Source organism: Passer domesticus, chromosome 10 (genome assembly GCF_036417665.1).
Source record: "Passer domesticus isolate bPasDom1 chromosome 10, bPasDom1.hap1, whole genome shotgun sequence".
Lineage (NCBI taxonomy): Eukaryota > Metazoa > Chordata > Aves > Passeriformes > Passeridae > Passer > Passer domesticus.
Window position 1 is genome coordinate 21,616,866 of NC_087483.1, and position 72,089 is coordinate 21,688,954.

The 72,089-nt window shown below is 41.5% G+C and overlaps 2 protein-coding genes across 3 annotated transcripts; both read right to left on the bottom strand.

Annotated features, from left to right (window-relative positions):
* Positions 1 to 25,508: 25,508 nt before the first annotated feature.
* MTX2 (metaxin 2) lies at positions 25,509 to 55,268 on the bottom strand. 2 transcript variants are annotated; one of them, XM_064434358.1, is made up of 10 exons: positions 55,123 to 55,268; positions 42,264 to 42,311; positions 41,233 to 41,279; positions 32,067 to 32,139; positions 30,731 to 30,807; positions 29,880 to 29,972; positions 29,158 to 29,196; positions 28,625 to 28,750; positions 27,940 to 28,016; positions 25,509 to 26,005 (listed from the first exon to the last, which is right to left on the bottom strand). In XM_064434358.1, exons 1-10 carry the CDS (start codon positions 55,160 to 55,162, stop codon positions 25,798 to 25,800), a joined length of 828 nt encoding a protein of 275 aa, XP_064290428.1. In that variant the 5' UTR covers positions 55,163 to 55,268; the 3' UTR covers positions 25,509 to 25,797. The 2 variants fall into 2 exon arrangements, with proteins under 2 accessions (XP_064290428.1, XP_064290430.1); XM_064434360.1 differs by lacking the exon at positions 55,123 to 55,268 and adding an exon at positions 45,079 to 45,182.
* Positions 55,269 to 65,019: 9,751 nt separating this feature from the next.
* On the bottom strand, positions 65,020 to 68,842 carry HOXD1 (homeobox D1). Its single transcript, XM_064435569.1, has 2 exons — positions 68,407 to 68,842; positions 65,020 to 68,286 (listed from the first exon to the last, which is right to left on the bottom strand). Exons 1-2 carry the CDS (start codon positions 68,840 to 68,842, stop codon positions 68,027 to 68,029), a joined length of 696 nt encoding a protein of 231 aa, XP_064291639.1. The 3' UTR covers positions 65,020 to 68,026.
* Positions 68,843 to 72,089: the final 3,247 nt, after the last annotated feature.

Sequence of the window (72,089 nt, forward strand, 5' to 3'; positions counted from 1 at the left end):
AACTAGACAAACCTCTCTGGGCCCATCCACTCCACTAGCCCCCTTACATTTTTCATACCCATTTTCATAATTGTTTCTTGAGATACACTCTCCAAACTTACATTATTCCCCTGGGGTAAACTTTGAAAGTCAACTAATTTAGCAGAGTGAAATTTAACTTGCTGAAGGAAAGGATTATTAATTTGTTCTGTTTCCTTTTGTTGGATTTTCAGCTTTCTTATTTACAAGTTGCAGGTTCACATGGAAAGGATGAGGGAATATTACTTTCAAATATCTACAATGTATATGTTGAAATGTAAGTGCTGAAATATAACACTCATTTGGTCTTTGGGTTTTTAGTTTTTGGGGTTTTTTTTTTGCTTAAGTTCTGTGTGTGTTTGTTAGAGTTTTGCTGATCCCAGGCATCATTGCTGGCATGACCAGATCACAAACATCTGGCATTCAGACAGCAGCTTAAAAAAAGAGAGGACTTTATACAAAATTAACTTCAGAAATCATTGTATTTTATGGAAAATATTTTTGGAGATTTAGTGCTGTCCTGAAGTTCTAAAGTCTGATCCTAGTAATGATGCTGCCAGATTAATGTGCTTATTGATGCCTGTGCAGTAGCACACAGCCAGGATCCCAGAGAATGACCCACAGGAGAGCTGGACATAAAGTATCACTGATGCTCTCTCTGGAATGATGAGGTCTTAGGATTTTAGCTTTTGTGTTTTTCATATATTTGTAATCTTACAATTCTTTAGTGTATAACTCTAAACTCCATATAGAGTGTTAGGTGCTTAACAGCAAGAGCACCTCACTGTCCCAAGCTCTGAGAAATATAAACAAAAGTGAGTTGTGGGGGCAGCAAACTTGGGGTAAATTACTTCATTGCCTGGAGCTGTAATTGGAAGATTCACCCCCAATATACAAATGGCCCGAACTTACAAAAGTGTGAAAACCCATGAGCCATTGTCCATTTTGGGTGTAGCCCCTGGGGGGGCTTTGTCTGCCCAAAATGTACTTCAAGTCCCTTCAATAAATGTAACCACTTTTCATTCCCTTCATTTGGTCTGGCCTCTGTTTTTAGGTAGCCCCAAAAAAGCATCAGTGGCTATAGAACTTGGCCACTACCTGTGGAAAAACAAGTTATGTTGGTGAGATGTCAGCTTCTAAATGCAAAGTGACTGTATTAAAGATTCAGTGCTAATGATCTAGAAGTACACCTTACACACAAATAAAAATTTAATTTTAAAAAAATCATTACAAATTTTTTGTGACTAAATTAATGAAGATACTGTATTGGCTCAAAGGAAGATTAGTACATTGTTTTGTTTCATCAACGTGAGCATGGATGAGAAATCTGCAAATAGTAATAACTGAAAGTAAAGTCAACAAGTCTGGTTTTGGGAAGAGGTAGGACTTCCAAATATTGAAGTACACATGTGAACTTGACAGCACTTGATACTGAAGAATTCAAAAAAGAAAACCTTGTTTAAGGGAAGAAATAGAACATGATATAGCTGGACCTAATTCCTGCTCAGAAATTCCATAGGAAGTAGGCAACAAATGTTTTGCTGCAAGAGGAATATTTGGGGCTTACCACAAATACTAAATGACATCAGTGCTTTCAGTGCTGACAGAAGTGCCAGTTGCTCTGAGCTGTGTTTGCACGCCTCGTGCTTGTCATGGTATATCACTACACAGATGTTTTGCACCAAAAAACAAAAAGGAATTTCTTTAAAGTCATCTTTTTGACTATGTTTTCAGAATCATTAATTTGCAGTAAAACAAAAATGGTTTTGAAGTGAGAAGTGAATATGGCTAAGAATTATTTACCTAAATACTCTACCTGACTACTTGAGTCACATTTAATTCTGCTTTAATCTTCAGAGAAAAAGAGGTCAAGATATTTTCTGGACTGAGTTTTACAGTTTGCAAACTTAGAGGCAGCACTAAAACACAGCTAAGTGTATCAATTCACTGTTTATTTTTTTAAGACCCTTTTCTGCCAATTATTTTTTGAGTGAAATAATTTGACATCACTATATTTTATGATGATTTAAGTTATTTTGATCTCTGATGGTTTCATAAAGTTGCCCATAAAGTTGTAAGCAAGCATTAAAATGGAGTTCATTTTTTGTTGAAGCTTTTTTTTTTAATTTCTCTACTAGTCTGTATAAGCTCTTTTACTGTCCTTGCTACATTGAGAACCAACCAAAAGTGCATCAAACCAACCCAAGTGCATCACTGATGACTAATTACTAACATTTCACATGTGGTCTGTCCTTTTTTCAGTCCTCTTCTTGGAGAGAAAATTGCATGCATAATGGAATATTTTGCTTTGGCAGAGTTTTATTGTTTAAATGTGGGGTTTGGTGGGGGCTGGTATACGTATGACGTGTTTATCTGAAAATTGAATAATTGTGTGTTGTACTTAGAGCAGAAGTTTGTGATATTTCTGCTGATGTTTGCTACCACAAAAGTTCACTCTTAGACGGCTCTTGTATTGCTGGGTTCTTCAAACACAAACATTGTCCATTTAAAGACATGGCCTGGTGTCTGAAACTTCATTATCTGTCCTCCAGGAGTCAGGGTAGGCAGCAGAGGATTGGGTTTGATTGACCTTGGGTTATTACAAATCTTTCCATGCCATCCTTTCTGATAAACATGGAAGTATTTTGGGATCTTCTTTTGGTTCTTGACATTGTCTGCTTGATATGTCAGGCTTCTGTTCCATATTCTGCAACCACCTTGAGAGCTTCTTTTGAAGAAATGTATTGATTTTAAAATTGCTCTCTTGACTTCTTTATCATTGTCCATTTTTATTTAATTGATTTTCTTTCTACATAACCTTCTGGAGGCTCTGTGAAGTAAGAGAGGGGAAAAAAAGAAAAACAACTACCAACAGCTGGTTTCTTACTTCTGCTTAAACATCCCATGACATTTCTCAAGGACCAGCTGATAGTGCTAATTTTTCCAACCAAATTGTATTTGGCTAATAATGCCTTTATCCCATGTAGCAAAATTATGACTGGATCTGTGGCACCAGTAGCCTCTTGTGTTGTGCCTATATGGCATATTATATGCTGCTGCTAGGTTGGTTAAAAGATGGTAGTGTGTCCTCTTAGGGAATTTTTAAGCCAGGCAGAACAGCTAACATGCACATGTTTGAGTGTACAACACCCACATGCATTCTCATTCATGCATAGGCAGTAGTCAGTAATAAAAGCACTTTGCTGCTAAATAAATCGAAAATAGTATTAATACAATAAATGTCCAAACAGAATTGATTCTGTGTATTTTATAGCATCTGCTGTTGTTCCCTGTTTTCAAGCTATTAATGTCTTCAAGTCTGCATAATATTGTTATTTACAGATACAATATGGAGTCAGTCTGAGAGTGCTAATACTGGCTTATTTATCTGGTGTTGAGTTTTGGCAGAGATTAACCATATGTGAACAATATCTTGTAGTCTACATTTCTAATGTATACATTAGTTTTTTTCAGTCCCTCGTCTCCATTTCTATCAACTGTAACAAAGCTCTATCTTTTCCTTGAATTTAGTAAAAACTACTGAAGCTCAACATCAAGGGTCAAATGTCAGTGTTATGAGAATAATGGTGACTTTAAAGTTATGGAAATTTACTAAACTAACTCTGCATCAGGAGAAATGCCTTCTTGCTCCTCTCTGATTTCTATTACATTACAGGAGCGTAACATGCCATTATTCTGTATTTACTCTTTCTATCTAGTTCATTTACAAACATAAGGCACGAGAAGCAGTGATTAGTATATATAGGTATGGAAAGACATGTTACCTGTTAATGTAATGAAGCAGCATAATTCATTCTTTGCTGTCTACATTATGTAGAGGGAAGCAAATGTACATTAATCATGCAGAAAGCAGGAAATTGAGATGTATGGAAGGGAAGAGTGATATGATACAGGAACCCATCCCCCAGCCTCACAGAGCTAGCAACAGGTCCATTTTTGAATAATGTATATTTTGACAGACTTGTCATTTGACAGACAGGGCTGACCAGAAGGGATGCAAGGAAGCAGCTAGTTATTGGCAAGAAAAAGGAGTGAACAAAGCATTATTACATCTAATGCCACATAATACTGACCCAGTTAGCATCTGCTTGTGTGGAGGTGCTGGCTGACAGGTTTCAGAGAGCAGCCATCCATGGGAACTCGCCGCTGACCGCCGGCATTTGCGGTGAGTGGTGTGTCCTGCACAGGCTGCTGCCAGGGCTAAGGCTGCTCAGCACAGCCTGGTCCCACTTCCCAACAGCCCTGCTCTGCACAGCTCCTGCGTGGAGAGGCACAGGCGGGAAGGTGGAAGGCATCACTTGTCCCTTGAGACAAGTGCAGGTCTTGCAGTGGCACTGTGGGCAGCTTGTCCTGCGGCAGGAGCAGAGCCCAGCCTGAGAGATGCCCCCTGTGCAAGGAGCCAGGGCACAGCCTGAGAGATGGTCCCTGTGCAAAGAACCAGGGCACAGCCTGAGAGATGCCCCCTGTGCAAGGAACCAGGGCACAGCCTGAGAGATGGTCCCTGTGCAAGGAGCCAGGGCACAGCCTGAGAGATGCCCCCTGTGCAAGGAACCAGGGCACAGCCTGAGAGATGCCCCCTGTGCAAGGAGCCAGGGCACAGCCTGAGAGATGCCCCCTGTGCAAAGAACCAGGGCACAGCCTGAGAGATGGTCCCTGTGCAAGGAGCCAGGGCACAGCCTGAGAGATGCCCCCTGTGCAAGGAGCCAGGGCACAGCCTGAGAGATGCCCCCTGTGCAAGGAGCCAGGGCACAGCCTGAGAGATGCCCCCTGTGCAAGGAACCAGGGCACAGCCTGAGAGATGCCCCCTGTGCAAAGAACCAGGGCACAGCCTGCTGGGCCAGGGCACCTGGGGTATGAAACCCGTGCTGAGAGCAGAGAAGCACAGAGAGCTCCCAGCTCCTGCACTCCCCATGTGTGGTGTGTGCCCATGCTTCACACGTCCACGTGGCTCACAGAGGGAGACAAACCCCTCCAAAATCCGCTGTGCCAAGCAGAGCAGCACTTGCACATTTCTCACTAGAGCTCCCGGGGTGCAGGACCAGCTTGGCACTCGCTGTGCCAAGGCAAGCAAGACTAAACCCCAGAGTCTGCTCAGCTGGTCCCTGTCAGAGCCATATCCTGGCATCAATCTTCTGTCACCCTTTCCCCAAGGCACAGCATCGTGGCAGGACCAGAGAGGCAGTATCTGGGTGCCACTTTCCTGCTCTACCCCAGTTTCCCTCGAGAAGGGGTGTCACACTAGTGCTGCTTTGACAGGCCTGAACTCTTCATTTCTGAGGTCTTTTGGAGGGCTGTAGTTCTTTCACCACATGCTGTTTTTCAGAGGGAAAACAAGAGCTGAGTGGAGCTGGTTGCAGCCTGGTACAGCTTCACTGTAACCCCTCTGCTGTTCTCAGCAGTGCTTTTTTGGTGGAGGTGGGGTGTGAGAGTGAAAATCATGACTTTTTCAATCACTGATTTGTGAGCTGTTATTCCACACTGGCCAAGGCAGATGTTGCTGAAGGTGCCCACCATATGCTTCTGCTTGATTAAATTTTAATTCACAAAAATGCTGCATGTGACATTCATATGTACTTTTATATACATATTTACATTTATATGCACTTTGAATTGAATAAGGTCATAAAAATTGTGAAGGTTAAACATAAAAGGAAAATCACAGAAAAAGCAATGCCTGCTGATGTTCACCAGCCTAGCATGTTCAGTTGTTACTTTTTTAACTGCTACCTATTTTTCTACTAGTTGTCACTTAAGGAAAGTTAAAATAATTTTTCTTTATTATGACTCTCGGAAAAAAACAATCACTGTTTATTTAATTGCTGGTTTATTTCCTTTTCTCCTCTCAGCTCTGTCTTTTTGTATCTGTCTCAATTTTAGGTTTAGTTTGTGGGAATTTATTTTGCTTTTCTCTTTCCCCAAATTCCAAAGCTCTTCATACTTCAAAGAAACCAAATACATCTTTCAAAGTGAAAGGCATTACCTAGGCAAATAGCATATCATAAAAATAAATCCAAACAGAGAAAACTGGTGCTTATGAAGTCATAGGCATAAGTGTTAGATACTCTTAAGCCCTTGTACTGGTTATGGGTAACAGATTTTTACATTTAGTTTATTATTAATTGGTTGGGGCTGTTAGCTGGGAACTATGGTTCAGTTACTGGCAGACAGGACTAAGCTCTCTTACTTTGCTTTGGTTTTGATCGTTCTGCTCTTCTTTCTTTCTTCCCATTCTCCCCATAGGTTCTCTCACATCAGGACAAAATCTGCAGGTCTTTACTGTTTTGCTATAGAAAAATTATTTTTCAAGAGCCCCTGGATGATATTTCCAGTCACTTTTTTGCCACATCATTTTGTCTCCAGCTGCCAGAAGAAATTTGAAATGCATCATAGTCACTTCTCAAACTGATAACATGTGAGAGGTCCAGAAGAAATTGTTTATACAGTTTCTGACCTAGTATGTCTTGTAATGCTGCTCTGTGTCATGTTCCATAGTTTTATGTCCTAATCTGACATTATGAGATTACATAATGCATTCAATCTTTAAACAAGTATTCCTTTCAAATGTTTGACAGAGTTATGGCACTTCAGATATTATTTCTTATTATGGACAGATAGGTCAAATCTGCAAACAATTTAATGGCCATACATTGCTACCCTTGTCAAATCAATCCTCCTAGCAAGTGTGCTATCAGCAGAAGAAACATTTAGAAGCCTAATCCTTCAAGGTGCTAAACATACCAGGGCTCTAAACTCCAAGCAGAGCTGAGGGCTCTCAGCACCTCACTGGAGAAGGGCTCCAATTAACCTACTTTTATAGTAATCCTGAATGCAGGGACTTCCTGCACATGTGTTAGGATTCAAACTGCCCTTCAGATTTACTCCACTGAAACCTGAGAAGAAGCTATGCAACCATGGACTAAAATGGCTCCATATGCTTCTTGGCTCCAGTATGTGCTGAGAACTTGTTTTTTTCTTTCTCTCAGCTGAGAATGCTGCTCTCAGTTCTGCAGAGCTTCAGAGAAATGTGGTATTCTCGTTAACACTTTAACCCTGATCCCAAATAAATTACCACATACCACCGATCAGCTTAGCAGCAGCAGGCACATTGAGAGGATTTAGGTGTCAGAAGGGGACCAAAACTGACCCCAGAATCTCAGGAAATAAGTGTTTCCTTGTTTAAAGAATTGGACAACAGTGCCTGAAATTCATGCAGCCTTGTGGAGCAAACACTGATATGATTAGTCCTCATTAATTAATTAATCTAGGTTGTCCAAAGGCGGCCTGACAGATCCTCTTGCTTCCTGTGTTGGAGCAGTGCCCTTGTGCATGTGTACATCAGCTGAAGTGCTGTCTGTACAGGGAGATCATTGGCCTCTCATTTTATCTGGTTTTCTGTGTAACTCAGGGGGAATTCCTCTCTGACTCATCCAGACCAAAGTCCTAATGTAGGAAAGAAGATCCACATGCTGGACCTGTAAGGTTTCTAGGACACTTCTGCTTTTTTGAAGGTGTCATAGAAACACCGCTTTCATTTCAGAAAACCATGATGCCTGCCATACTGCTGCTTCTCTCCCAGGCTGCAGGTTTCATGCCTTCTTTCTGAATATGCACCACAGTTTCCATCTCCTGATGTGCTGTGAAAGCCATGATGCTTCCCGTGGCCGGGAGAGCACACCAAAGGGTCAGGCAGCACAAACAGCAGCAGATGCCACCAGACCAGCGCTGCATCCTGCCCCCATCTCCCCACTGCTCAACCAGCACCCTTTGGACATGTTTCCCTGAGAAGCATTTCAGATATGCGATGCAGAGCCGAGAGAGAAGGATCAGGGTCATGACCAAGGCGTCTGAGAGGGAATGTTTGCGCCTGGGAGGCACCGGGCGGTGCAGCGTGTTCCCTCAAGTCTCGTGCAGGTGCACTGAATAAATCAGCCCGAGATTGCTTGAAAGTATGCAGGAATTTATTTGTAGCCAGGGGAGCATGTAATAAGGGTGTCTGGGAATGAAAAGCGGGTCAGCACCAGCTCTGTGTCGTTGTGGACATTAACAGGGAATATGTGGTGATTGTGGGGACCCTCAGATGGTCTTGCAGTACCAGCTGACAGAGGCAGCTCTGAGCTTGGACCCTGCTCTTAAGTCAGACTTAATAGGAACAAGAACTCTGAATATACTGACTGCAAACCATGATTTGTTTCTGACTCTGCAGAGCCTTGCTGTGAAGAGCCCCGGAGCCATTACATATAAAAAGGGGGGAGAAAGGCTGAAACTGAAACAGAGAAAATAAATTCCATGTCCTAATGCTGGCTGTTTAGATATGTGAGGTTGTAAATTAAGAGTTTTAAATATTTTTTCACTGTAGCATTTTTCACCACTTGATAGGAAGGCATTTGTGCTCATAGAACAACAAAATCAGTACACACTTATTTCAATAGATTGTTTGAATATTCCAATGAAAGTTCATTTTATAAAACCAGATTAAGTAGCAGTGATGAAGTAGAATTTAGCTATAGTACCACACAGGTTTTGAGTAGTGATATCAAAGCAAATTTTACCATTTAATGAGAATGAATCAGCACGGTTGGAAATACCTTTTGAAGAACATTACATATTTACAGTTCCTGCCAATATATTTCCCTCTTTCTTCTGAAGAGTCCATTGTGTTTTCTTCTTGCCATTCCAGTCTATTACACCTGTGTGGACTCCTCTGAGTCTGTGTACAAATATGCATGCACACACAAACTCTCTTTGAGTTGATTTTAATAACTTTGGCCCATGAATAAGGAGTGCTTGGTAAGTCTTCAGTAAAGCCAGAGAAGATTTCTTATTAAATATTTCCAAATGTGTTAAGTAGTTCTGGATTCTTCTAGGAAGTTCTTAAGATGGGACGTTTCAGAAATGAGCGTTGTGAAACTAGAGCATTCCAATACTGGTTTTAATAGACAAAGATATTTATCTTATTTCTGCTTTTTTTCATATAGGTGTTTGAAGGGTTAAAATCACCTGTGATTTGTAATTATGACAGCGTTGTTTGAACTGCTTATAGTCTTCTAAAATCTAATCAGAATGGCTGGTATTTGCTGTGGCTTAAAATTATTTTCTTAATCTAATAAAAATATTTAACCATTCCCTGATAAGTAGTTGGCAGAATAATCAGTTGGTTTGTTCTGTTTCAAAAAAATTAAACAGATGCTGAAAAACTTTTCATTGTCCCAGGGAAATTGTTCAGGGTACTTGTGCTGCTATTCTGCTACTGTGTCTGTTCCTATTTTTGTGAAAGAAATCTATTGCAATCAGCTAAGCCTCTAACAACAACAGGGTAAAAACAGACTACAAGTAAACCAGTAAAACCCATTTTTTACAAGTAAACTAGTTTATTTGGGCTTGGAGCTTCAGTACTCTGTGGTAATGCAATGTCTGCAGATGCCACTGCCCTGGCCACTCACAGAGCCTGGCAAAAACCTCATCTCCAGTACAGTGAGCATTTCCTGCACAGTGGGACCCAGACCCCATGGTGTAGCTGCATTTTATACCTATACATTTTTTAGAAAAGTGTATGTTTTAAGAAACAGATGTACTTGTTACAATAATTTGGGTATTTTTAATAATTTTTATTTTCATAACTGACGAGCATGTTATCATACTGCTTATGGTTTAGTCCTGTATAAATAGTATCCAAAATTGTGCACATGTATCACCTTCAGCTGGCAGAGCACTATGGTGCATGCCTAATTTTAAGTAACTTCCATGGAACTTAAGGCTAATTTTAAAAAGTGTATTTTGAACATTTTGCCAAATTTGACTAGACATGCAAGGAGTACCTTATCAAGTTCACTTGCATTGCCTTAAACATAAGCAAAACAATTGCTTTAACATTATATATGTGTGTCATTTCTGCAATTATCCATAACAGCAAGATATATCCCATGGGCTTGAGAAACTGCTTTGCAGTAGAGATTCCCTGTGTTCCACAGTCCAACAGATTATCTGTTGGTTTGGGCCATACAAATCACTGACTCCTAAGCCTGTGATGCCTATGATGAGTATAAGTAAGAAACTATTTAGTAACTCAATGCTTTTCCATTCACTTGTAATTAGAAACACTACAGGAACATTCAGTACAACTGGGCCATCTGATTAAACTATCTTTTCTTATGCTTTGTGAGATCTACTACTAGTTTAAATATTTACATGACTGTTAACAATTTAATACAGGTTATCTTGATCACAAATATAATGTGATTTGGTTGCTCAGTGTAGGTATTTGTATCAGCTTGCATAAATCCACTTACAATGAGTGTTGACTGAACTCCTGGAAACAAGATCTCCATGAGTAGTTTCCTTTATTGGCTAAGTGGATATTTCTTCATGGGGAAATGTGGAAATGCATTTACTCTCTAGCAAGAATTTCTTAAGAGATGTGTGACCAAGGAGTTTGTAACCTGAATTTCCAGATAGCTGAAGCAAAGAAGGACCAACAGAGTCACAGCTTTGGAACCATGGGGTCAGAAATTGGAAACCAGGACTAGGCTGACTTGTAATTTTTCTTACCTTTGTTTTGTCTTTTCTGAGACTTTTTTCACTTATGGTGGAAATGTCTCAAGAGCAGAGAAGTTTGCCACAAAAGCAAACCTGGAGATGATGTGAGGCACGTAAGGCAGACTCCAGTGTGGAGCTAGTACTATTTAGCTAGAAGTCTGTTGTAATCCTGAAATGCTTAGAAATGTAAGCATTACATTCAAAGGAGATGTTGGAAGCAGGTTGTTGCTTGCAAGTTTGTTCCAGCATGCAAGCCTGCTAGAGCTTGTGAATTTAATTTTAGCTCTGGAACTTGCTCCAGTTTTGTAAGGTTACTCAAAACCTGAAAGAAACCAGATTTCTTACATGCACCAAGAATAGCATGACAGTGTTTTCTCAAGAATTAAGACACCCCCACACACACACTCCCCCCACCCCACAAACAGTGCCCCCAGCACCAAGGGCTGGAACCAGGTTTTCCCACATGTCAAACACATGCTGGACCATTGCTATTTGATAGCAATCATTCCCCACCCCTTTCCTCCCAGGAGCTACAAGGATTTAATTAGTCAGTTTTTTCCAGTCTCAGAAACCAGGAGACACAAAGAAGACAGGAGCAAAAGTTTCTTGGTGCTGCAATTCATACTGCACCCTGCTTAGCTCTGTCTGCTGCCTGCATTGCAAATAAAAAAGTAACCTGTTTCAAAAGTTAGAGCAGTGTTGGTTTGACTAACAGCCTGCTCCTTGCAAAGTATTTGTATTTGAGCTTATTGAACATTCATTATGTGTCAGGTGCTCAGCCTTGTAAAATTGATCCAGGAGAGGTTTGCTGCACCAGCCGTGCTCCTGCCTTGCTGGCTGTGTTGAAGGGTGCATTGCTTTCACTCCACACTCGAGCAGATAGCACAGCTGAAGTTCCCTGAAGCAGCCTGAGAGTGAGGGCACCAGAACAGCTCTTTTCCTGGCCATTAGTTCAAACATCACACAATCAACCTAATGAATCTGCCCTCCTTTGCAGCTCTTGAGGAGATTGCTGTGCTCTCAGCTCCCTGAGTCACCTCGGCTCAGGAGCACATCTTCCTTTACTGAGTCCACAGCAGCCCAGGGCAGGCTCATTTTGCCAACAGACATGTATCACACAATGGTTTGGGTCAGAAGAGACTTTAAAGATCAGTTCCAACCCCTTGCCACAGGCAGGAGCACCTTCCACTAGACCAGGTTGCTCAAAGCCCCATCCAACCTGGCCTTGAACACTTCCAGGAATGGGGCGTCCATAGTTTCTCTGGGCAGACTGTTCCAGTGCCTCCTCACCCTCAGATCACACTGCCATCACTGCCTGGCATCAACAGATTGCTATCTGTATACAGAGCTGACATGAAAGCAGCAGGCAGGGCAACACCCCACGAGACCACAGACATATCTCTTATAGCCCTCCTCTCTGAGGATGTCCCACAGCCTGGCTGGGTTTTCGTGGTTTTCTTAATTTTGAGCACATGTCAGAGCTGAGAGTGGCTCATCAGCCTTGAAAGAGCCTTTGAAAATGCCTGTGCAGGCAGTCTCATCTCAGCACCAAGCCCAACTGCTCCAGAGCAATGTGCATTTTAAGGAGAAACAGCTTTGGCAGTCCATCAGTTTTCTTCTGTTGCTGCTGCATATTTTATGTCACCACTGTCTTGCAAAATGGATACTCCATATTACAAAATTAATATTGGAAATATTTCCTCTGCATTTTATGGACTTTATTTGTGCTTTGTTTTCATGAGATTATCTTATTTTTGCCTCTGGAGAATTAATAGTATTATTATCAAGGGCAAACAAGCCTGGAATTAATCTGATTTAATCTTTAATTATTACTTATGATGGGTTTTAGATTACATACCAGTATTGTCGAATGCCATTGTACAAGCTAGAATGGAGAGATGCACAGTGAGCTGGGGCACTGGGATTGCTCTGAGACCACCTCAGTGAAGTTTTCCAGCAGTGGCAACAGCCATTGTACGTTGTGAGGTTTGGTTTCAATTGCTATTGCTCTAATCAAGCAAGCAGGGACAGCACTTGGACAGGAAGCTGAAAAAATTATAAAAAATTTAAAGCAGAGCTGAGAGCACCCACCTGGATAATTTCATAGTGAGCACAGCTCAGGCATCCCAGCCTTCCTCTTTGGCAGCAGCTGCTGTCTGGAAGGTTGCACGGAGAATCTGCTCCAAAGAGGAATAAAAAAGAAACTGAAAGATTAGTGCACATGTGTTTAGTGTCATCTCTGTGAAGGCAGTGGGGTATTTCTGTGTCTCCTTTTGAAAGCTGGTACAACTGAGTTTCCCTCTAGATCATACCTGGCTGCCTGGCTTGCAGAAATCCTGAACAATACAGAAGAAATTTTGGGCTCTCTGGAGTTTGCAGATAAACTGCAATTGGCACCAGTGAGAGGGAGAGAGTGAGACTCAGATTTTTTCCTAGTCTGCTTCCTGCCTGCCCTGAGAATTTGAAAATCTGCTTGGGATGCTGAGGGAACCTGCAGGAGCTGAGTGCAGGCCTGTGAGCAATCCATTCCTGGGAGGACAATGATAGTGCACAGTGAAACAGCCATGTCTTCATGTAGGGAAAGTGGACACATCTTTGAGATCATTTCCAGGCTTCCTAGAAAGGAAACCCTGCAGTGAAGCCCTGATGTTTGGCACTGTGTAGGCATCAAAATCAACAGCAGGGCAGCATCATTCTGTTAAAGATGGAGTTGTAGACCCTGGGATAATGCTGTCCTCAGCAGGGTAATGCTTCCTGCATTACTCCAGACTGGGGAGGGAGCTGGAGCTGTGCCCTCAGGTCTGACAGAGTTGAGAATACCTGATTTCAACTCACATTACCCAAGAGGAAAAATTGCTTTTAAATTTCTCTTTTTCTTTTTCTATTTCTCTTGTCTTTTAATTTGAAGAGTGATGGCAATAATGGTGACCAAATGCAATAAGGGTGACCAAATATTGAGAGCAAATTGTTTTATTTAAGATAGGGTTTTATAACTTCTGGCAAGTCTCAGACAAATCATTCCTAAAACCTCCTAATTGCTTATGGCTGTCCACATTTGAAATGTAGTTTACATGTAGATTTAGGAGTAGTGCTAAATAATTCCAAGGCAGAATAATCTGTTCTTTTTATATAAGATTATAATAATTTTAAAATCTATCCATGGAGTAGTTCAGCAAAAGCTGTTCTTCAGCAGCTATTTTGGGTTAGGTCAATGCATAGTCTATTAGAGGTATTACTTCTGCTGCAGAGTAATGAATCATATTTGCAGTCACAAAGTCACTTGTGTAATTGTCATTAAATATAACGAATACAGGGCTATTTAAAGAATTTCAAGACTGTCTGATGTTCTGGAAGACATTGTTTCTCTGGAGAGAAAGGGTTGAAGTCCCTTATTCCAGCTGTTCTCAGTGGTTTAATATGGAAGAAAGGGCACTGTCAGGGTTTGTGCAATGATATTGTCATGCTTTTGCAATTTCTGTATAAAGTGAAAAGAGGACTTCTTAATTTGGAAAATTGACTTGTAAGCAGGGTATAAAAGTATAGCAGAACTCCTCTGCATATTAAAGCCTTTATTATTGATTTTAAAACCATTCTCTTTGATTATTTATTCTGAGCCCTGTGTTAACACAGGACTTAAACCCCCTATTGCAAATCAAAGCAGAAACTCTGAAAATACTGATTGTTGCAGACGAATTCCCTGGTGCTTCATTTGACAAAAAGATGGATTAGAACAAACTCCAGAGTGTTATTATTACCCCATACATGAAAGATTGTTTCTTTTATTTGTATTAATTACTGATTAGTGCTTTCTGTATCTTCAGCTCTTTCAGATCTTTTGAATGAGATGTATTGCTTTCCATAGTTTCTTATCTAAAGGGAACCCTGACAGAAACCTGGTGTCTAGCCACTGTGCACAAGGAAGTCATTGTGCTGAGACACTGTTCTTCAGGGAAAAGCCTGGGTGTCATTCTTGGAGAGGTAAAAATAAGTTCACAGGTAATAATGCAGACAGATCATTTTCTCTCCAAAAGAATTGTCCTGTAGTTTTAAATTGAAGCCCAGAAGGAGAAGGGAGGTGAGTGTGGGGGGCTCCTGGGTTGTGTGGTGCTTGGGGAGCAGCCTGGAGCTCACAGCAGTGCCAGCTGGAGGGGCATGGGGCAGTCCCTTGCTGGGTGGATTTCCAGCCCTGCAGGGCTGCCCAAACCTCTCCTCTGGGCTGACTGGCACTGCTGCCATTGTCTGCCTGTGCAAATGTTTGGGGTTTCTCAGTTCCTTGGGAAGAAACCCAGCTTGGCTCCCACCCCAGCTGGGACAGAAAGCTGTGGGACATGTCCTGGCCAAGGGCATCAGGGACAGGGTGGCTTTGAGTGCCACATTGCCAGTCAGCCCTGGGGCTGGCAGCTGCTCCCAGTCCTTACAGCTGGGGGGGAAGAGTCTCCTCACACAAATCCCCTGGGTCCCACTGCTCAGAGGGAGCAGAGACCTTTCTCTTTGCCTGGGGAAAGGCACTTGAAGAAGCAGCAGTTACACAGGTAGGTGGGGGAGGTTGTGCTTAAGAACTTTAAAATATTATTGAGCCCTTGTTTCCCTGTGGAGATTTCAAAACAGAAAACTCCAAGGCAGGTTGCCAAGAGTCAGGGCTTCAGGTTCAGCATCCTACCTGAGCATTAGGGCAAAAACTAAAAAGGAGGTTTTCTGAGGTTCAGTGGCCTCGTTTTCATATGTTTTGTGCATATAACAAAGTGTTTTGGATGCTAGGAAATGAGGCAAGGTATCAATTAATGTATCAATTAACATGAGGCCAATGTTTTGTCAGATGACTGCATGAAATTCAGTGATGAACCTTTCATGGTCCAGGTTATGTTAAAAAGGGTAGTTTTAAAATAGCCTGTTGTACGTCATCAGTTGATATGTCATTTTCCATAATTCATGAGCACTGGTGCAAGATTAGACAATGGAGCCTTGAGTGAGAATTCATTAATTTCCTCCATGGTTTTAGAAATGTCAGAGGTGCAAAGCTGAGAATAATAAAAGTCAAACTCCTTAGATATATCTACTGTGCTAGGAAGAATATTACTCTGAGCATCTCTGATAGTATACAGTGTCTTAGTGTGCATGTGTCTTTAATTGGTATGCAAGGAGTTTATCTGCTTTACTGCCTGCACTTATCAGAAAAGATATAAAATGGGATGGTGATAATGGCTGCCTTCAAAGAAAAAGATATGTTCTTTCAAGGGTGTAAGTGCAATAAATCTTTCTGCTTTAAGGGCTCACTGGAAGCAGAAAGATTCTGTTCTGCTGACAACTGAATGTGGGGAATTTTCCCAGGGGAAAACAAATCACATTTCTCCATTCAAAATATAGTAAAAAAAATCACTGAAATGTGATACTCCAGAATGTATATTACAGTATTTCCCACTGAGTCCTTTACCAATTAAGCACACTTAACAGTTCTCAAATGGTTAATCAAAGGTGTCTAGCATTGAATATGTTTAGAATACACTTGTGAACTCCCACAGTAATATACAGTTCAAATTTTAAAAGCAAAAGACTAAAAATAAGCGGTCAGCTTTAGGCCTTTTTTTAAACTATACTGCAGGAATTAATTTGCCAGGAATAAGAGAGACAATGCTGAGGTCATTGCTATTCCAGAACCATTCTGCACGTCTGTGGAAAGCAGAGTTAATGCTACCGGTACCTACCACGTCTCGAAGGGATCTTTGTGAGTTGAAATCATTTTATTTACTTTAGAAAAGCCCACATTATTCATAAGAATCAAATGTTGTGCCTGACTGTTATAGCAAAACAAAACAGACAAGGGTGTTTTAAATTAATCTGTCAGTATGGTGCTTTCCAGTGCTCACTTTGTTCATGCAGCCAGCAACTGATGTTAGCATGAATTTAAATAATTCTTCTTGCTCTGAATAATGACCATGAAAGTTGAGTAATGGTATCTAAGAAATATCCAAACTTTTGAGGAGCTGCCTCTTATCTAGGGCTGTTTGCTTGCTCCTCATCTCCCCCACCCCTAATTGCGGGGAGGTGCTCCACACGGCATATAACTGAACATAATACAATTTGATTTGTGTTGCAGCGTTCTCCAAAGAACAAATCTGTAAAATTACAACATGTGAAAGCTTAACACAATGATATAAAATGGCAGTGGCACGGTTCATATCTTAAACTGACAGACTGATGGTGATTATTGCAAGGACAATGCCCTGCATATGTCAAACGATTTGCAAATAATTTATGTCACCTTATCCTCCATTATTGTTTTTGCAGAGGACATAAACTGTGTCACTAATATTAAACTGTCGGCAAAAAAAAGCCTACCTCAGCTCTTTCCTAGCTGAGAATGCAAAGACATCTGCACAGAGACAAACATGCATATGGCCATCATTTGTCCAACATCTTACACATTGTGAAGGTTTTTTACTTGAAATGCCAACCTATGTGGCAGATGATGTATGTGTTTCTTCAGTCCTGTGATTACCAGCACAGAGCTGCTCTGCAGTGCTCTTCACCTCATCAGTTCCACAAGCTGCACTCCAAGGTGTGTGAAACATTTGCAGGGAGATGGCATCTGACATGCAGCAAGGCAAAAGCATTCTGGTGTGAATATTTGACTCCAGATTTTGTTCAAATCAGGGTCAGATTCTGACCTGGAGAAATTAGTATGGGTAGAGATTTAGCACTACAAAATAGCAATTTGAAAACTGGAATGAATATATTTTAAAGATGGGGAAGCAGAAGAAAGTGGTGCTGTCTCCTGGGTGACTCCCATGGGGCTGCAAAGGAGAGGGGAAGGGGGAGGGTTTTATAAATGACCTGGGCTTTATTCTTTTGGAAATAAGCAGAGGACAAGGCAATCCTAGTCATTTCTGTTTGTTAAGTTGCATCATCTCAACTGCTGGGTTCTTTGTTTAGGTTTTGATGGTTCATTTATTACTACCAAGAAATGCCTTTGAAGAGTGATTTTCAGAGGCTGTTGTGGTTTAAAAAGCAGCAAAGAATGCAGTGTGGTGGTTGGAGCGTGGAGCTGGGAAACGAGCCTTCAGCCTCCCGCTCTAGATGTTGCCCTGCTCACATTTGGGACAAATTACTTGCAACTGCTGTGGCTTGACTTACTCTTATGTCAGGCAGGTTTTTCTGTGTGACTCATCCACTTGGTTAAATTCACCAAGTATTTCATAATCTTCAGCTGGAAATCACTCGTTTGATTGCAGATCAGTGACATTTCAAATAAGATTCACCAAATAGTTTCTGTTGGCTTCAGTGCAAGAGATGGCTCCAAATCCCTGTGGTGAGAAGGACAATGCACTGACAAACTCACTGAGCTAAGGGCTGGAAGGGAGCTCCATTCTCTTGCTGCTACTAGTTTTTCCTCTTTTGGATTCCTCATTTAAGCATTTTGCACTTTTAACTCCCTCAGGAGTGAAGAATCTTCTCCTTGCCCTTCCAAGCTTCTCTCAGCCTGCTTCTCAGAAAATCAGAGTTTATGACTACATTGATAATTTTTTAGTGATATAAATGCCAATGAAATTTGAGAGAACCACATTATCTATATGAGTTTTAATCTCACTTCCCATTCTTTCAATGTTGAATTTTGTCAAGCTTTAAAAAATCCCAGTTAACACTAATTACCTTGTTATTGCAATTGTTTCTGATTTCTGCGTTTGAAAGCAAATTTTAGGCATTTTAATTTTTTTAATTTAATTTCCTGTGGCAGCAGCTTTTGGACTCCCTATAGATGCACAGAGCAGAAGGATATAGGCTTGTAGGATGACTCTTTTTGCCTAAACAAATCCTTGAAAGCATGTTTGTTTCTCTACTCACACTAAAGGGATTTTACTGGCACAAGAAATCTCTTTTGAAGCAGAGGGAGGAATAGAGTCCACAGGTGTGAAAGCCTTTCCCAGGAGAGGGACCCTTCCTTTTCTCAGTGCAGGAAGGCCCCTGAAGCATCAGAAAGGGCAGGGGAATCACAAAGGCTATCAGGGAGAAGGGGCAGCAGGATGGGCCCCAGGAAGATGCAGTGAACCAAATGCAAGCGCCTCCATAGAAACAGGTCTGCAGGAGCTGTCCTGTGTGTGTCAAAAGCATTTCCATCAGATGACGGGCAGCTTTTTCCACAGCAGTGCTTTGGGCTTTGCCTCAAATGTGCTTTGGCACAACAGCAAGACCTTTGCACTCACATTTGCATGTAATACACAAGTCATGGTCGGCCCTGTGGTCTTTACACACACATGCAGAAACCTACCTGCCTTTTGCAAAATGTTATAACCTATGACAAAACATGCTGGAAAGTTCATTTAAGTAGTTAAAAACTTACCCTTCCCATAATGCCCCCAAACTACTGATCTTCATCAACTGGCTCCTTAAACATGCCACAACACAGACTTAAAGCTGCAAATGAAAGAGATCATGGTGATAGCCAGTAATCTCAGTTATACACTTCTTTGCTAGGAGGCATCGTAGATCAAGGTGCTACACACTCGTGAGGGAAGGAGCCTGTAAAAACTGCAGAGGAACTTAAGGCAGGAATTTACAGGAATTAGGTTAGAAACAGCAGTGGACCTAAAGAAAAGTTTTCAGTGTCTTGACAAGAAAAGAAAGTGGCTAGCTCTTATCTAACAGTCCAAGTGGTAACAACTTGAAAGATGAAGGATAATTTCCACAAGATAATCTCATGTAATAATCCTGTGTATTGGTGAAAAAAATGTTGATCTCAGCAGTGAGAGAATGTTATAACCAGAAACAGATGCTTTCGAAGTCAAGAAACCTGGACAAAACTGTACTTTGTAGCCAAAAGCTGAAAGAGATGTCACCAGCCATGGGAGTATGGCAGGGGCAACCTGAGATGTATGACTAGGGAGGTGGACTTGCTGTTGACAAATTCTTGGCAGGAAGAAGTGACAGAAAATGTAAATTCATGCTGAGAGAAGACAGCTTTGGCAGAGATACATGCTCTGGGGACTGGGTGACGCCATAGTTTGGCCAGAGCAGCTGGGTGATGATTGGTTTTTTTGCAGGTCTACAGAATTTGTCATGGCTAAGCTTCACTGGTTCCTCCCCACAGTACCTACAACAAGGTTCATTCAGACACATTCTGGTGACTCCTGCTTAGCCTCAGAAGATGGTCTTTGTTTGCAGCAAGCCAGTTCCTGCCATTTATATTTTCTAGGAATGATCATTCTTTTAATTCTTGTTTCAAGTTTTTCTATGTGAACTGAGAACATAAATCCTGTAAGACTGATGATTTGAGCAGTGATTGTAGGGAAGGTGACCATTACACCCTATATTTCTAAGATCTTTAGTTTTCTTCTTAAGTGCAGAATAAACTTCCAGGTATAAAAAAATCTGGATGAGAAAACATATATGTGGCACAACACTTGAAAAAAAACCATCTTTATTGACATACTGGGTTACTGTCAGCCCAGTACGATCAACCCACAGCTACTGTCAGGAGAGGGGTGAGTTCATGTTGACCTCTCATGTCAGCTCATTGTTTCAAGTCAGCTTCTGAGCACACCAGCTTGTAGACAGGAGTTGCTGTGGCTGCCATGGATGTCATGTGTGGCATGGATGGCAGTCCATCTGTGTCAACAGTGTGAAGTTCTTTTTCTCAACTAGCACCAAATTCAGGGTCTGCAGCAATAGATGGGAATGGTTGATACTCTCTATGGAAAAAGCCTGTCCTTTCTTTTTAGACAATGATTTACTTGGAGCCAAAAGGGATCTCTAAAGCTCTCACTGTTCAAATTTTTTCTTGTAAGTCTCAACAAGGTAAGATTCAACAATCACTGTTTTCAGAGGTGAGGCATCTCTCCCAGGCTGAGTTCTTTGCCCATAGTCAAGGCTAACACTCAATTTTTACATCTCATTTATGAACTCAGCAATTAGCACTTCCGTGGGCACACAGTATCTCCTCAGCTGCCCACAATGGCCTGTCAGGGAGGAGATGTGGTGTCACGGTCATTTGGTGGCTTGGGCTTGCAGCAGCACACACAGACCTCACCCCAATGCAACCACTTCTGTGTAGGCCAGCCCTTTCTGTAGGTGAGGTACATGGGAAACACACCTGAGCAGGTACATGGGAAATGCACCAGGCAGCTGTCATTTGTGGGCCCTTTTGATCCCCTAGGTGCCTAACGGCCCCAGTGTGGATACTGGGTGTGATCTTCACCCCACTGATGTCGCCGGTTTTGTTTCCTGCACGCCTGCTATTGCCTTCACACAACGGTGTTTTGCCAGGCTGGTAGCTGTTCCTGTGGCAAAACCTGCCAGCCTAGACAAGCCCTAGAAGCTTTAAGTCTTTCATTTCTTTCAAGGCAGTTACACAACAGGCCTCAAGCTCCCTGCCAACGCTGGCTTTTTACAAAGTTGGCACTGGGGACGTAAGCCAAGTATCACAAACCTGTGAAGCACGTGTTAGTCAGTGAATGACAGAGTAGATCAGCCAGGAAGTTTCAAACTGCATCAGGCTAGAGCCTGACTTTGCTAATGCTTCCTACTTCCTACTTCTACTTTTATACTAAGATCAGATAACGAGTAGCAGTTTTTCTTTGTAACAATTCATTAATCAGAGAAATGATCCTTGCTGGTGTTTAGATGTTTTACTTAATTTGGTACTTCTGGCCTGCTGCCCCAGTAGTGCCAAAATTATTATTTCTCACACAGCAGGTGATAAATAACAACTTCAGTCATGATTAATACCACGAATTTCTCAACCTGACTAATGCAAAAACTTCAAACCTGCAGAACAAGTGGGTGCTAATTGTTGTGAGAGCCATTGGAGCTGCACTCTGCTTACAAAGAAAGAAAGCCACAGGAAATGAAGTGTTTTCTAGCAGCACAGCTGATCCTAAGAGGCATCATTAAGTGCAGCTCAGCAGCATTCTCCATGTGTAAGGCTATGCTAGCCTCTTTTTTTCCACAACACTGAGCTTTAAGTACATTTGAGAGACAGGAGATTGCCAGGTTGTTTTTCTTTCCCTGGGGAGGAAAAGGAGAAATAAAACAAAAGGCAGAGAAAACAGCAGTTTAATATCTCATTAACACCAGTCAGTACAAAAATTTTTATAACTGATATGTGAAAAGTGATAGATCCTAGCAAAAACTGCTCCTAGAAAAACTCCTTCACGTCTCCCTTGAAATCTCATCACGTAATAAAAGGCAGCATCAAGAGGCTGCCCAGTCAGGGAGACCTTGCTTCAGAGAGCAACAGGAAAACCAGAAGATCAGGGAGGAGTGTCAGCTGGAAACAATGCTCCAATACTATAAATTAGCCTGTGGCTGAGACCCTGGCAACTTCAAATCACCAGCTGGTTTGCTACAGCCCGTGGTGGAGTAGGGTGGTTGCTCCTTTTCCTGTGGTGTACTTAAGAGTGGCACAGGGCACGCAGGATCCACAGTCTAGCTGTGTGTACAGTGCTGGGCTGGTCAGACCTTCACATCTGGAACTGGCACCTTGCATATTTCTGATAGGAGCAGACACCAAAATCCAGTAAGGACATGAGCAGGTAACTGTGGTGAGGGGAATCTGTGCTGAGCAAGATTAGTCTGCTCTACAGCCCCAAAGAAGCATCTTTAGGACTGGAGAAGCAATCCAATTTTCACCAGAATTTCCCCAATTGTTTTAGCTCTGTCAGGTGAAGAAAGTTTCTGCTACTTTCCAACATGAGCACTTGCCTGTGAAGCTAATTACCTGTGGAAGGAAAAGACTATGAGAAGCAAACCACAGTGGTCAGGGGATTTGTACTCAGACTCAATTATATCTATTCACTTGTAGGTAGCTCTGAGAGCTTTTATGACTTTGTATGCTGTTTTGATTGGGTAATTCCTGCACTTCCTTGTGGGGCATATTTAGAAGGTGAATGATAATCCATGGTACAGTTGCTTCTGACATTTTTTTCTGTTGGAAGCCTAAATTTTGTCTGAATTTGGGGAAACTTTAGAAGTTCCACCTATCTCTCTTCACTCAAAATAGCCTGTAAGGACTTCATATTTTTGAGCCTGAAAAGCTAGGAATGAAAACCATCATCCCCACTGTCCTGCTATGTGAGACAAACCATAGGCCTTCCTGGCCTGATTCCTGTCTGTGCAGCAGCTGTGCTTTAGTCATGGGAGATGTCCTATACACACCCACAACCCAAGAGTAACATTCCCACAGACTGCACATGCACAGCCTTGTCTACTAGAGGGCCACTCAGACCAGCAGAAAGCCCTCGCTACTACACTTTGAAGAAGGCAGCTCAGTGTCCTTGCTCAATCCCCTCAAATAAAGGCTATTGGGTTTGGGTTGGTTTGGGCTTTTTCCGCCCTTAATTTGTTTTATTGCTGGTGTTGTTAAAATGTTTAATTCCTTTTCCTGAGCTGTGCCCAGCATTTCAGGAGCAATCCGTTTAAGTGTCCTTTGTGGGACTGCAGCTTCAATGAGTTAAAGCACAGCTTGCCAAGCAAGCATTGGTCCTTGGAGCTCAGGCCAGTCTGCTCCACAGCACCAGTCATGCTACCAGTGTCACTTTAAAAAGCATAATGGTTTCTTGTATTTATGAAGTACAAAGTCTGCCATTTGGCTAGGATTTTAATAGCTATTTTCAACATGGGTAGCAAAGCCAAGATTTTCCTTCTAAGTTTAGATATCACCTAGAATGAGATGCAGCTTGAACTACAAACTAGCTCTGTAGCAAATATGCCATACAGAAAGAATCCTCTTCAGTCCAGGAAGTAAGGAATGCTCTTTTCCATTTAAATGAAATTATCAAAGTCACACACGAGGAATGAGGGGTGGTTAAACTTTCAGAAATTTCAGTGTAACTTGAGAGCTCAGTCTCTGCTTGTCCTCTCACTTCAGTATTGAAAACTCAATGTGATTTGCCTGTCTCTGTATCCTTAAGCGGAGTCTGAGTAGCTCAGGTGGATTTACACAAACTTTGTTTGCAAGAGATCAGTATCTTTTGCCCAACCACTTCCACAGCATTTATTTTCTAGATGAGACATTCAAAGCAGGTTAATGCATATCGCTCTGTGGGGTTTTTTCTACTGCTCTGAAGTTATAAAGCTCACTGTATGCTACTGCACAAAAGCTGCAATAACTTGCTTTTCAGCATTCAAGGTGTTGTATTACAGAGCTTGCTTTGCCTCACCTTGCCAGAATACAGAGCTTCATTCAATGCTGTTTCAAAGTAATTGCTGAAATTTGGCTACAAGGTGGCTAATGGCAACTGAAGCCTTGAAAGAGGAGGAACACATGTCCACCTGCACTTTTTCAGACCAATAAAAATTACTAGGTAGGTTTAGAAATCCATTAAGTAAATTAGTCCTGTAGTTCATTCTACTGGTAGCAGAATTGCAAAAACAACAGAAGCCAGCTTAAAATCTTTCCTTGTAAATGGTGCTCTGCAAATAGCAAGAGGCTAAAAGACCAGTTTAATTACTCTGGATTAAGATACTTGAGTTTTCACACAGGATTTCCTCATCACCATGGCATGCTAACTTGATTCTGAGTGCTCAAATAGCATGTATCACAATATTCCCTCCAAACTTAAAAAAAAAAAGCAAGTTTGAAAGAAATATCTGGGTTCTCAGCTACCAACTGGTTTGATAGTGGAAATGGTCACTAAGCAGTCAACAGCTGATGGGGTTTAGTTTCAAAGGTGTTCAACATAGAGACGTGTGAAATTCTAAGACTGAAATGCAGGACAAGGGCAATCTGCCTCTCCTGGCAAGAGTGGTTTGATGAAAGACCAAGACACCCTTATACACTGATACTTAGTGGATTTGGCTGCAGCAGGACTTAGGACTGTTATATCAAAAAGCAGGCAGAAAGAATTCAGCTCCGTTTTCCAGTCCAGCTGGCAAGAGCGGCTCCCCACAAAAGCAGTGAGTAAGCAGGAGTGGTTCAGGAGCCTGTCATGAGATGCAGCCAGTCCAAGGCATGCAGCTGCTTTCTGCTCAGTGTTTAAGAGAGAAGGAAATGGCAGCCAAAACCTCATGACCATTGTATAACCATTTGTAACCAGTTCAAGTCATTAAGTGTTCTTACACTGAAGCATACAGTCAAATGAACATATTTCAAAGCAAGAACACAATGGTTCCAACAAGCCAAACAGCCTGAGCTGGTTCCCAGTTGTGCCCATGACCTCCTGAGTGCACAAGGCTTGTTTCTGCCACCAGCATGTTCCTGGTGGTGCTTTTGGAAAAGCATCAAGAACAACTGACACAGCAGAACAGAGTAGTACCATTCAATGCACTCAAAATAAAACCAGTCAGATCAGTCCTTGCCTACACACAAGAACTCTCCCTTGAAAAGTTCCAAGTTGCCAGGGTTTTTGGAGCACCACAGTGAGATTTCTTTGTTTATTTATGTATCATTGTGGATACGTGTACCATGGAAAATGCCAGCCACAGGCTCCCAGTGACTCCTTTTTCCATGAGAACCACATCTGGTAGATAGACCAAAGTTCAGAAGCAATGTCAACATACTGGAAGTGGAAACAGTGAGGCAGACACTCACCTAGCAAATTAGTTTCTTAAATACATTGCAGGACAAGCTAGGGATTAAAACTGGGAAACTACAGGAAGAAAAAAATTATGATCAAAAAACCAAAGGTGAATGAAAGATAAAAGCAGAGGCAAGACACACACAAGATTAAGGACTGACAGCCAGAAGGTACTCTGAGACAAAAATAGGAACTGACTGAATAAGATCACATTAATTGTGGGCTACAGAGCTCCAAGACATTTTTTTCACCCAATTTCTGAGTAAGTTTTAGCTGAGGCAGACAAACATTAAGATCTCTAATGCATACTTTCATTCCCAGCCTAGTAATTCTAACTAGTTCACACCTTTCTTCCAAGTGTCCTGTCAAAAGGATCCCACTCGCGAACTACACAGAAATCAAACTTAGTAAAAGAGGCATTTAGAAGGATCAGAGATCAACTTTCAGTGTTTTATTTTTTGAAACAGATACAATATTTTTCCAAGGTCACTTTACAGTAAGTGGCATACAGGCTATTAAAATGGAAACACTCATACAGACATTTCAGCTTTAATGTGCACAGTATATTCTACAACACAAATGCTGTATTTAACATTTTTTCTTGCTCCAGAATGACTTGGCAGCTTCAAAAAGCTAACACACACTTCCATTCTCAAAATCCATTTATAGAGCAATGATAAACCCAAAACTGCAACGTGATGCACCCCAAGCACCCTGCTTATCTCAGCAAGGACCTCTTGGAAGACCGGGCTGCAATTGCAGAGCTGTCTTTCTCCTGACCCTCAAAGTACTGCTGCTCTATTCGCCGACAGAACGCTGTGAGGTTACTGTAGTTCTTCACTTTTTCAGAGAGTTCATCAGTGATTAGCTGAGTAGTAAGGATTGTGAACAGATGTCCAAACACTAGAGCATCTAATTCAGTTGGTCTGGGGAACAAAAAAAAAAAAAAAAAAACCCACAGTTATTTGGAGGACAAGTCCTGATCAAGAAAAGCCGTGCTGTTCTGAGTAACCTTTAGCTCGCCATGCAGTCTAAGAATTGGGATGAAATCAAGCAAGGCTAAACCAAATATATGAAATCCCTGTGAAGGGTATATTAAGAACCCTGCTTGTTCTCAGGATGGCATTTTCCTTGCTTTAGGGAGCTTGGAAATGTGGAAATAACATCTCTTAGATCAGACAGACTTAGTGATCTAGTTTCAAACCGTGCTCCACCTTTTAGTCCTGTAACAAGGGCAAATGCTTATCAGGTGTTTTGTGGCTCTTCTTTTTCTTCTGCAGATGTGTATTAAAAAATCCAACTATTATCTCACAAGGGAAAAAAAAAAGAAACTAGTGGAAGCTTATGACTCCCATTCATTTTTTGTGCTCTGCAACAGTCTGGAACTATTCAATCAACAAAAAGAGGAGTTCCATGGTGGCAGCAGCTGGAAACATCCCCTTTCTGAAAGGGGATTAGACAGAAGAAAACGGGTATTTTGGGAATGTTTTAGGTATGACAACCCTTCTGAATTGTCATCTGGGACCTTTAGGTAGTCCATGTATGTAAGTAGTCCATGTAAAAATATTTTTTTTTTCAAAGCTGTTAATAACTTCAGAGTTTCCCTTTACTAACATTCAATGTATGCAGGTTGAAGCCTTTCTAAACGATAAAATTTTTGCCTTTTTATTTGTGGATGACTAAGCACTCTCCAGTGGAGATCTGGACCCCTGCATAACAAACTTTAATCTGTCAGAAACAGGCACTTTTCTTATTTACCTCCCAAAGACTCAAAGAAGTCACAGACTGAAAACTACTGGACTAAAAATACATATTTTCTTAGTAGTGTTTCAGACAGCTAAAACATTTAAAGGCTGAAACTACCAAAAAAGCCTGGTGAACAACCAACCAACACAAATTCCCCAAGTTACAATTCTTTAGAAATACAGAAAGAAAAATTAAGAGATACTATGTTTAATAATCAGAGGAGAAGATGCACCTTAAAGTCATCTTCTATAAGGCATATTTCTGTATCCTCTGAATTAAGACTACTCAGCTAGTCTCAACTTGGAATAGATTAAGGGGCAAAGCCACAATGCAGAGAAGTAACCAAATGCTGCCATTTGAAGACATCTCCCTGTTCAAATGCAGTAAACTGAAATCCAGGCCTGAGCATTTCTAGACTGATCTACACACAGGAGACAAGCGGGATGTGATGTTATTTAAGTCTGTAACATTTCCAAAATCGTGAACTATTGGAGAGAAAAAAAATTTAAAAGAGCATATTGTAATTGAAAGAAACTGGTAAGAGCAGAGGACTTTCCATGGAAATCAGGTAATTTCTTTTCTTCTCTCCTGGCAATGTGAATCTTGTTTTTCACTTTGCATTTAGTTCTTTGTGGATCAGCTAGCTTCTCCCGCAGTTCTTAAAACTCACAGGCACCCTCATGCTAATCCAGCTCATTCAGAACTGCTTATCATGTTAAGACAAGCTGCCCTGATCAGGCTGGCACAACATCCATTCACTTCTCTAGCAGAGAATGTTACCCAAGAAATACAAGTAAAGCTTTAAATGTACCATTCTTAATAAGAAACTAACTATATAAAAATGTACATTTGTAGCCTACGTAAGTTGTGGTAGAATCTGGACAAGCAGGAGTAAAATGAAATCATAAATACAACAGACTTACTGAAGCTTTCTCTTTAAAACCTTGTTCCTGAAATTTCATGTTTAGATTCCAGTCACATATTTGTAATTTTGCAACTAATCACACAGCATTAAAAGCAAACAGGAGTTTCATACAAATACATTTGTATGTGTGTGGGTATATACCTATATCTCATATTGCTGGATGCAGTATTTCAATGAAGAGTAACTTACTGTTTATTGAAGAAATATGGTTGTGTTCCTAATCTCTGGGAGAGAGCATGACAGCACTGATCTACATCTTCAAGCACCTATCAAAATACACAAAAGAAAGAAAGATCCATATTGTCAGGAAGTAACACCATTGCAAGAAATAACCTCCTCATTCTATTTTCTCTGTTTTATGGGAACAAGGAATGTAACATGTTGGAATATCAAAAGGTGTTAAAGTCAGTCAAACCTACACAGCAGGCAGCAAGTGTTACTTAATCTAACATTTGATGTAAGGCAACTCTGATTAAGTGCTTCCCATAACATTTACAACTAAGCTTAATGAAAGGTACTGACTTAAACCCCACAACCTGCCACAATCCCACAAAGAATGCCTATCAGCATCATACAGCAAGCAGGGCACAGAACTCACAACCTGTTTTCAGGACTATGGCCTAAACTAACACTGACAGACTTGTACAGTCGTGGCAAAACATCCTTCCTTGGACCCCATCAGGTTGCAAATAACTTAAAATTTATTGCTGCTGAAGGCAAATACCTGACTCCTGATAATATTTAAAGTACAGAACTTACATTTCACTACATCTGTTTCAGGAACATGCTACTCTCCAATGCCAATTAAAAAAAAAAAGAAAAGAAAAAGAAATTAAAAGAGGGTAAAGAAATAAGGTTCACTTTTCCTACTTACCTGTTCAAGTGTCTTTTCAGCCCATCCGATGGCTTTCATCTTCCGCCTGACCTCCCACTGCTTCTGATAGGACAAAATGCGGTTGAGAGGCCACGGATAAGGAGAGCCATACCTTGGGTGAGTGATCTGTGTTGAAAAACACAAAGGTACTGTGTTATAACACAAGAAAATACAGATACCTCTTGAACAAAACAGCTGATATTTAAACATTTCTCTCAGAAAAGGAGCTGCAGAAGAGAAAAGCAGCTGTGTATGCTGTAACTATCTGCACAGAATCCACCGTTTGCAGCATAATTATTTAAAGCTATTATTTCAGAAACATGAACAAAACCTGTTTCTATCTATTCTGCAGTCAGCTCCCTCCAGTAACACAGCTTCCCTAAAATGCGTATGCAAGTGAAACTAAAGTGAAAAGACTTTATCATTAATGGTATAAACCCCCATGTTTCATTTATGAGTAGGGACTTGCAGTTGTGAGCAAAAGTGTTTTCTCATTAAATTTTAATTAAGATGAATGCTGCGGAACCACTCACCTCCTCTACTGTAACATCATCACACCACTGGAGATAGAGCTAGGAAAAGAAAGAACACTTACTAAAACTTCCTAATAAAGGAGAATACAGAGACAATCATTTTTCACTAGTAGAATTTTCTTTTCTAAATTAGATTAAAATTTCCATTTCATTTCTTCTCACAGACCTTTGATGTACAAAAGAAATTAAAACTGGAAGGCAAAAACCCAGCTGCTAGTCCTTACTTCAGCAGCACCAAAACTCAGCTGAGACCAAAAGCCTGTTCCTGCTGCCACACCACACCCAGCTCCAGGCACAGGTGAGCAGCCCTCAGCTCCTCAGTCACCTGCATCCTCCCAGTGCTTCCAGCACTGCTGCCATGCCAGGACTGAGGCACCTGAACTGGCTACAGAGGATCCCAGGCTGCCAGCACACACCATGTGCACATGGGGCAGTGACAGGGGGTGCCTGGCCAGCCAGGGGTGCAGTAGGACCCCAGGAACCACTGGCATTTTCTGCTCAGTTACTTCTACAGCTGTGTGCCACACTTGACAGAGGTGAGGGGAATCACACGTGGCTACAGGAACAGGTCAGCAAGCAATCCACAGTGTAGGAGAATTTATTCCTGTCATTTCACCTCAAAAGCTCATGACCTAATTTAGGGACAGCACTATTTCCACTACAGGGAAAAATCCCGAAGTTTTCTTGCCTACAGTGTGTGGAGTTACTAGGGCTTGCTGTACCTCTGCTGTCAAGAGCATATTATTGACCAATTCCATGTAGGCTTTCATCTCAGCTTTCTGGACTTCATCCAACCCATCACTGAGAGAATGGCCCTAATGGGGAAAAGAAAAAAGACACACGTGTAAGAACAGGTATTGAATACTCAGCAACGTATGACCCAAGCACCTTAAGCATCAATGAGCTTTGGCTCAGATCCTATTCTCTTACATAGTTCAATAAAAAATTAAATGTGAAATTTTTACATACAGTATCCTTTACTATTAAAACCAAATCATCATAATGTAACTAATCTAATCAATAAGAAATCTAAGCTAATCTACAAGAAATTCAGACTATTGTCAGTTACAGATAAGCACACTCTGAGCACACAACCTCCTGGTTAGTATCAGTCATAGTATCCCTATGGCAAGAAGTAAACACAAATTTACATCTGTGATACAGATTCAACTTCTCAGTGAAAACATGGCATTTTTTAAAATGGAGGGGAGGGCTGGGGATGGGAGAAAAAAGGCAAAGTTGAACAGTATCTGACATTTCAGCATTTAAAACAATTTATTATAGGCTTAAGACCTCTGAGACCCAGAGACAAAGCATGTAGGAAAACAGTCTCAGAAACTGGCACTGGTATGCAGCTATTCTGCATAGAATTTACTTGGAGATTCTGAGGAAATTACAAAGAAAAACATTTTCACCTCACAAACTCCTGTTCTACAATATCTTTCTTTTAAAACAGCACTAGATTCCTATACTTGTTTTAACAAATTCAGTAACATTCCAGAAAAGCACACTAAATCAGCACAATGCTAAGCAGGATTAACATTCATAATTAATGAAAACAATGCAGTATTACCTTGGCTTTTACAAACTGGACTATGGGCCCAAGTTCAGATACTACTTGATTTCCCACATGAATAAAGGGTACTTTGCCTGTAAAAGAAGAAATGTATTGTAGTAATGAGACAGAGGGTGGTGGGCTGAGAGAAGGGAACAAATTCAAACCTTCTCTGAATTATCATTAAACCTATATGAAGAAAGGAAACAAGGTAATTGAGTAAAAGTGAGTAAAAAGAGTAAAGGACTCCAGGAGTAAGGGAAAAAAGAATATATGTAATTCTGCCTACATTTAAAATTGAAGCAGTATCATCTTCCTTCTTGTGCTCCTTGTCTTTAGAAAAAGAAGGAAGTCTTCAGACCTAAATGACAACATTAGATGCCAGCAAGTGTGGACATGAGGTGTGAGTGGCAGAAAAGACACAGCATGTAAGTGTCACCAGTCCCAGTCCTGCACGTGCAAGATGCTCCTGTGTGCCTGGATTCAGCATTTCAAAGCTCTATTTACTAACAAATAATTCATATAACTGCATATTTTGTTTTGCAGGGGTTTCACTCCTGCCAAGCAATTGCTGGTTTCAGGTATTTTTTAAGTCCCCTCATTTCACTGCTTTACCCAAAAATATCAGTCCCAGCAGTAGAACCCATATAGCTGGCAGACATACATTCACAGGCACCTCCATATGGCAGTCATCAGCCAGAGCCAGGTAATCAGAAAATATGGACCTCCTCACACAACAAAACTGTGGGACAGAGCATGAGGATCTTGGCACCTGGTGTTCTGTAGTTCTGGTTTCTAGGCAATTTTCTGAAGCTGGTGTCTGGGCATTTTTAGGCAGTCACCTCCAACAAAAACAGCAGTGTACCCTTAATCCTTACCTTTTTGATAGAGGGTTTGGATTTTTTTCCAGACAGTCTCGTGGACCTGAGGATGACTTAAAATCACCTGTCACCCTTAATAGTGAAAACATATCCTGGCAATCAACTCCCACACAGAGTAACAAAAGAGAACCTTTCTCCAGTATTGTCTCATTCCAGCAATAGGAAAATATAACAGCATTTCCTGGAATATTCCCTGGATGCAGAATAAAGCCATTTTTGGACACATATGTCTTTCTGCTTTAGGACTTTTGAGAGAAGGTTTCCACCAGGCACTGAGCTGTGTGAACACTTCACACAGGTACACATTGTGCCAATGTTACTTTGCATTTCACGGGTTTGATTGCTTGCAGAGGAGGGGGAAGGCAACCCACACACAGCAGCACTGCCCGGCTGTTATCAGCAAGACAAGGCCCAGTTGCCATGGTATCAAAATGGAGGTGTAACACAGTAATCTAAATGAAGGCCACACTTACCAGATGGGGACATGTACTCAGCGTTTGCCCTGCAAATCACCCGGATTGGCAGATTGCACATTTGCAAAAAGGCCTGGAAACAAAGAGTCGCATTTGAAAAGCATTCATACACCAGTGGCAAACAAATGTGGAGCTCTCAATACATTTGCCTGTGTTAGCTGGTTCCCAGCACACACTTATGAAGTATAGTTCTTTGCATACTGTTCTTAGGAAGAAAGAAGAAGGGTAAGTAAAAGAAAAACAAAGGCATTTTAACTTCATTAGACAAGTGCTTATTATTCAAACACTGACTGAAATTCTTCTAATGCAGTTTCACCTATTTTTATTGCTTTTTCAGGATGGGCAAAGAAGCAGTATCTGACAGACACAATTAGCGCTGTGGCTGTACAAAACTGAGTGACATTTTGCCCCTTTTAAAAACCACAGTACTCATTTCTCCCGGCTAAAGCTGGCTAGTCAAGGCAATGTTATATAACAGGGCAAACACATATGGCACCTTCTCACATTATAATTACAATAGCAGCCAGAAATTTTGCTCTGTGATACTGTCAAAGCACAAGTCTGGTTTGGGACAAAGTATTATTTTTAATTTATGGGATTCATGGAGAGCATAAGTGATCAATTTACCATTTCCTTCTATCTGTGTTCTTAGATTCAAAGCTTTCTCAGAAGGATAACAATTTCTGTCAGCACCTGCCACTACCACAAAATCCATAGGCAAATAAGGAATCTCTTACTCACTAGAGACTCTCACAACTCAGCTCAGTCCTATCATTCATTTTGTCTCTGCAATTAGGTCACAAGTCCAGATTACAAAATTATTCTATTGCCCATTTATACAATGTGACTTGGGGTAAAAAAGCCCTAGAACAACAAGGCTCCCACCATGAAGAAAAATAGTGCTGTAACACACACTTTCTACACAAGCCTCCTGCCTGCTTTTTAGATGGCAGGATCTGGCAGAAAACCACATTCTCACAACTTTAGCTGCTCAGACTCTAATCACACACATGAAAACAACCTAAACTTTAACCTTAAGATTTGCTATTCTTCATTCTAGAGCACAGATTCTAGTAATGTTAGAAATCATTTAGTCTACCCTCAGTTAAAAAAATCAAAATGAAAAAGAAATTTAAGAAGACCCTCAAGTAAACACCAAATCAAAAACCTGAGAAAACTTTCTTGGAATAGTCAACTTCAGTTCTGATGAATGCTTCATTAAATGAGAGACCAGGACTGACACTGAGAAGAATGATTCAGACTTAAAACTGGATAAAGCCATCCAGTACTGAATTTACCACATCAGTCTTCCTGCAAGGTTCTGAAACAGTGACCACTGACTACTGGAGCTGCCCCTTCAGCAGCTTTACAAGGCTTCTTCCAGCAAGCCCCTTCAGCACCCCCATGCCAAGACCTGCTCCACTTCAGTCTTTGTCTATATTTAGGATTGGCTTTAAAAGGAGTAATGAAATAAACCTAAATATGTAATATATTATGCAATATTAATAGTATAACCTAAATATAAAATACAATCAACCTAAGAAAAGAATTTTTTTTAAAACCCTGCTATCTTTTAAAAGGTAGAAGCCCAGGGAATAAAAAGACCAGTATGTCTGTCTATTGTGAGCTGTAGCTTGTATCCAAAGCATGACCTGCTCAACTTTAAGTGCTCCTTACATAATGTTCTGCAGCAAAATGAAGGAAAGATCCACAGTATAAGACAATTTTAATCCTTATTGAATCTACACTGCTTAACTAATCATTAACTAGAGAAGTAGGCCAGTATCTACTTCTTACTTCAGCTTATAACTAATGGCACACTGGACACCATTGAAGTCAACTAAAAAATTCATGTGAATCAGTAAAAGACAACAGTATTATCCCAAATTAGGAGGGCTCAGCCTAAGAAATAAGCCTTGCAATTTGCATTACTATGAGTACTTACATTCTTCCATTGATGTAACTGACAGGTTTTGGAAATTATTAGCATTAACAAGTCAGGTGGTTTTGACTTTTCAAGCACAGTGAATACATTCCATATTTATGGAAATTATAGTTTCTTTTAGAAAAAAAAAAAAAAAAAAAAAAACAAGGACAAGGATCATGACCAATGCATTCCTATAAATATTCACTGCCAGAAATTTTTTTCTGATGCATTCAACTAGGTATGCTAGATATTAGACAATAACTGATATTAGACAGTAAGTGGCATGAACTATTACCAAAACAGTTGAAACTGGAACAGATCAAAGAAATCTTAGAGAGAGAATACAGAACAAAGCAGCAATTTCTCTGAGTCTTTATCTCATTACATGCTTTAGCCCAGTGATCAAGGGAGGATTTGTTCCCATTTTGACCACTCACACAGAATGTCAAGAACCAGCACATTTGGTGTGCAGATGGTATGAGACCACCATGGCTTCCAACTCTGATAAAAGATGCCACGGAACACTGATTACTTCAGCTCAGAACATCTTGCTTCCCTTTGGGTAAACCCACATACACAGTTTGAGCAGGCAAGTTACCCTTGCTTTTCTTGTGAGAGAAATCTTTTTCTGTGAGCAAATGAGAGTGTGCTCATCTCCTCTGAGTGCTTTTGGGCAAGAGATTGAAGGCTGAAACCACCCCAGTGCAGTTTTGCTGAGATTTATGAAGATATCAACACCCCTTCAAAGACACGACATCAAAAGTTGAGCAATCTGAAAGACCAAGGGCCCGGGCTTATTCCAGTACATCAGAGATTGTTGTTAACATCCTAAATTTGGCTGATCAACTTAAAAAAGGACTGAAAGGGGCCAACTGAATTCCAAGTAACACACAATCTGGTTAATGACACCCTTGTGAAAATTCACCAGAAAATGGCAAGCAAACAGCAAAACTAGAAACAAGACATTTATCTGAGTACAGCCTGTCCCACCTCACAAAGATGTCTGTAGTTCCAAGTAACAGCATTAAATTTCCAGCTCCCTTCTCTAGACAAAAAAAGTGTACTACCAAAGAAAAAAGTGGATGACACTATAGGCCTCAAGCTGGATCTCCTCCAGCAGCAGAGGAACAAAGTGTATCCTTTCTTTGGATTAGGTTAATACAAGAAACAGATAAAGGCATTAAAAAATAAAGATTTGGCTTAATAGGGTCTGTCAGTTTCTCTCCCACACATGCTCTCTGCCTCTTTCCTGCAGTCTGAGTCTCCTCTCTCACACTCTTCCAGCCTCTCTAGCTGTAGCACTATCTAACACCCAGAAAGAGGAGGAATGAAGAAATGTGGGAAAAAAAACAATTTTAGCAGTGATACCTCTGTTTTTCCAGACTGAAACCACTCAGTCTACAGTGCTGCTACTGCCCCTGTGCACATTGTTTTAATGGGAGACTTTGCTGTAGACAGAGCTGTTGCTGCACATCCATGAGGAGAAAGGGATGAGAGGGAGGCAAACAGAAGCAACCAGATGAATAATGTCTGTCCTCCCCTACCCTCCCAATATTTACTGTTACAGAGTAGGGAAGAAACAGTTGTGGACAATGAACTGAAGAAAAGTATGGGAACGCCTCTCAGTGCCTTTCCTGCCCCACTGCACACTGATCCACACAGGACTATGGTTTGTATTGAACTGCCTTATACTCACAGAGAACAGGGTGAGCTACTCTGTTTTCAAAATCAGCTGGAACAACCAAGTTCATGTTTTTGCTGAGAGAGAACAAGGTATTGGTAACTATGTGAACAGGGCTGATAGGAAGCTTTGAGGTGACACTTGTTACAAAATTAATCAAATATCTTATGCCTACCATTCATTTCAACCGTGGCAGTTGACACCTCCTGCCAAAATTATGGAGTATATTTACAACACCATTGCTTAAAGGACACAATTCAAGTAAGGCCTGCTTCTTCTTACAGCCAACCCAACTTAAAATTCAAAATATAAGTAGGATGTTGTATTTCAATTATCTAAAAAAACAATCAAGGCAATCACGTTTGTGCTGATTTGGCATAGTTCAGAAGCCCAGAGCCCAGAAACTGCAGCCAGACACAAGAAAACTCAGCCCACCCTTCCCTTCCTCCTGCCTCCCCACCCTCCTGTTCTCACAGGACTGACATTCTCACCTCTGCTGCTGCCACCCCCAGAACAATGCAAGAAAGGGGTGCCACTGTGTCTTCCCTCTGATGACAAGTATGGGAAGTGACTGTACATGAAATACAATGGGAAGGCACAGGAGAATGGAAAGAGGAGGTTTTTTTATTTATTGCTAGAGTTAATTGGTTTAGGTGTGATTTTCACTCTTGCTCTCCCTTCCTCTTTGCCCTGCCAGCTAAGGACACCATCAGCTGGACACAGGACATGCATGGGGCAGCAAATCACCCTGTCAGAGCTCCACCACAATGCTCTCCTCTTCCCCTACAGTTTCCTCCCAGAAAAACACACATGAGCAAACACATACACTCATTAAAAATGAGTTACAACTAGAAGTAAATCATATCCAGATTGCAGTTTCTGAGATCAGAGGCAAGAATGAAATTACTTATGCCAAGACTCAAATAGTTCACAATTTACGTCGCCACATGAGGAACACTATTTTCAGATAGCACAGTCCAGGCTTCATTTGAAGAAGATATATTCATGATGAGTTTTTAATAAAGGACGAGCCATTCCAAGCCATCTCTTACTCAGCAGCACTTCTAAAGGTACTCACACAACATACTGTTAGGAAGAAGGAGTGAAATGCATTTTCTGTTTTCATTTTTATGTTATTTCATGAGCATACAATGGACAGTATGTGATGACAACTAAAGAGTTATTCTCTACTTTACTGCAGGAACACATTTTAAAATTAAAACCCATGAAAAAAATCTACAGAATAATTCAGTTTTCATATCAAACAGCTGCAGTCCCTGTAACTGAAATAGTGTGTCTAAGGTTATAAATGAAAACTGTTCAGTATCATTGCTTGAGTGACAGATTAAATTCCTAATCCAGTTATGGTAATGGCCACATGTGTAGTTTAACATAAATTAAGATCTTAATTATATTTGTGACTATTTTAAACAAAATAACAAATTCCTCTGTACCTGTGAATGTAATTTATAGCAAAGCCACGTTCATTCTCCAAAACAATCTATTTTATACTGCATCATGGCACTGGCTCTAATGGTATAATGTAATTCTTGTTGTACAATGTAGAAAGAGTGGATTCACTAGTAGCACAGAGGTTTTGAAGATAAATGAAGATTCTATTCATTCAGAGGTAATTTCATCTTAGAACTATATGAAAGATGTTTCACTCACAAACAGTACCTGTACAGCTTGGGATTTAAGAATGTTTTCAGCAACAATACAATGCTGCTAGATTGATTATGTTGATACTGCATTTCTCATCATGAAGAATTCCAGCTTTTATTCTCTTTAAAAAAAAGGGATTGGCAGATTTTTATTTCAGTACCAAGCTTTTGTTTAAGACTCAGCAACAAGTTCAAATTTCTGCTAATGTTTTGTCTAGAGAAAAACCAAACCACAATTCATACACACACACACACAGAGAAAAAAAAATCACAAATCTGTCAAGGGCAATTAATCATGTATGATTTACACATTTATTTGATTACTTGTTGAAGTAAATAAGCAATTGGTCTGTGTAACACAATTTTAAATTGCCCAAACTTCCTTCTGTCATTCAGGGCTAAGAACAGGCAATTTTAAAAGCACTTCCCTGGAATATGTTAAGACTACTTACAAGGACATTGACTGCACAAGCAATTAATACATATCTTAACAAAATGAGCTGCAGGCTCTCTAACCTCAGGACAGCTGTCAGAATTTCCAGAATTCTGAACATTTTAGACAGCCTTTTGAGCAAGACTATGAGACTAACTGCATAAAGATTCCAGAAGAACCTGTAATAAAAGAGGCAGTCTCAACATCCACATTCCTCTTCCTGACAAGTTGGAACAGTGCAGAAGATGCTTTGAGCTGCCATTTGAGGCAAGAGGCCTGGCAGAGTGCAGCTGTATTAACCCCCTCCCTCCTGCTTGGCCAGGCACTAAACAAAATGGCTTTACCTGCACCAGGCATCAATGAGACAGAGCCTGGACAGGCCCTCTGCTTCACACTGAAATATACTCTCCTCTGGTAATTCAGCTTTAATCCACTTCAAACTCCATCATTCCCTTCCTAAAGTTTTAGCATTGTTTTGTTATTGAGATATATTTGTGTATTGGTTTTGGTAGCTTTTTTTCACTGTGATAAGCCAGATAAGCAGGAATGCTGTATAATGGTAGCTGCACATGGAGAATGGTTTTAACCATGTGCCATGGTACCCAGGAGGTGTGTTTTCATTGACATTGACAGCAAGAGGGCTGAGTGTCTCACAAGAACAGAGCCTTCATTCTCTTACAATCTCCTTTCAACAGCTGGATATTCATTACTGATTAGTATTTTCCCTTGATTTAAATTAATTTGCAGTGAAAATAAAATTTCATTCAATACCAAGGCTTTGCAGCCCAAGATCAAGCGGACTTGGCTGTATAATACACTACTTAAAGCTAACAAACAAGAAGTGCAAACACCAATATGTACCAGAGATAATGCACTTGCTACTTGAAGTTATGTTGTATTTTCAGAAAATACTAAGAATCTGAACCCAGTAAAAGACAAAGAAATTGCTAAATTAGTCTGTTTCCAAAATAAACATTGCGCAGAAGAGGAATTTAAAAACCAACAAAAATAAACAACCCTACCAGAATCAACAGCAAATTTCCACAGGATTAGAACAATTGTTGTGTTTGGTTGGTTTTTAACTACTATAGGCACCAGCACAGTTACTCAGCAATTCCCAGAAGACTCATCCCTTCTCTCATCTGACATGTGGCTATTAAGAGTCCAGATTTTATTGCACAATGAGAAGTTGTAAGTCCAATCATTACTAAAACAGCAAGACTCAACCAACTTCTATATTCAACCTGCAGCCCTCTCTACACATTAATTACATCTGCAGTGAGAGAAGCTTGCTCTGCTGTCTGCTCGATCTGCTCCTTAACAAGCAGTACCTGAAATGCCATTTGTGTCACAGGGTTGGCAACTTTCAGGTTTTACTCTATTACTTACTATGGCACTGGATTGTATGTGTTATTTTATGTGTAGATATCAGTGTGTATGTCCCTCTGAGACCTGAGAGCAGCTTTACGAAGAGGTGCCACAAGGAGATTTTACAAAATACCTGAAAGACTGGCTGCAGCACATTCAGAGTCTTGCTGTTAAACCATGTTTCTTGAAGATTTGGTGGTGGCTGATTCCACATGCTCTTTCAACTCAAATTTGTGATGTTTTCACCACATGGAAGTTCAACAACCACAAACAATGTATCTGCTCTAGTGATATTGATGTACTGCCCCCAAACAGTAACAGGGGAAAAAGAATGACAGTAGTAGAAAAGAAGTCCCAGGTACCAGCTCCTATTTCTCCTCCTATCCCTCATTCCTAAATTTTCCTTTGAGAAAGACACACATCCCCCAACTCCCACTACCCCCTTAAAAAAAAGAAATTAAACCAATAAACAGACAAACAAGCTCTCATCAAAATAAAAAGCAAATTCCTTATGCAAAACACATTGATGTATTTAAACCTCTCTGATTACTACATATCCTAGTATTGTTTCAAAATGGATCAAAGACACCAAGAATAGTTATCCTTTCCCTGTCACAACCATGTTACACAGATTCTTCAAAATTGATACAATTCCCCAATACAGAATTATTCTATAAAGTTTAAGATCAGATATCCACCAGAGCCATATTTATAGTCATGGCTACTATCAGCTGTCCAGCTAGAGAATATTGAAGAAAAACAAGGATTTTTAATATATTATAGTTAATTTATCATCTAAGTGACATGTGTAGGATAACAATGTACTTGGAGCAGTAAAGAAAAATGATGCATTAGAAAAGGAAATTTTAGGGTTATTTTGTTGGTGAGATGGAGGGGGTTGCGTTTTAAATACAAGCCACATATACGTGTATTGCTAGATGGGATGAAAATTCATGAGAACCCCCAAAAATACAGTTGTTGGGGTAAAAAGTAACACTGAGATCAATATAAAACACACTACTCAAACCAATAAACACTGCCCCATTTATTAGGTGTCTCAGGGGTGATTCTTCTTTCCAGCAAAGGATAAAGCTATCTTCTTCCTGTGATCGAATTTACTCTTAAAGCTATCTCCTAGAGAGCCAGACTGGAAGGAAAAAAGTTAAAAGATCCTGGAAGCAGCTACCATGATCAAGTGATCCTAACCTTTTTACCAGTAACATCAGTTACAATCTCCAAGTGTCCCATTTTTGGTAAATGAGAAGTGACCTCTTTGGACAGCCCTCAAAGACTGCTTGCTGAAGCTTCTCTGAGCTAGACCACACACAAAAAGCAAGATGCAGGAGAACAGTGCAACTCCCTGCTAAGCAAAGCAGCCACAAAATTGCTTTGAAGGACAAGAACCTTACAGACATCCTGCTCCCCAGCACCGTGACAGCCAGGCCTTTGCTGCTAACGGGGAAAACGTCCCCTTGAGATTTGGGGTTACTGAACCTAACAGGTTAATGGAGATTACATGGACTTCACAGCCACAGAGGTGCTATTAAGTCAATTAGAGGTGCAAGTTTGTCAATTATATGGACTATTTCTAAAAACCACATTGGAGCTCCAGTCCGTACACATGATGAAATTGCAAAAAACCTACCAGAGACACAGAAAGACGTGATGCTCACAGCATGAAGCAAATATGCCCTGACTTTGGGCATATTTGGGCATAGTATTAGCTATGAGAATTAAATGACTGGCAAACATCTTGCAAGATGCTACAAGACAAACATGCATAGCAAGTGACAAAAGGTATGAACCATGCAGTTCCCAGAGTAAATAGGCAAGCAGATACTGTACATAGATCAATATAAACATGAATACAAGGAGCAGAACTCTACATAGGACTTTCAAAATCCTCAAATCCTTTAGGGTCTGGCACTTCAATGACAATGTAAAGCAAATCAGAGTCAGGAAGTAAGTCATTCGTTTTGGCAAAAATAATTCTTAAATTAATCTTTAAGCTAAATATAGTTATGTTACCTAGATAATAATTTAAAAAATAAAACTGCATTAATATCTTTCACTTAGAAAATATGATATTTTACCTGAACAGCAAGGGAAGATGCATTATCAGAAAGCAAAATTTGGTCCTCTGTTGAAAGAAAAAAAAAAAAAGAAGAAAAATAAACCACACAATTACAAAAAAACAGTGCCCATTTAGCTACTGAGCTGTAACTGTAAACAATGCTAAGTTGCATTTCTTATGCATAAAACAAGCAGCACATATATAATTATTATGCAGCTGGACTAGAAAATCTATAATATGAATATTAAAAAACAGGAAAAAAATACCAGGAATTTTTCTCCCACAAATAAAATTGCACTTATCATATATTACCACCAAATATTCAATAAAAAAAGACTACAAGAAAAAAAACAAATGCCTGACTTTTATGCCAATTACTCTCCTTCTAATCAAAGTTAAATAAAATCGCATCTTCATACCTCCTCTGGCTAAAAAGTAGAAGTATTCAGAAACCTATAAAAGCAGCTTGCAGCTAATATTGCACGCTGTGTCTAGGTCTGTCACACAAAAGAAAGATGACAAGTTCACTGCAATAAAAATTCCATGCTTAGAAGACTAGAGCTGCTACCTATTAGTCTTCATTACTTTGCAGTCTTCTGACAACTGTAGCAGGCTGCTGAGCCCCAAATGGGGGCCATAATGTGATCTGATGATATATGAAGAGCTGCTAAAGGGAGAGTGAACCATCCTAGCCTATACATTTTAACAGTTCCTTTTTACTGAGAGCCCACTCTACCACAAGACTTCAAAAATCTGCTGCCTCAGCTATTGGTGCAGTAAATCTGCCAACTGTGCCTGCAACCACATCATTTTACAATGGCTACAGCAGCCAATATAATGAGTCAATAATAAACCAAGGACCTTATAGGCCATGAATAGCTGGTTTATATTGGCAGATGCAAGCATAACTAAAACCTCTGACCAAACAAAAAAACACAAAGGACTATTTTAACAGTTTCTGTGCTTCCTTGCAGTTAATTATCTTAGTGCATATTTAATGTGTTTTCTAAAAATAAGGTAATTATTAATTGCCAAAACCAGTGTACCTACCCTTCAGTTGCTGATACAATGCAGCATTTTCAGGCCAAGGCTCTGCGGCTGTGGAAAGAGAAGAAATTAATTAAGCAAGCTGAATACCAATGTGCTTATAAATGCTAACTGAACACGAGTGTTACCCAGAGCAAGAATTTAGACTGCAAGGATGATGACGCAATATTTAGCCTGCCCTGAAAATGTCCCAGTGACAAGCTCTCCTCCTGTACCTCTCTCCTGCTCACAGGGGTACATCACGGAGAAAGAAGTCCCAGAATGTAATGTTGCAAGAAGAGCTAAAATTCAAGCTACATTACAGAACGGCCTTGCAATTCTGAAGCAACTGATGCAGCTATTTTCCCTCCACCATAAAGATATCCTTGTGCACATTCCCATCCTAATTCTGGCCACTCCCAAGAGCAACTATTTATTAAGGTACTAAATGAAGAATTCTGGAGAGAACAGAACAAGACACAGAGGAAAGAAGCACAAACCTGCAATGTGTGAAGAATGCTTTAGGGAAATGGAAAAGCCTTCTGCCTTTTAAAGTTGTGTCCTCACCATCCTACGTGATACCCACAGAGCCAGGAGCCCAGGCATGTCAGAACTCTGCCCACCAGGACGACCAGAGCTGCCTAGAGCTTTAAGTCATGCACTGCTCAACCCTAAAATGGGAATGTCAATATGCATTCAAGAAACTGAATCATCAGTTCAAAACAGTTGAGCAGTTGTTAAAAAAATGAGGCAAGGAAATAAAAGACAATCACATCCTCCAGTTGAGAGCCATTGCGTGTAATCAATCATACACCATATGAATGTAAGGGAAGGCAAAAATAATAATCAGTACCAATTTACTGTTAATGGTAGCATTAAGGTAACACTTCATCACATTTTTTGTATCCATTACATTCCTTGTTAATGTCTGATTAAAAATCTGTTTTTAAATATCAGTTCAAACCTTGCATTCTACCCAAAATAGCCATTTGTAAATAAAATTTATGCTCTAATCATGTTAATTATTTTTAAAGCAATAATGTATATAAATAGCTACGTGTGGATCAAGCATAAATCTGTCACTGGCTTAAGTAAGGCTTTGCATCTTCTCCCTTAGAACTCAAACTGAAAAAGTGCACAATTTTCTAACTATCATTCCTTTTGGATACTCATGAAGTATTAACTTTTATGGAAGTCACGAAGAATGTAAAGCTTAAAACACTGTACACAGTTTTGTGAAGGTCACTGTCTCTAACATTAAGGCATAGAGCCTATCAGAGTGATACTAGTATGGGCATGAGAAAGCAACTAATCACATTTAAGTGTCATGGAAAAATGTTTTATGTTTTATTGTAGCAGTTATTGGTTTTACACCCTACCATTAAAGTTTTGCCCTGAAGTAAAAATTCTTGAGGTAGAAGTACATTTACATCTTTAAATAAAAAGAAACTAAGACAGTGTCTGCAGTACTACAACCTTAAGCATTTAAAATAATTTATCTAATATACATTTCTTCAAGTCCACTTAAGTCTTACAGGAGCAAATGGAAGGAGGAAATTAAGAATGTCATTGCTACATTTTAGCAAACTTATCATTTCTGGACTCTGAGACACTTAAAGAAGTAACTAAGTGACTAAGTTAAAATGATCTTGTAAATGCTCCAGCCAAACAGTGAAAACATCCTTTTTACATACCCAAAAGGGTACAGAGGGCTTCAATTGCACGGACCCATTCCTACTGAAACTTTTTGCCTGATCCTCTTCTGACTGAAATGTCAGATTTAGAACTAATTCTTGGATTCCAGCCTAAACTGGAAGTCATCTATTTTTCACACATGGCTGAAATACTTCTGGACCACAAAAATTGTACATTCCAAGAAATTCAGATTCTAATTCCAGTCTGATTTTGGCACTCAGCTATATGCAGCCATGGAGATACAGAGATATAACATACACATACCACCCCCCCCACCAGCTTCTTGGCACACAGGATCCAAAACCACACTGCTGCAAAGGCATGCCATATCCATGCTACAAACTAAAATACAAGTAGAAGATTGTTTGCATCTTTTTTGCCCTTTTCAGCTTAAATCTTACTTCCACAATCTACTAATCACATACTTACTTTCATGAACCGTGTCTGCTGACCTTAATTTTATTAGTGATGATATAAAGTCTTTATCCCACAGGCCTAGTACACAAGAGCAGACACCCAAATTGAGAGAAGGAAAGGACAAGGAAAGTTTAAAGCCCTTGCATTCACTTACACACAGTTTAGTTGTGTACTAATGTATGTTTCTGATGAGTAAATGAAACAAAGACAAACAGCCAACCGAAAATCTCAGCCTTCATTATGAGTACACCTGGAACTCCCAATTTCAGCTGTTGTAAGAAAATGGATAATACACCCTGCACTTGGCATCTGACAGTGAGTGAGGTCACAATTCTGACTGTGTTTGGATGAGGTACACACATGCTCACAAGTCTTGAACCAAAGTCTTCAGTTCTTTGTAATCAAAGCAGATCAAAGGTAACTGATTTCACTATTTCTGTACAGACTGGATTTTAAAATTATCAGTTTCACATTAAGATTCACACATTATTACCTACATCCTAGAAAATAAACAAATTCTGCACTATGCATTCAGAATTGCATGCAGATCATGTTCCACAATACCTGTGGAGGTAGAAATACCTGTGCAGTACTTTAGAAATCAAATAATTAAATACCCATTCACTATCTGTCCCATACCTTACAATTTCTACTCATTCTCCCTCTTCCAAGACATCTAGAATATGAAACATTTATTTTTAATGAAGCAAGAAGTTTAAATACACACTGCTGCTTAAGAGGTCCAGGCCCATGAGGTACAAGCTAAATTCAAGTACGAGCTCCCATGCTGCCGTCAGTTCCAAGGTGCAAAACTGCAGCCAAGGGAGACCAGAGCCCTGCTGGGGAAGAGAGGAGGAGAAATCACTGAAGGCCTGTCACATGTCTCCACAAGGGAGAAAGTGTGTAACATCTTTAATGTGCAGCAATGACTCTTGCCTTATGAATGTAGGTGAAGACATAATTTGTAGAATAATAGGCACTAATATTACACGCTGCTTCAGTTCTGTCATATTTCCAATCCATCAAGTTGATTAATGCTATAATAACTCCTCACAAACTTATCATTTGTGCACTAATGAAGTCAAATCCAGTTTATCCTTCGGCAACTATAATCTTCTGGTCTGTAGATGTTCATTTCCCTGCTAACCAGGGCTACTGTGGCACTTGGTATATAAAGAGAAAATTAACAAATGTGATGTCAATTCAGCTTCAGAAGCTTTCAACACAGAATCACATTTATGTGTTAGATCCTACGCAACAGACATTTTTATCATTACTTGCTCACAGGATGAAATAAATGCCTGGAAGCATGCCTTACAGGAATAGCTTCTCTACATTTCTTAGGAATAAGGAACTATTTCATTCTTCCTTCTGCCTCCATAATCAGAGGAATTACTATTGTGTGGTTTTCAATGGGTCTGTCTCGCAGGCTTGCAGTCTTCAGTAAATATTGTTTTCCCACCCTACTGAAACTTTTCCCATGATTAACAAATTCAAATATTTAGTCTTTCATGTGGATTGTCTGCTGTTCAGGACAATCAAATCTCATACTATTGTCTTTCCCTACTTCTCTACCACACTGCTTGTTGATTAAAACAATAATGCCAGTTATAGGAAACAGCCTATGGGAAAGAATCTGTGGGATCATTCCTCTCCTCTACCCCCCCCCTCCATTAACAATGTCTGAAAAAGGCTTGAGTTCAAAAGTAACAGGGAAATGAGAATTAAAAGGACATGGACACAGAAAGCATCACTACATAAGTCTTGTAATCCTGGGTGCTGAGATTTCAGCAGACACAGCACCCCAACAAATGGGGCAAGCAAACCTACACCAAATCTTCTTTGGTTTTGTGGATGACTGAAAATGCATGAAAATTTCACTAAGCTCAATGTATTTGTTAGTCTAAGTGGTTTACTTATTAACAGTTTAGCATAGAAAATGCTAAAGATTTCAAAGTGATAACAGGGTTCTTAGTTGTCAAATTAGAAGAAAATTCTGTGAACTGCTGTGTTACACATTCCCAGTAATTTTAAGTACACAGGCTTGTAACTGTTGAAACAGATTCCTAACTCCTCACCTGTCATATCAGAGATGACTTAGAAAAAACATAATTTTTGCTCCTAAAAAAAGACTTCCAAAGCACGGAAGGAGTCATGACAGTCACATCAAATTCTTTGCCACTGAAAGTGTAATTACACTGAAGTGTATTACATTAGGTGCACTTTCAGATTTTCACATAGTGTGAAATGTTTTACTTGACCAACATTAAGACCAGAGAGGACATCCAAATAAAAATTTGATTTCAATGTTTCCAGATGTTTCAGACTGACATTTCAATAATAAGACTTTATCTACTCCAATACTTTTGGGACAGTAAGAGAAAAGAACGCACACATGCTGCAAGAAGACATTGTGCTTCTTGAGTAGAGCACTGAACCCCACTACCAGCAGGGGACCAGCAGCTCACCTGAAGCCTACATAGCTCCAACTAAAGCTCTCAAAACAGATACTACACTTGCACACTGGTGAGCCCTAATCCAAGGAATGAAAGGCTGCACTAACATTCCCCCAGTGAAGTCTGCTCAAGGAAGCACCACATCACTAAAATGGTCTAAAGTGCCTCACCCCCACCAATTCCTTGGCTGGGCTGCTCAGAATCTATTTATGAGTGCACAAAACTTGGTTTCAACTTCTGCACTCTGAATTACTGGGAAACTCTTCATTTTGTGTCAGTGCTGCCAGGATGTACAGGGGAAACAAACATTTTTATCCACCTTCCCCAAGCAGCTCCATGATGATGAAAGAGATGTAATGAAATAAATGGTTTACAGTTATGCCTTTAATCCTCTTACTTAAAAAATAAGACTCTGACTGTGAAAATGAGAAGACAAAATACTTTGCATGTTAAATTGTGGAATATGCTAAACATCAATTTAGCCACTTCAGTCTAGTAAGAATAGCCAGCTTCAGCAGTAGGGTAGGCAGTGTGATTTGCCCTGTAGTCTGCCACCAGTTTAGCTTGCTGGCAAGCTGTGGCATTCTTCAATACCAGCCACAGAAAAAAGCCAGAGAGCTCTAGATCCAGGCATCAAGATGTTCCCTCCTGAATGAGAAATGAAGTCATCAACAAGTTAAAAGTTTTTTAGGAAAACACTCAACTTGAAATTATGCTGTTCCCAGCTCTCAGCAATACCATAGAATTCTGTTGGGACAAGAATATTTTTAGAAGGCAATGCAAATAGAAATATTCTTCTGTTATAAAATCAGCCTATGTCTAATAGGAATGAAGGGTAATAAACAGTAAATCAAGATAATTACTGCCCCAAATCTCCTCTGAACTAAAGTTTACTATATTCTAGTTTGCCACCAATTTATTCTATGATATCTTCTGTTTCTGTAAATGCTGTATTAAATTGATTAACAATCTCTTCCATACAGTTCACTGTGTGCTGTTGTGCAGGCAAGGCTAGGATCTGGCCTGGGAATATCTGACCTTCTTTAACACAGCAATTTCATGAAGTGTTATCAAGTTGTTATGGATCACATAAAAATAAAGACTACTCCTTCTCTAAAATCACCCCATTTGCATGGATCACTTTCCTTTTTGTTGCATTCCTCTTAAACACTTTGATACTAAACTTACATAAAAAAAAGGAGGAAAGCCAAAACATCTGTATTTACCGGTTTGGTCCACATGGCATTAAAGGTCTGCTGTAAGAGCCAAGAGGCAAGATATCCTCTATTAAAAACAAGCAAACAAAAATACTTGGCATTAATCTGAATCACTGTATTGCAGTATTACAGCTGGAGAGATTAACTTACACATTATTTTCACACAGTTTCCTTTAGCCTCTCCCTAGGTACAGATTTGATTAAAATATAATGAGGATTCTCAAAACTGCTTTTTCACAAGAGTAAACACTAAAAAGAAATTCAGTCTTACATCGGGGCAACATCTATATCCAACAATATTATTTACAAGTCTCTAAATGTCATGAAGCAAACATTACAACAATCAGCAGAAAAAGTTACTCTTTTTGGTTTCCAAAGATTGGTGATATGGTGGGGACCTGCTGCTCAATATGAAAGAATCACAGAATATTCTAAGTTGGAAGGGACCACAATGTTCTAAATTTAGTAACCAAAAGAAAAACACATGGAAAGCTATTCCCCAGACTGCAGAAAGAAGGAGGATTGTAAGACACTTGATGTTAAAATGCATCAAAAAAGAAGCAGTTCATACTCTTTTAACACAAATCTGTATTTTCAAGTAGCAATACATTGTTTAAGAAGAAAATGCCAGGAACTGATGTGTTCTAGTATTCAGGAAATAAGTGGAGGGGTACATTTTGACTAATACAGTGAAGCTGCAACCACTTTGGAACCAAAGCAGTTAAATGTCTACATCTCATACATTAAGAGGAATCAATAAAGGAAGTACAGGAAAGTTGTGAATAAGCTTCCTTCAGACCTAGCAGTTCAACCCACCCACACGGAGTACACATCAATTTCGTGTAATTGCCTGATCCTGTAAACTAACAAGGGCCAAGAAAAAAACGAAAGCATCAGCAACTCCCTGGCTCTGCTGACAAAGGACCAAAACATGTTTCATAGCGCCTTGCCAAATGAAAACCAACTTTCACACTAGTTAAACACTATGCATTAAATCATGTATCAAATAATTACATCATTTGCTTAAATCTGTCCCTGGCCCCTTTGTAGAGATATTACAATTCAATAAAACATGACTGTCCTGTAGTTATTGATTGAGCAGATATTCAATGTAAAGACTCAATCTCAGCAGCAATTCTCACACTTGAGTTTCCTGTAGCTGTACCGCTATGAGAGTCAGCACGAGACATTACTGCAGCAGCCATTTAACATGACATGCTTCTTCACCCTCCAAGAAAGCTATTAATTGCATATATTTAAGCATTAGTCCAATTCTGTTACTGTCTTTGAGTTAGCTTTCAAGAGTGTACACATCTGTGGTTCAGTCCTCTAGGGTGCTTAGCACTCTTGCTGCTCGGGCAGGCCACAGGAGGGAGATCCTGTCAGGAAACAAGGCCAAAAAGATCTCAACAAAATCAAGTCCATAAATAAAAGTTGTTCCTAAATCAACATCTGGATTTCTTCTGAAAAATCAGACAGCGTGCCAGCTAAATGATCTCAAAATATTTATTTATAAAGTACTGACAAGCTGGAGTTATTTTACTTATTTCTGATATTTAGCATAAGTGCTCCATCTCAAAGAAGCTCTTAAAATTAGCTTTTTATAGATCTCTAAATCAATCCCTTCCCTTTGTGCTACTTAACTCCCTTGCTCCTCTTTGGTCCTGACCCAAAATCAAACTTCAAGCACAGGACCTGTCAAGAGCAGGACAGCAGAGGTACGACACTTATTAATGCCTTATTGGACTAGAACATTTCTTAGCCAAGATATCTACATTTCTAGAAATATATATATTTAAATCAGTCCTTTGAAAACTCTCCTAGATTGGGATCCCTCTTTTCTGTGGTAGTCTGAACTTTTCCTCCCCTAAAGATGTTTGGCAGTCAGTCTGACCACCACTCCTGCAGAGTGCCCCAAGGAGTTCCCTGCGGAGTTTCTCGTTCACAGCACCCCTGCTCTGGTCCACACACATCTGTCCCACCAGACAGGACCTCAGTAGCCCATAGCTGCTCCAAAAGCTGCTTCCCACACACAATTCCAAGCTCACCCAGCCCTGGCCCCTCTGGCCTTTCATTAAGGCTCTCTTTCACTGTCTCATTCCCTATCCTGCCCATAGCCCTAAGCACAGCAGCACCAGTCCTGCAAAGGTGCGAGATGAGCTGAGATCTCCAGGCAGGAGAGCTCTGCAGGGCAGAAATGCAGACAGCACTGCTGCAGCCAGCCAAGTGCTGCTGCTAGCAAGGGGGAAGATGCTGCTTTAGGGCTCCAAGCCTTTAAGTCAGCCCACAGCAGCCTGTGGTATTTGCCACAGCACTCTTACACCCTCCCTGTCCTCTGGGAACACTGCACACTCCTTGCTTCAAAACCTGAAAACATTTATCCTGTTCTCTTAATCATACCCTCATAGTCTCCCTCCTTTCTTTTCCAAAGCTTTCAGTGAGAACACTCCAATGCATCCAGAGTTTCTCCAACATGGCATTCAAATGCAAAAGAAAAAAACCATACATGCAGTTGAGCTTTGGAAGTTCTTGCTAGGAATGCAAACATTACATTGGCTTCACTGTCATTACACCACAGCTAGAAGGCAGAACTGTTAAAAATTCCCATCTCTCAGCATTTTTAACTTTCTAATTCAGTATGTACAAACCAATTTTTTTAGTTGAGCTCCCATCCTCCCCAGTGGCACTTGTCCAGCATTCTTTGCAGCATCATTGGAATTTCTTCCTTTGATGTTTCCAATACTTCCTGAGCATTTCGTGGGTTTTATTACTACATATAACTTCTTATAGTTTGTGTTAAAACATCCATGTTCATGTGATATCTATGTCATCTTCTTAGTAACTAAAGACCAGAATGTAAAAGTAATAATAATAAAAATTGGAGATCATGGTGTGTACTTTCTCTCTGCCTTCACCATGGCTTGCATGCAACTGCTCTTTCTCACTCACTTTCAAAAGAGACAGCTGAAAATGCCCAGCAGTGTACAACATGTGATGCCTGTTCAACCAGAGCAAAGAACAGCAAACAAGCTCTTTCATTTATTCTTGTTTTGAAAAAAAGGTGACTTACCCAGTCCAAACCTACAGGAACTGACCGGGTTAATGCCTGAGGACAGTCAGAGAACAGAGCATCCAAGGACCAGAGAGAAAAAAGGAGTGAGAAAGAGAAGAAAATCTGACTCCTCTCCAAAGTTGTTCCCATTATTTGCTTTTTTTTCTATGACCTCTTGAGCTGAGACTCCAAAACAGCACTCTCATCCAAACCACTTGTCATGGTTTCATCAGCCAATGAAAGTTTACTTTCAAATTCAAACTGGACAATATCAAAATAGGTGCTACATTTGGTTTACTAATTTTGTTACCATTATTTCTAGAGCAATCTCATTTCTGGAATGAGAAAAGAAGACATCGCTTTAGCAGAAAACATGTAACAATAAAATGCTGATTAGAGAAAGACTGCTTAGTCTTAATGGAGACAGAAACAATTATAGAAGCATGCTCTATTATAAACTGTAATTATGCTGCTGCTTAAAAACAAGAAATAACAATATTTCAAAATGAAATATGTTCTATACTACAATAATTGTGAAAGTAATGTTTTCCTCGACCTAAAAGAATAGATTGGATAAGCAATCCACTCAAAGGATTGGTTGAAATCAAGTCATAAAACATGTCTGAGCATAAATTGGCAAGAGTGACATAAGAAACTTGCTTATTGAAACTGAACAGGAGTTAAAAGGGATTCCTTTCAGCTTGATTACCAAATGAAAAGCATACATGTAAAAAATTCTGGAAGATAAAATCATGTAGTCTGACAAATTTGGTATTTTCAAATAAACTCAAACTTTTCATTACAAGAACCTCTGCAGCAGGCTTAAACAACCACTGCTGACAACAAACTATTTTAAGCAAGAGTAACTCTTTTTTTTTTCTACCTCACACATGGAGGAAGTGCTAACACTTACCTATGCACATTGTGATGCACAAAATGCATACTCAGTTTAAATATTGTGTCTTCATGTATGGGAACAATTTAGGTGGTCAGGTTTTGTTCCCAATGAATTTTTTCTCACTCAGATTGAAGCCTGTCTCAATACACAAAACATGCATGTCAAAGATTTATTTGTACTCTGGCAGGCCACACTGGAGGCAGACTCACTGTGAACATAAAATACCTTAAGGCAGAAGGGCTCCTGCTTTTCATGCTGCCTTCATTTCCCTTAGTACTGAAAACAACCCAAGACCCTTGGACATAACAGCAATAAACAGAAGCTATTTTCCAGAGATCAAAGGACAAGCAACAATTATTATTTTCTTTCTTTTGATCACTGACCTAAAACTAATGTATTTTGGGGGAAAAAATAAAGCATATTGAGTAATTCAGTGATCAATTAAATGTATGTTCAACAATCATTTAGAGATTACTTGAGCAGTCAGCTTCTCAAAACTACTAGAGTTAGATTAATGTTGTAGACCACTTGAAAGCTGGCACTCTAATTCTTCTTACAGCATAAACATTCATTTCCTATCCTGTTAATATGTGATTGATGCTGAGCTACTCTAAATAAATTCTCTACCATATTATTCAATTAATATTTCTACAGTTTAGAAATGGATGATTTAAACTGTGATGCTTCTTTTTCATGAATGCTTGCAACTCATGAGGCTATGGAAATACTTGTTTATTATTCCTGGAGTCATAATATCAAGCTCTTTATATTTCTGAATGAGCAAATGGCTGAATGCCACTAATGCAAGCATTACACACATGCAGGTGATTCAGTCATTGCCGTGTGTTTAATCATTAAGGCAAGAGAGCAGCAGGCTGTGCCCAGCATGGTCAGGTGAATGCATGTGGCTCACAGAGGATGCTGAATTCCTGCAGCACTCCAAGAAGCTGGGAACTGCTGGGCACAGAACCACTGAGGCTGGAAGGCACCTCTGGGATGCCCACACAAGCCACAGCAGGCTGCCCATCTCCACTCTCCTCCAGGGATGGAGACTCCACAACTGCACCGAGCAATCTGCTCCAATGTTAAATCATTCTCACACTGAAAGAAGGTTTTCTTACATTCAGATGGTGTTTTCTGTTTGAAAACCATCAGTTTGGTGTTTGGTGTTTTTCTGTTTCAGTTTGTGCTGAGATGGTGAAAGTGAATGCACAAGGCACATGCAAAGTGAAGACAAGTAATACTTTTTAAAAAAATCCAAATACATACACAAAAAGTCGGTGTGTAAAAGAAAGTTATGATCCTCTTCTCTACTAAAACCCTCTCCTAAGCTTTTAAAACACTTCTAGAAAGCAAATTATGCTGAGCTGATTGTCTTAAATACTTGTATGTAAGGACCCATGCATTATGGCTGTTATATGTTAACAGCAGATGCAGCTCGCTGCAACTGCTATGACAAAGGGACATCTTCATGAACAGGATCCCAATGAAAAGCCAATGAAATTTCATTTTAGGAGCATGAAAAAATTTCTCAATCATTCACAACCACAGATATGGGATAAGATGCTATTAAAACAAGTGTAATTGTTAAGCAGTATTCTTTCCTTGCAGATACACCATTTTTCTTCCTCACAAATATTCCTAGATCTGAGGGATACCTTCTTAGTACCAGAATTAAATACTCCCTATGTCTGTGTTAACACCTCAGGAAATCCAGCTGTTTGGTGGGCACTGGCCAAGATCCTGGTTAACCTTCTTTAAATTTGAAAAATCTTTCATATTAACAAATTGAGCAATGTTGCAATTATTTACTTTCAATCTGGACCTGGTGCCTAATACAGACAGGCTACAAAGGTCATGACCCACTGGCAAAGGTATGTTTTATTTTTAAGGCAGATAACTGCTTTTGAAACTGTGAAACAACAGCTTTTTGAATAACAGAGCAATGAGATGCCTACATACAGTAGAGTCTTGAGTTTGTGTTTGCAATTCCAGAAAAAATAAGTTTTAGCAAGCTGCCACTCTAGAATATTCATAAAGGTTACAGAGCAGACAGGAGAATCAAGATTCACTCACATACGCCATTATCCTTGTATTTCACAATATAAATAAAATATACTAAAGAGGTCATAAAGGCAAGCAAATACCCTATTCTCCACATCCCAAGGATCCAGGGCTCTGGCCCTCAACACAAGCATGGCTTGTGCTAACATCTGTCTATTAGCAAGTGCCAAGTCAAGAGGCCAGCATAACTTTCAAGCTTGTCTATGGGTACCTCTACAGACCCAGACTGAAGACCCACCACCTTCACATGACCAACAAGTCATAACAGAGAATCCAACTCAGATTCTTATGTGCAGGCCTCGACCAAACAGCAGAAGACCCAGCTCCTGAGACAAAACTCCAGCATTCTCCTCAACAGGAGGAGGACGTCAGTAATAATCAACATGCTGCTCCCTCGCAGTATTTATTGTCTGGGAGTTCACACAGCAGCAAAAATTCCAGAACGGAATAGGAAGAAGGGAGAAACTGACCAAGGCACTTATTTTAAGCATGCAACACACTAACTGCGTTTTGAACTTCCTAGCCAGGCATTATCTACAGTTCATGTTTTGTTTTTTTCCTTAAGAGCATATTACTATAATTTTTCGCTAAACAGCTCCACAGTGACACACACTTGTTTCTGTTTTATGTCAAGGTCGCGCCCAGCGCGGGCGGCGCAGCTGCAGCGGCCCAGGGGAGCGGTGACAGGTACCAGAGGAGCGGGGACACAGGGGACACAGCGCCAGCCGCCACAGCTGTAAACACGACGCGGTTTTGTGGACCACTGAAGAAAATTAATCAGTTTCAAAGAAGATACTGAATGAAACTAACGATACGCGCCGGCACAGCCGGGGTTAGGGAGCCCACACAGGGGACGTGGTGTGCTCGCTGAGGAGCCGTGCGGAGGGACGGGGCCGGGCTCCGTACGGCACGGCGGCCGCCCCCGGCCTGCCACAGCCCCCTCCCCGCGGCGCCGCGGCCCCATCCCGAGGGGTCACCCGGGCACCGAGGCCGCGGCAGTCCGGCTCCGCCGCCGCTCGCTCCCCGCGGCTCGGAGCGCGGCGCCCGGCACGGCCCCGGCGTCCCGCCCGCCCCCGCCGCTCACCGGCCAGCTGAGTCACGAAGGCCTCGGCCACCAGCGACATGTCGCGGAGGGCGGGCGGGCCGAGGGCACGCACAGGAACTGGGCGCCGCGCCGCCGGCGGGACAACGACTGCATCCGGGGCCGGGGCGGGGCCCGCGGCTCCCCGCCCGCGGGGCAGCGCCGGGCCTGCCGCGCCTGGGAGCGGGGCCGTGCCGGAGGGAGCGGGCAGGGATGGTCCCGGGGGAGCTTCCGAGCACCCCGGCCCGCGAGCGACTGTCACTGCCCTCTGTTATCCCAGCCTGAGGGCAGACCCCGGGAGCTCAGCCTCTGCCCCCTTAGCTTGGACATAGGGGCGCAAGGGAACGGAGCTCCGAAATGCTTCCCGGAGCATTGTCTCGGGGACAGTAGGGCTGAACTAAAGGGCGTAGCTCCCTTTTCTTCGTGCCGGGCTGGGAGTCTTAATTCCAGAAGACAAACTCTGATTTTTGGAACGTACACCTTGCCTTTAAGCAACCATAAATTTCTTGGTCTTAATTCTATAATAGAAAGACTACTTAAGTTTGGAAGGTGCTATAAAATTACATACTATGTTGATTGCAGAGAAGATAAAAGATATGTGAATTACTTGTTTCATTATCTTGCAGTCCCTCTTGATCCTCGTTTCTTCAGCCACACTTTAATAAGAATTAGAATATTTCATTTTATCAAGTATGACTCTGCTGTGAAGGACAGGTAGCACAACATTTCAGTCTTGTAAAATCTTAAATGTTTTATGTACAGAGGCCATGGGATATAAACATGTATTAATGTTTGTAAAGTAGGTGAAACTGCCCTGGTGACGCTTACTATCGAATCATTCTTCACATGAATATATTCTTCACATGATAATGGAAGCATGCTATCAGAGCAGTAGCAAAAGCAGAAGAGCCAGGACATACATTGGAACAATGGACTGAGGCCTTAAAACAGTGAAATTTAAGAGAACTGATTATTTTAAAATGCTGATGAAAGCTTCATTTCTAATTACAGCTGTAAGTTGGATAGCATTGAAATTACAGAAACTTTGAGCAGTCTTGAGAAGCTGAGTGGCTTTGCATTAAGAGATTGCAAGAGTCTAAATTAAGCTGGTTTGTGCTGTTTGAGTCCTTTCATCATCAGCAGCACTTAGAAGGCTAAAAACACAAGCCATGGGCAAAAGGCCAAGCTTGAACTAGGGATAAGCTAGGCCAAATACATATATTAGCAGCCAATTAAAAAATAATGTTTCTTTGAAGAGCTCAGTTTGATACAAAGATGTCATCTGCAGAAATGGAGGTGGATGATGCAAAATGAATCAGGGTACAAAAATCAGGAGGTAATCTAGCAAGTATGAACAAATAAATATCAACAGAAATCTGCTGCCAAATCCAAACAATTAGGCAAAACAGGAGGAAAAGTGAGTGGTGCTCAGGCAGTGCCTCCAACAAGTGGCAGAACACAGACACTCAAGCTTCTGTCTCTGGGACAGGAGATTGGGGCAGTAGTTTTGGTTCTGCATTCCCAGTCCTGCTCCCACTGAAAGGACTGTTTTAGCAGAATACCCTGTAGAAAATCCTCCAGGGAGCTCTCCAGGGGCAGTCGATGTGAGCAATGAAACTGACTGCATCCCCACCTTCAACTTTATTCAATATGCCTCTCTCCTCCAGCTTTTCAGGGAAATGCACCAGTCTCACGAGCCTGGCTTCCCGCAGGATCTCCAGGTGAGTTGTTCCTTCAGATGGCCTCACCATTAACAAACTTCTTTCTGGTAGTTCTCACTCCATGCCATGGAAAGCTCCCTAGCTTCCATAGATTTCAAAGGCTTCACAGCAGACATCAAGGGGCTGGTCCCTCTGATTTTAGTGAAGAGAAAGATACACTTTCAGCTGGATTTTCAAGGGAAACTGAAAGCAAAATTACACTGTCCCTTTGGCTTCACATTTCGGAAGGTCAGCCCTCAGTGAGGGGTGCTTACACGGGCACACCAAAAAGATGGAGTGCAGTTTTCTCGTAGCCCATCTCTCCACTGGGCTGCCTTTACCCTGTAAGGTATTAATTGCTAGGGTTAAACTGACTGCAGGTGAAACAGGACTAAGACACATATACATACATTGCTTTTTAAACAGTATGGAACTTGGATAGGATTAATATTCTGCCTAGGAAAAAGCAACTGCTCTTATTAGTTCCCTTAATATTATTTAGACAACTTTTAACATCTCTTTTTCTCTGCTAATATTTTACAAAATCTATGGCTAACAATAATGCATACGTTTATCTGCAGAATGAGTTCTTTGCAGATACAATTGTTGGGAATACTTTACAAAATGAATTGTGACATGACAACAAAAGACTTTTGGTCTTGTGCACTTTTTTCAGAGCACTTTCTCAATGCACAACTGGGGATGTCTGCCCAAAACACTGCTCTGCATTTCCACAGAGCAGGTCTCTAACAAGTCGGGCCTTTCCAAGACGCAGGAGGAATGCTGACAGTCACAAATTCAATTAGCAATGGTTCTGTCAAAGAGAACTATGCAGAAATTTTGTGCATGGGTGAAGTGTCTGAAGACTACTTGTGTGGTACAGCTGGAGTTTTGAGAAAGGGCCAAGAAGTAGAGAGACATGGGGGAAGAAAACAGCACTGAAGTGCCTTCTCCTTGCCTGGCCCACAGTCAGGCTGCCCCTCTGGTGTAACTTAGGGCATCCTGGGGACTGCTCAGAATTATGGTGCCTGTCAGTGTCTTTAAAGAGCTATTATGGCTGCTGAAAATCTCTACAATGAAGGAAGACTTGAGTAAGTCCTTCCCTGCCAACACATCCAGTGCCAGGCAGCAGCAGGAGGGTGTTCTTAGCATCACTTCGTGCCAGAGGTTCTCTGTACACTAAATAGTCTGGCAAAGTACACAGACCAACAGAAAGAGATTAATCTGGACTAGCATGATCAAATGGATCTAATAGGGCATTTGGTATACTTTTAAGGCAAGTGTTTGCCTATCAGCTATTTCATGCAATCCACTGTTCAGTATGAGGAATGGTGCCAAAACTATTCAAGCATGAGCCAAGTTGCAAATTTTTCAGTTACACACACAGTCCTGTGAATTTACTAAGGAGATACCATTATATGGAACCCGAATTCAAAATTTAGGCCAAACTCAACCCTGTAGCTCCAATGCATTTGCTTGGGAATTTGGTCTATATGTTTTGTGGTAGTGTCCCTGATGGAGTAAGAAATAAAGTTGGATTTATGAAAGTTCAGGTGTACCTTACAATCAATTTTCATAGTAATAAAATTAATTGCATGCTGCAATTGCATACTGTATTCTCTTCTTTTCATAATCAGATAGTCTCAAAAGGGTTTAATTGTTGCATAAACAAGATAAGATATGATTTCTAGGAACATATGTCTATAAAAATGCAATAGTCAGAGTACTAACATTAGTCACTTCACACTTAAGGAAGATACTACATTCTTGATTGATAAACAAAATAATGCTGATGCATTTTCCAGCAACCTACATGAATCTAGAAAGGGTTTATTAGAGTTTTAAGAGATACAAGAATAGCATTTCTGAAAGCAAACAGGGAATCACAAACTGTATGAATGCCATTAGATTAATTATTTTCTTCTCCTTTTCTCACCTCCTTTTCTGCATTCTTTTATTCAGTAGGGTGAGATTTTCAGGGGTGCCTGGCCTGCTTTAGCACATCTGTCATCCCTGCAGCTGCACTGAGCGGACATCAAAGCAGCTGTGCAGAAACCCAAACGTCACTATTTTATTCACTGAAGGTGTTAGCAGCCCCCAGGCTCTTGCATATCCCTGTCATTCCCAGCAGCTGCTGAGGGAGCTTGCTCTGTGCTCTGAAATAGCTGAGATCTTGAAGTCAGACCTTGATCTTCCCAGCTGTACCTGAGCTTTCCCAGAGGAGCTCTGCAGGTGGGCAGGGCACAGCCTCTACAGCCCATCCCAGTGCTCTCAGCCCAGGGCATCAGGCACTTCCACAGGGACAGGGACATCAGCTCATAGGTCAGAGTCTAAAAAAGGAGGAGCCATGGCTAGGCAGAGGGCAGTGACCTGGACTGAGGTTTGAATAGACCCACTGGGTCACTGGAGGGGAGGCTGTCCCAGCTGGGGCCCAGGACCATGACTGTCTCAGCTGTCCATGGAGCTTATTTCTCCATGCAAGTGCTGCATTTAGAGCAACAGGTTTCACACAGCTTATGCTTCATGGGATCAGGATTTGACTTTTAAACAAAATCTCAGATCAGAGGGACCCACAAGCAGGAGCTTCCAGAAGGGAGACAACAGGTTTGTCCTGGTTTCCCTGCCTGTGCTGCTGCACAGCCCGCCCTGCCTTCCTCTACTCTCCCTGCCAAATTCTGCCTTTGGTTTCCTTGGATCCAACCTGTGTTAACAGGCTGCTTCCATACTTGTCCATCTTTTTTAAATCCTAGTTGACCAGACACCAACAAGTCTTCTGGGCTGCATTGTCAAAATGGTACAAATGTCAAGGCAGCAGTCATGACTCCAGCTTGCAGCAGTGTCTGTAAAGGTTCATCCTGATATTTGTGTAGCTCATACTGTAGCAAAATCCAGATCCATCTTGTTAATGAAAATAAGAATAATGATTCACAATTTGACTGTAGGCACTGGTTAGGCAAGTCTTCTCAAACTCTACAGATGTTATCTGGGAAATTAAGGAGCTGCAATTGAATTCAGTCTCTGGACAAGCATGGTAAATACTGAGGAGGTTTATTAATTCATCAAAGTTCCTTGTGAGAGGGTCTAAATCCTTTTCTGGAGGCCAGCATAGAAAGAAAGTACTTTCTCCTTGCTATAGAAATTATCAAAACTACCTACCCTGCATGGAGGGAAGAGGCAGCTGTAGTGAAATATTTATCTGCAACACACCGTAAGAGGGATATGCTGTGAATTACTGTACAGCTGGGCAGGAAATGGTTGCCTCGTCCCAAAAGATTTTTGAGATTAAGAATGTATTTCTATTCCACACCAGGATAAAACCAAAACCCTTTGCATTATCTAAGAAAGGGAGAGGAAGCAAGACCCACCTACAAAACCCTCTCATCAGTCATGTGTGGAGCTCTTAGAACACCTGAGAAGAAAGGTTGGTGTAGAATTCATCAGATCCATGCCAGCCCATTCAACCTCCACAGCCCCGGGGAGTGCTTTATGGAGACAAACATGCAGGAGCAGGGACGTGAGCCTTGCTGACCTTGTGTGAATGCTGTCTCTGCTGAGCCAGGATGGGGCTTAGGTCTCGGCTTTTCATGCTGTTCATTTCACTTCAGCAAAAGAGTTGTGACTGGTTCTGCCTCATTACTTAGTCCTCATAGAAGCAACCCATTGTTTATAGGGGCTTTTCAATTTTTACAGCTAAATGCTGCAGAGGTCTTTTATAAAATTTTTACCTCTAGATGGTAAATCTCCTCTTTTAAAAAGCTTACATGGAAGTGACTTTATTTTCTGAATAATTTCCCCCATGTATCTCATAAATAAGAAGTTTTCTCTAGTGGGGTTTGTTGGGGATTTTTTCCAACACCTCTGGTTTAGACACATAGCCTGATCATCAGAGTGCCATTCTATATTTTTAAGGGAGGCTGAGAACTGATTCAGTAGATACAACACAGCAGAAATTCAGAAGTTGAATCTATTCCATCTAAAATCATTGTCTTGTTCCATAAAAGGAACAAGAAAAGCTTTGCCATATCTTCATTACAGCTGTAGAAGTTCATACTTGACATAGTTTCTCCCCAGGGTACAACTGTGGTAAGGAAAAGAAAATATGCTGACTGAAATAACTTGAATGTATATACATTAAAAACACATGGTCTTTCTGGTTGTAGGTATGAGTTGGTGAGGCTGGGTACCCCCTGAAATTTGTGAGGAGATGTGGTACATCAGATTGATCCTTTTCCTGGCACCAGGAGAAGAATGTGAGAAAAGCATCAGGTCTTTTTTTTTTTTTTTAGTCTTTGTAGAGGCAGAGCAAGCAGAAATAAAAAGTTGTGCAGCAATGATTTCAGAACATTTTGCAACTAAGATACACTTTTTTATCTTTTTGAGCACTGGGACATGGAAAAGGAATGCCTGGTTGAGAAATATCTTGAGCTACATGAGCCATATTCAGTTTACATAAATGTGCAGGGAGCACAGGCTAGCTAAATTTTAACTTAATCCAGCTAAATTGCAGCCTAGTCCAGCTAACAGCCATGTGTATGCATGATGTGCCAAATCCCTCACTTCCTCTCAGTTCCCTGGAGGCTGGCAAAAGTTACAAAGATAATGTTGCTAGGACCTGAATCCCTCTTAGTCAGATGTTTAGAACTAAATGCACTTGGTTAAAGTAATGCTGGTATAGAAGACTTACAGTGATGGGTCAGATGGCCTGTCTGCCTGAACTATCAGCAGAGTCAGATGCAAAGACCAATGCAGAACAAGCCCTGAGACTGACAAATCCAGCAAATGTGAGCAATTGGTGATATTGCTTGTACATCATGTGGCCGCTGGTGAGGCTCAGGCTGCAGCTGAGGAAGGCTTCAGGACACAAATTGCAGGCTGTCAGTGACTGCAGGTCTGGGTGTCTCTGTCTGGATGTGACTGATGCCAACAGCACCTAGATATGCCATCATACCATCACTTTTTTATTAAATACACTGAAATTCAAATGTAGGAAATTTTTTTTCAGAAAAAGAGGCCAAAGTCATGTTTTTCCAATTCTTGAAAGCATGGCTGTCTGCCTCTGGGATGGGTGAGCTCTGTTTCAGGCCTTAGATCACTGGTGATGGACACACAGCATCACAGATGAATGGCACTGACAGCCTGCAGACAGGACGTAAAGGTTTTAGTCTTGTTTTGGTGTGTCTTTATTTTTTTCTTTCAAATTTATTCTTACACCAGATTTGTGAGAACCATTTTCTTGTCTAACTCTTGCTGCAGCAATTCTCACATGTAAAGTCCCAAATCGGATTAACAAATCTATTTGATTTAGTGCTACATTTGAAAAGCAACCAGAAGCACCAGGTGGTCCATTTCTTAAGTGAGACGTGACATTAAGAGTGTTCAGCCAGTCCTGTCCTATATTTTTGAACTTTCTGCCTGGTCACATTGAAATTTAAGTCGCAGTTCTCACAGTGCTGGTTACAATTACAAAATTTTACAAAATCTTGGACCTATTAGAAGATGTCACCCTGTTGTGTGCACTATTGGGGGCTGGTCTCTCCAGCATGAGAAAATGGGGTTGATGGCTCATTGGTGTCATGTACCTACTACACATTTACTCAGCTGGATTTCTAAAGGGAAAGATAGATTATTTTATTGATAGGCTTTTAACACTGTTTAATAATTATCATTGGATTCGATACATTTGGATGTTGAAGAAAATGTCACTCCACATAAATTGTGTAATTTATAAATCTATAAATGTCTGTGTATTAAAAGTAATTATACCAATATCTATGCTTAAGATATGGATCAAATACTAGAGGTTGCCAGGATTAGAAACTGTTTCCATTATCTGAACAGTGACTGGGCAAAATCGGATCTGAGTAGTCATTAAAAAATTTAGTGATATTTTTATCTATTTTCAAATACCACTCTAAACTTTATAGTGTTTAATCTAGCTTACTTGTTAAAGGAACATAAAAAGAGGCATTAGGAATGTAGATTTAGTGTAGCACAGCCATTAAGATGAAGAGTAATGGCAGGAAAGCCTTAGCTCTCAGATTCTCCTGCTATGCTAATGTCACCAAAATCATATTACTGGGTTACAGGTGTTCTTCATTCCCTGTATGGGCAGAAGGAATGGTTCTTTTTGCCCCACAGAAGCAGGTCTCCTGATCCACTGAATTCACACATGGGTGGCACTTTATGCTCACCCTCAGCAGCATGAATTGATGCATTGCTGAGGACTTGGTTCTCTGTGTAAGGGCTCAAGCACCCAGGTTGGTGTGTCCCCCGTGCTGGTCAGTGTAGGGGTCTCACTCTAAGGTCAGGGCCACAGGCCAGACTGATTGAGTCAGACCTGTTAAACACCTCCATAAGGCATAATACACCATTCTGGTTAAAAATGCCACATTTTTTCAGAAGAAAATTAATTTTTTTGAGTTCTTATTTGCAACACTATGCTTTCTGGTGAAACGTAGTAAAAAAAGATCTATTTTCCAGGTGATGGGAAGTCTGCTAGGCTAGTAGAAAATAAACTGACTGGATTTGTTCCTGTGTTTGTTTATTTACTTAAACTAGTAGTTTTCAATCTGCTAATCACCAGTGGCTGTTGTCTTTTGAAGAAACAAAAACTCAAAAGTACCAAAATTGTTTATGAAAAGCTCTTTTGTGGACCAGTGTCTAAATTTCTTCAGTATAAAGGAAGACTTGTCCAGTTTACAAAAAGGTCTCAGGACTGTATCTCCAGCAGAGATTTTAACACCCTGTGTAAGAGTAAATTGGCTTAAACAGCCAAGGAAGATTTACAGCTGAGGGTTACTTTGTTCACTTGGCTGATGATCAAGAACAGCAAAAGACTTCCAGATAAAGCTAAACTACAGTAAAACATTGGCTCTGTGAAACATCTTTTCCATATATATTTACTTGGGGGGCACCTTAGAGATGTGGTTAGGTAAACGTGTGAGTAACAGACATTGTTGTGCTAGGGAGAAGAATGTTTTGTCATTTGGTTCACCTTTCTTTATCAGGGTGACTTTCCTTTGCCAAAGACTCCTTAGTTCACTGACATTAGGAAAAGTTATAAAAAAACAATGGTTGAGACTGAGTGAATCACATAAACACATAGCTGTATGTAGCCAGATATTGCAAATAGAACAGAATGTGTGTCCCCTAAACTTCAGTCACCTGTTAATGATAAACTGGTAACAGCCATGTCTCATTGGGGTTTCTCTCCATATCTATTTCTCTTCAGTTGTCAGAGATTTGCAAATGTTCTTAGGGGTTCCTTGGCACTTAGGCTAACAGAGGACAAATCATAAGTATGATTTCTTAGCTGCTAGAGACAAGTTCTTGGAACTCCAAGGAGGTGTTTGCAATTTGTAATTTTCTCTGCAAAGATTTTTCTTAGAAGAAATAATAGTCTGCTAGCAATATGTACCATTATTAGCATAAACCACAGTTCCAGGTTGTACCAATAAATAATGGAAAGGGAGGCTTTCAAAAGAAGATTAAAATGTGGGGGTTGGGTTGCATATTTTTGTTTTCTAGCTTGCTGCTGGCTACTTGCATGGTCAAAATAAACCTGGCTATGCAGCTCATACCATAAAAGAGAGTCGTTGGTTTGACCGTGAGCAAAGTGTTGCCTGTGCTGTAATTCCAATTTAGTAACACACTAAATCTGGTCCACTTGGGAAGACAGATACCCAGGCAAGTCTGAGTTCTTGCCTAAACTTGGTTTCCAAAGAGGTGCGTTCTTCTTTTATCATTTACCTATCCAAAAGATATTAAATCTCTACATTCACATATACCACTTAGAAACAGTAATTTTACAATTTTTTTTCTTCTTGGAAGCCTTCCAAATCAATATTTTTGTTCTGTTTGAGGCAAAATGGGAACACATAAAAAATTACTTTGTTCATATCCCTTTGTAGCCTGGGGCCCTTTGAGCAACAGTCAGTAGGCAAAAATTAATATGTGACTGAAAGAGAATGGTCTTTCTGTGGTTTCTGATGATGGCTGAGGAAAAATAAGGCCAGGAAATAGTAGTTTCATAATTTGTGAAAAATTATATGGCAGTGGGTCCAGTCTGGAATATTTTGTTCCGATTGCAGTGAAAACTGCAGCTTGTGTTCTTAAAACTATCTGCCAAATCTAAAACTTGTTTCCAACTGCTGGGCACCAAATTGAGCATGTGTGAGACACGACCCTTGGAATTAAGTTTAAATGAGTGAATCTTAGACCTTATCTATCATTTATTTGTCTCATGTGTGCACACATGTATATCACAGGCATTTTTATTTAATTATTTAAGAATTGCCATGTGACTTGCATTAGCTCCTTCCTTTGGGTAGCTTGCTTACAGAATAGTGCAAAGGAGCAATATCTAATTCTCGTACAGCTAGAACTGTTTGTGAAGAGAAAGATCCTATTAAACTGGCCCTGTCATGTGAGCAGAAATCACAATTAATATGAAGTACGGGTTCTTAAGACAGAATATAGTTGTGCTCATACCACCAAATTCAGACTGCCGTAAGAGAGTCATAAGGTTTCATCTTAATTTCAGAGTAAATCTCTGTGCATTCGGTCTGTGTCATTTTGATGGATACAGAACTGTGCACTGCTACAAGGCCAGGACATGTATTTATTTATTCAGGAAAATATATGTCACGAAAACATTCATTGTAAAAGACTTAGTGTGCTCTAATGGTCTGATCCAGCAGCATTGAAATCAATGAGAAGCTTTCTTTCCATGTTGGTAATGCAGGACTGTGCCAGCAGTACAGAAAGCATTCCTCTGGCCTGAAGTGCCTGGCACAAATGTCAAAATCATTAGGAAAATAAAAGGCTAACAAACAAGCAACCCCATAGACATGCGGCAAATTTGGAGGCAACTGAAACTACAGCTGTTTTCTAAAGTTTGTATGTGAAACATGTGTTCTGAGAAAAATGGGTTATTCCAGCTGTATGTCTATGCTCATTTGTATTATTAAAAAAAAAATTAAAGAGTAGAAGAGTAGTAACAGAGGAGTTCATAAAAATCCACCTTAAAAACAGCTGCAGAAAAGGGCTGGTTAGTAGTGTACTTGCCTTTAAAATCCAGCTCGCAAAACAAATTTGGTTTATTCAAATCTTCATTAATTTTACCAGATTTTGCTTTATTCTGCTTTAAGTAGCATCTTCAAAAAAAAAAAAAGTGGCAGAAATATTATTTCCTGGTTTTTAATGAATGATCAGCCTGCAGTATAAACACTTGTTTGGTGTCATTACTTTAATGAGGAACTGCAAACCACACATTTTGGTTGCAGCTAGTTTCACACGAGTACTTCAGTCCTGGGAATTTTTAGGGTTATACCACGAAGTGAAGCAGCCCAAGGGACATGAACCATAACTCTATGTACAGAACAAAAATGTGCCTGTGTGCATGCACAACCGTGAGCCTCTAGCAGCATTGTCCTTTGCTGATACAGTCAGGATATGATGTGTGACCAAACCCTTCTGTCTTGGGAAATCCCTTCCTTCGGATGCTCACTAGGGGGAACATCCATCTCCTTGCCAAGGAGGCTCCTGGCCCCGTTTAGCCGTGGATTTGTTGCCACAACATCATCATAACTTGCCTGCCCAGCTTTCGGGAGTAGTTTCCCAGGGTTCCCACCAAACTCTGCTGAAGCTTCCATCAGCAGTGGCTTCCCAGTCCCTCCGCAGAAGTCTTCAGAAGAAAGCCTTAAGCAGAAGGGCACCTGAGGGGATGGAAAGTATTACAGAGAGTAAAAATCTTCTTCGTTGCAGACTTTTTGACTCGAGACATCCATCTTCATCTTCTCTCTGTGTTCGTTTTACCCAGCAAGCATCCAACAAAGACAAATAGTTGTTGGTGTCTGGAGCTGGCTTCCAGACAGGGGACCCAGTGTACTTCACAGGTCCCCTTGAAGTCTATCTCCCCTAGTCCCATAATTGGTTTTTCACCCCAAAGTCCAACACTCAGCAGAAATCCAGGGCAGAAAGAGGCTTGTCCATAATAGAAGTCCTGTCCAGAAATAAATAAAATCACCTTCATGTAAATCCAGATGTCATTCCTCTCCACATTGCTGTTTTGCTTTCCCACGCACAAATGGGAAAAAAGTCTAAGCTTGGTTCCTTTGTCCACTTTGATATTGTTATTTTATCTATGGGAACATTGCCAATCTTTTTTGTGCAAGTATCCAAGAAAAGACCCAGGAATCCTCTTCCCTTTTGCCAGCATTAGTCTTTGGTCAAACCCAAGCATCTTTCTGAGCTTCAACGGGTCTTGAGGTTTTGCATATGGTGAGATTTGTTCCAAACAGATTTATAATGATGCAATTTTTTAACCATGAGATACAATGAAGGCTGAGAGGGCTAAATTAACTGATTCTGGCCCTAGATGCTGGAAGTGCCTTTATATTGTCTACAGACATGTGAGGGGAGCTGGGAGTCAGCATAGTGGCCACTGGCCAGTCCTGGGCTGCCCAGAGCCTCTGCAAGGGAAATCCCAGCACCTCTGCAGTTCAAAAGGGAAGTGGTGCTCCTCTTAGGACTTTGTTTCTTTCTAAATTTTACCTCACAGGTTTTTTTCTGTCAAAACCAGATTTTTTTACTACATCAGTCACATGAGGAAAAGAAATGGGAATGAATGAATGAATGAATGAATGAATGAATGAATGAATGAATGATGAATAAATACAAGCAAAACCAGCATCTTTTTTGCAGCAATTTTGCAAAGGGCAGGGCAGAAGACAAGGACACTTCTTTCAAAATGGGATCTTGGATTCATGCCATGACCATCCCTGACCCTTCCTGTAAGAGGAAGTTTCCCTGTTCTCCCTTCTCGGGGTTTCTCCCCTTCTGTACCAACGCTGCCTGAGCCCATGGATCTATCCTTTTAAATGCAAAACGAAGAAAGGGTCGGGAGCACGGGGCAGCCCCTCCACGCACCCACCTCCTCCCGAACCCAGGGGAGCTGGCAGAGCCGGTCGCTGCCCTGCCTTGGGGGAGCGGCGCTCTCCGCTAACTGCGAGCTGCACCCGCTGCCTCGGCCCGGTCCGGCACAGAGCAGCGGCGCTCCGGGCCGGCGGTTTTCCCTGAATCCTCATAAATAAAGCTGTACATAAAGTTGCAACAGAAAAAGCAGCTGAACTGCACAGCGGCGGTCCCCGTGAAGGCACAGCTGGTGCCCCGGCGGCCGCAGCTTCCAGCGCGGCCCCGGCGGAGCCTCAGGCGGGCCCGCCCGGGACAGCCGCGGGCGCGGCCAGCGCCTCCCGCTCCCGCTTCTTCTGCTTCATGCGGCGGTTCTGGAACCAGACCTTCACCTGGGCGTCGCGGAGGCGCAGCGAGCGGGCCACCTCGAGGCGGCGGGCCCGCGACAGGTACCGGCTGAAGTGAAACTCCTTCTCCAGCTCCGTGAGCTGCCGGGTGCTGAAGCTGGTGCGTGCGGAGCAGGCGGGAGGCTCCCCCCCGCACGGCGCCGCACCGCCTGCAACGCCGAAAAACACCGCGCTTCAGCGGGGGCAAAGGCACCGGGTCGAGGCAGGAGAAGGGCAGAGGGGAGCCGGGATGGGAGCAGCCCCCGCCCGCTCCCCGCCGCCCCACTCACTTCTCCCGGGCGGGCTCCGCTTCGCTCGCATCCACTCGAAGGTGCGGGGCTCCGCCGGGGCCGCCGCGGGAGCGGGGCAGGCGGGCGCGGGGGCGGCCCCGGGGCAGGGCGAGAGGCGCGGCAGCCCCCCGCAGCTGAGGCAGGGACAGCGGCAGCGGCAGGGGCAGGGGCGCTCGGGGCCCGGCGGCGAGCGGCCGCTCCCGGGAAGGACGGCCGCAGCGTGGCCCGGCGGTGCGGCGCCCCGGCACGGCCGGCAGCCGGGGCCCAGCGCCGCGGGGGCGGCGGCCGCGTACCCCAGAGCCTGCGGCGGGGGCGCGGAGCTGGCCGCGGTGCCCAGCGACACGAAGGCGTCGTCCCCTCGTCGGGGGTACGGGCCCTGCGGGGCACCGCGGCACAGCCCCGGCGGGAAGGCGAGCGCAAAGTAGCCCAGGTCCATGACCCACGGGGCAACACGGCGGGGCAATAGTGCCCTATATAGGCCCTGGAGCGGGGCGGCACGTCCCGCCCCGCGGCCAATGGCAGCCCGGAGCGGGGAGCCCGAGCGGGGTCCCGGGCGCTGCCAGCTGCCCTGCCCGCGGCGGCTGCCCGGGGCTGCCCCGGGGCTGCGCTGGGCAGCCCGCCGCGCCGGGATTCCCCCGGGAATCCCGCTCGGCTCGACGGAGTCGCCGCGCACTCGGGACGTTTGCCGGGAGTTTAGCAGGTGAGTGAGCCGGCGCTTTCCCGCTAGCCGGGTACAGGTCTGCGCTCTCCCCTGCCCTGCAGCCGGCCAGACTCCTGGGCGCTCCCACGGGGGCACACCCAGGTCTCCCCACCCGGAGGCTGGGGCGAGGGGCGGGCTGCTGCTGCACCTCATGGCACTTAATGGTCTCGTTCCATCAGATAAGTGCTCTGCAGCCTCTCAAAAATGAATCTCCTCACCGTTAACAGGCTCACACCGTTAATGGACTTTTATTTTTCCCTTGGCGATTCAGCATTGTTTACTGAGTGTTTACAGCTGGCAGAGAGCACCAAGTTGCTCTACCCAGCCAAATCGTCCAACTCTCTCTTGGTTTTCCATCCCCCAGAATGGCAGGAAGCAGCAACAAGGTGAAGGAGGCGAAATCTGGACTCCCGACGTGATCATCTTTCCCTAAATGTCTCCAAGTGACACTTGACCATCCAGTCTGGGCCACGGTGATGTTTGATTTGGGTAATGATCGGTTTCATCCAATGCCTTGATAACCATGTGATATAACCATGTGCCAGTGCAGTTCAGAACAGCAGGAGGGTGTGCTGGGCAGAGTACACCTGGGCTTTGGTGACTTGGGACTGGACATACAAGGAATAGGAAGAAGGGCTTCATCATGCTGCTTTGAATTAGACTTGCAACCTTCTAATTCTTTGTAGGTGGATGTGGAGTCAGCTGGGAAATGCAAGGGTTGTGCATTATTAAAAATATATTTTTTATTTCTAAATAAAAGCACGAAATTTATATGCCTTCATCCATCATCCAGTGCCTTTCACTCAACAGCTCAAGGAACTCTACAAGCTCTTGGCAGAAGTGCCACTTGCTGTGGTCAGGAAGAGGCCACAAATTTTGCAAGGACCGTGCATGATGCCAACCTCACGAAGGCAACCAGAATCCTCAGAGAAGAAAACATTCCACTGGATCTCCTGTGGATTTCAGAGGGCCAGACTGGTTACAGGAAAAGGATATAATGGGGAGACATAATCAGACCATTTCCTGACTCAGTATCAATTCTTTCCCATGGAGATTTATGCTCTGCAGCTCAGCTCCACCATTATACCCAGCTGATGAATTCAGAGCAGATCTGTTGGGTTTTTCCTGCAGGGGCCCTGAGAGGACACATTGCTAGGACAGGCATGCACATCCTGCAAGGGTACAGGAGCACTTCCCTGCACAGGGACTCTGATCAGTGACATGGCCTCAGCCCTACTTTCTCCCCAGCTAATATTGTTCTTCTACTATAAACCAGCTAGTGCAGAGCAATAATAGGCTGGCTTTGTAGGGATTATGTCTTAAGGATGCCTGAACTTCAAGTCTAAAGACACTGACAACTCAGAGTCCTGACACTCAGTGTTCTTCTGGCACAGACTTGTTCACTCTGATGGGCTGTGCTGCCCTGGTACTCTAATAATGGGGGATCACCTAAATTTCTGTTTTCAGGGGGTGTGAGTATAAATAAAGAACAGTTAAATCAAATACACTTTTTAGGAAACATACATTTTGAGTAAGGGGTTAAATTCTGGATGATGCAAACTTTCTCAGCATTCCATGGCAATCAGAGCAGTTTGGAAAATGTTATCTTCTGAAAAATCAGGAGCCTGGGAACACCAGGTTTTCTCTTTAGCAGAGAATGGCTGTCCATGCAGCAGAGCATCTGTGCTCTTCAGTCTCCCCTGCTGTAAAAATTCCTTCCTGCAGTGAAGAAAAGAAAATTGGCTTCAGAACAGGGCTGCTGCTTTGCTTGGGTCTTGTGTTTGCAGAATGCAACTGGTTTAATTACACCTAAGACTGTTTTAAGTGCTAGAAAAGCTGTCTGTGTTCACACCAACATATGATCTTTCCATTTACCCAGCTGGATGCTGTTACGAGTTTCCTGTTCATTACCTGTTTGTTTTGGCAGGATGTTCAAGGGTGACAAAAGCAGAAATCAGTGGCTAAATACAGGCAAAACATCTCTTGTTGATGCTTTGGCTTTAAAGGGAGGGCTTTTTCTACACGCAGGAATTTCAGTGTTCAGACTTAAATAGTTAAGTTCCAGTGATAGAGAATAGAGTGACTAAAGCTGGTTTTTTTACAAGGAGTCTAATGGAAAAGATGAAAGACTTGTTGGAAGCCAAAAGAAGGAAGAAGAAAAGTGGGGGAAAAAGAATGTAAAGAACATGATGCTGTCAGAGACAATTTGAGAATGGCTGGGAGGTTTAGGGATGCCTGTGTGAGTAATCAAGTGATGGTGAGACAGGGGAGCTGATGGTGCAAAAACCTCTGTGAGAACAAGGGACCAAAGGAGTCCTTGTGTGATGACTCCTGAGACAGGAACCTCTGTTCTCCCAGTATGTAGGATCAACAACAAAGATCCTCTATATGGACACAGAGAAGAGGATAGTCCACCCCTTCTTCTGTAAATATTTGCCCTGAAGAATGATTCCACACTGGCCCCTTGCCATGTAAAGCCCTGTTTCCAGTCCCATGGCTGTGAATTTTGGGACAGAATTATTACACATATTGATAACCCAGAAGTGTCAAGGTAAGCCATGCTGCTGTGTGCAAAATGGGTGTCAATGAGTTTGCAGCCAAGATTTCTGTCTTGTCACCTTTCTTGCTCCCAAAGTTCCTAAAATGTTTCTTAGAGGAAAGATTGAGGCTGTGTATCTCACTCAGCATGGGATTGCCTACTGCTCCCAAAACTTCTGTTGCAAGAAAAAAACTGCATGTCAGCAAATAAATCCTACATTCATGAGTATTTTTTACCCAGAAGATATCCATCCTGTCTAGTACGAATTCCTTGCTGTTTTCACTCTGCTTTGTGCTTATTGTTATTGTAGTTGAGTCTTTCTGTAATTCATCCCAGAACATGCATAAAGCTTCAGGACCCTGGGATCCAAAAGGGGGAACAAAGACTCACCTTTGCTCCTGAGCAGCATCTGCAGAGGCTTAGGGATGTGCAGGCACAGATACC

Excerpts from the sequence above, each read along its gene's own strand:
- MTX2 (XM_064434358.1), bottom strand. The coding sequence starts at position 55,162 with ATGTCGCTGGTGGCCGAGGCCTTCGTGACTCAGCTGGCCG. Across the intron at positions 32,140-41,232 it reads CATCTTCCCTTGCTGTTCAG|GCCTTTTTGCAAATGTGCAA; the intron begins GTAAAATATCAT and ends CTTTGTTTCCAG. Across the intron at positions 29,973-30,730 it reads TCCAGTTTGTAAAAGCCAAG|GGCCATTCTCTCAGTGATGG; the intron begins GTAATACTGCAT and ends TTTCCCCATTAG.
- HOXD1 (XM_064435569.1), bottom strand. The coding sequence starts at position 68,842 with ATGGACCTGGGCTACTTTGCGCTCGCCTTCCCGCCGGGGCTGTGCCGC. Across the intron at positions 68,287-68,406 it reads GCGGAGCCCGCCCGGGAGAA|GCGGTGCGGCGCCGTGCGGG; the intron begins GTGAGTGGGGCG and ends TCGGCGTTGCAG.